Source organism: Apus apus, chromosome 7, assembly GCF_020740795.1.
Source record: "Apus apus isolate bApuApu2 chromosome 7, bApuApu2.pri.cur, whole genome shotgun sequence".
NCBI lineage: Eukaryota > Metazoa > Chordata > Aves > Apodiformes > Apodidae > Apus > Apus apus.
Genome location: NC_067288.1, coordinates 1,733,663 through 1,803,797, shown reverse-complemented (window position 1 = coordinate 1,803,797; position 70,135 = coordinate 1,733,663). Strand labels below are relative to the sequence as shown.

General features: G+C 41.4%; 3 protein-coding genes across 9 annotated transcripts in view; 2 read left to right on the top strand and 1 right to left on the bottom strand.

The window, feature by feature from the left end:
- Positions 1-24,865, top strand: part of SWT1 (SWT1 RNA endoribonuclease homolog) — a 32,374-nt gene extending 7,509 nt beyond the window's left edge. The window contains exons 5-19 of one of the 2 annotated variants that reach the window (XM_051625751.1): positions 306-371; positions 502-558; positions 1,179-1,308; positions 1,438-1,539; positions 2,735-2,923; positions 3,372-3,465; positions 4,402-4,538; positions 6,567-6,718; positions 8,009-8,147; positions 9,363-9,508; positions 10,550-10,758; positions 12,223-12,351; positions 20,286-20,352; positions 21,229-21,293; positions 23,718-24,865. In XM_051625751.1, coding sequence (XP_051481711.1) covers positions 306-371; positions 502-558; positions 1,179-1,308; positions 1,438-1,539; positions 2,735-2,923; positions 3,372-3,465; positions 4,402-4,538; positions 6,567-6,718; positions 8,009-8,147; positions 9,363-9,508; positions 10,550-10,758; positions 12,223-12,351; positions 20,286-20,352; positions 21,229-21,293; positions 23,718-23,823 — 1,788 coding nt within the window. In that variant the 3' untranslated portion in view covers positions 23,824-24,865. Of the gene's footprint in view, positions 1-305; positions 372-501; positions 559-1,178; positions 1,309-1,437; positions 1,540-2,734; positions 2,924-3,371; positions 3,466-4,401; positions 4,539-6,566; positions 6,719-8,008; positions 8,148-9,362; positions 9,509-10,549; positions 10,759-12,222; positions 12,352-20,285; positions 20,353-21,228; positions 21,294-23,717 lie in introns of those variants that run through there. The other variant, XM_051625752.1, reaches the window with a different exon arrangement.
- Positions 24,866-25,825: 960 nt separating this feature from the next.
- On the bottom strand, positions 25,826-43,560 carry IVNS1ABP (influenza virus NS1A binding protein). 2 transcript variants are annotated; one of them, XM_051625753.1, is made up of 15 exons: positions 43,468-43,560; positions 36,619-36,863; positions 35,300-35,426; positions 34,839-35,008; positions 34,679-34,754; positions 33,825-33,998; positions 33,307-33,432; positions 31,813-31,920; positions 29,606-29,732; positions 28,836-29,060; positions 28,562-28,683; positions 28,252-28,378; positions 28,033-28,164; positions 27,717-27,890; positions 25,826-27,251 (listed from the first exon to the last, which is right to left on the bottom strand). In XM_051625753.1, exons 3-15 carry the CDS (start codon positions 35,408-35,410, stop codon positions 26,998-27,000), a joined length of 1,926 nt encoding a protein of 641 aa, XP_051481713.1. In that variant the 5' UTR covers positions 35,411-35,426; positions 36,619-36,863; positions 43,468-43,560; the 3' UTR covers positions 25,826-26,997. The 2 variants fall into 2 exon arrangements, with proteins under 2 accessions (XP_051481713.1, XP_051481714.1); XM_051625754.1 differs by lacking the exon at positions 43,468-43,560 and adding an exon at positions 37,278-37,539.
- Positions 43,490-64,054, top strand: LOC127387428 (uncharacterized). Of its 5 annotated transcripts, XR_007890123.1 has the most exons (6): positions 43,763-44,727; positions 49,732-50,600; positions 51,991-52,148; positions 60,636-60,733; positions 61,061-61,098; positions 63,974-64,054. XR_007890123.1 is itself a non-coding variant. In XM_051625756.1 (3 exons), the coding sequence occupies exons 1-3, from the start codon at positions 43,490-43,492 to the stop codon at positions 49,745-49,747; spliced, it is 507 nt and encodes a 168-aa protein (XP_051481716.1). In that variant the 3' UTR covers positions 49,748-49,862. The 5 variants fall into 5 exon arrangements, 3 of the variants coding, with proteins under 3 accessions (XP_051481716.1, XP_051481717.1, XP_051481715.1); XR_007890122.1 differs by lacking the exons at positions 51,991-52,148; positions 60,636-60,733; positions 61,061-61,098; positions 63,974-64,054 and having other exon boundaries at positions 43,490-43,849; positions 43,927-44,035; positions 44,597-44,727; positions 49,732-49,862; XM_051625756.1 differs by lacking the exons at positions 51,991-52,148; positions 60,636-60,733; positions 61,061-61,098; positions 63,974-64,054 and having other exon boundaries at positions 43,490-43,849; positions 44,597-44,727; positions 49,732-49,862.
- The last annotated feature ends 6,081 nt before the right edge of the window (positions 64,055-70,135 follow it).

Genomic DNA, 70,135 nt, shown 5'->3' with positions numbered 1-70,135 from the left:
TGCCCCAGTTGTTCAGTTTTCTTAGTGACCCTGTTTTGCTCAACTGGGTTAAATTCATACCTGTCTTGTACTGGGAAACCCAGAGCAAGAGTAACATAGTCACAAACCCTCAAGCGACTGGAAAAATAGGCTTATTGTGTAAACCACTGTATTTATTTTAAAATAGAGCTATTCTCTTAAGCCCTTTTGAAATTATGGTTCTTCATTATGGATATCAAAAATATATTTTATGTTGCCTGTTCATTTAACTTGAGGATATTCTGTGTTCTCTAAAAGGCTGATGCATGTTCTACTTTTGTTTCTAGAATGCTGAGGTCCCCTGCACCTCTGACTCCTACCAGGATGGTGAGGTCATAAAGCCTGCCCAGAAGGTTAGTGATGTAGTTGTTTAATACTGAGGAGCTGTATTTTAAATCCCCTGATATGGGGATCACTTCTTCCTCATTCCTCCTTGATATTTTTTGTTGATGTTATGGGGATTTTTTTTAATTCTTCCTGCAGAGCTGTGAAATCTTTCCACCTCCTCAAGGTAGTCAGGCCACAGAAACAGACCAAGAGGTTAGTGATGCTTTAATTTAACACTTCTAAGTTGTATTAAAAACTCATGACCCTGAGGTTGTGCAGCTGGAAGATTCCATGACCTTTTGTAGTATTTTGCATTGTTGGCTTATGATCTGCGCTTGAAAAAATGTGGAGCATTTTTTTTCAAATAATAAGCAAACTAACAAAAGTACTGCTAATCAGGAACTTCCTGAGAGATAAAAATTGCATTTCTGTTATTCTCTGCAGTGTGGGAGGCCTTCATAGTTGCTTACATATTTTAGCTATCACTTTTTTCATCCTCTGAAATTGGAAAAGAGACATCTTTTAAAGAAACACCTGTGAGGAAATTGGCAGTCTGGAGCAAAAAATGGAACAAAGTTTTTGGGTAGAAAGGTCGTAAATAAATACATGTTCCTTCTAGGTTGTATTTTGGATGTCTCTGGGGGACTTGTCACAGTGGAGGATGTGCAGAAGGTTCTCGTAGCTTTACATTTTCTGTACCAACTTAATATTTTTCATGCTTCATTTTCAGTTGGTTTTAACACAGCATTGATGCAGAAGTATCTTTTTTGGGAACAACTTGTAAGTGATTGCTTAGAAGTGGTATCATACATGCAGATTTTTTTCCATTGTAGATGCAGATAGCTGAAGATCTGCACGTTGCTCGTATTCAAAAGAGGATGGCCCTGCCTGTAGTACAGACTTGTGGAGAACTTACAAGTATGGAAATAGATCCTCCAGAGCAGGATTTAAATGTTTCTGCTGGTAAGTCATGATTTGATGGTCTTTGCTGTCTGCTTGCAATGAGTCATTACAGTTGTTTAATGATCTGAGGAGAGACCACACGACTGATTTTTTCACAACTGTTTTTGGTTTATTTTTTCTCTTCCCCAGAGGCTTGTACTTCTGGTCTGAACATGTTAGTGGTGATTGACACAAATATAATGATTAGTCACCTTGAGTTTGTCATATCCCTGAAAGCTGAGGATATACCAGGTATGTGAATACATGGTGATCAATAAAAAAAAAAACAGATGTTCTAGGAGCTTCAGGTTGCATGAAGAAAACCAAACCTGGGCTCCTTAAACAATCAGCAGGTTTCATGCAGAGGCAGAAGGCTCACACTTAAGCTGGTTCTGTGAACCCAAGTAGGCTGCCTCATAAGAAAAGTTCAGCTATGAAAGTAGAAACTATTTTCATTAGCAAACTTCATTCTGCAGTTTGCTAATTAAAATTAGCTAATAGCTTGCAGCAGCCTTCAGAGCATACTGAAGGCTATAGTAGTCAAATACCTTGTGTGCTTATGGCCACCTGGAAAACAACTTTGATAAGAGCTTAAGTAATTTTCAAGAGAATGTCAGACTGTATTTCTCTTTCCCAGATTAGGAATGGTATTGCATTGTGTACAGTGGGATACCTTTTTTGGGAATATTGCAGCTCCCAGTTTCTGCACCAGACCCATTATATTCTGAAGGTTACTGATTCCTGAGCTATTTATTACAAAGCAAATGGATATTAAAGGATTTCTGTTTTTTTAAATTGTGTTCTTACAATGTGAATGGGAAAGGAAACAGTTGAAGTGCTTGGCATGGCTGGACCAACAGAACAGCCATTATTATATATGAAATAAATGGAAAATCAGAAATTCAGTTGTAAAGCTCAAACCATACTTACACACAAATAAAGCCATGGTCCAATATCCATGCTTCCTGTGCCTGGCTTAGGAATGCTCATTGGCAATAAGCACAAACCTTTTATTTATCAGCTGGGTTTGTACAGTGACTGTTGTGGTCATTCAGGTATTTTCAGCCTGTCTTTCAGCTGCTGTCACCTTGCTTTACGAGTGTGTTAGGAAGTTAATTGCTGCAAATATGTTTTACAGCTTTGCTACACACTGTTGTCAAAGTATTCTGTTGATTAAAATGGCTTGTTCCTTTTGTTTGCCTAGTATTGTCATTTTTACATGTAACCAGTTTGAGGTTAGATTAGAAAAAGGGAACTTGGCCTTTTTTAGTTATTAATTTTTTAATGCTAGATGCTCTTGAGCAGGGAATATGAAAACTGCTGGCAAAAAAAGCTGTGGGAGCTTGTAAATATATTTGAATTAAAAGCTATCTGTAGTAGTTTGTGTGGCCTTTCAAAGTGTCTTTGTGTTGTTTTGCTTTTTTGTTTTGTTTTGTTTTCCTTCTAGGAGTTGGCAGACTTGCATTAATAATTCCTTGGGTCGTTCTACAAGAGTTGGACAACTTGAAGAAGGGAAAAATGTTGCAGCATGTCCGGGACAAAGCTATCCCTGCAGTCCAGTTCATCTACAAGTGTCTCAAAAACCAAGATCCGAAATTGTGGGGGCAATCCATGCAGCTTGCTTGTCAAAAAATGTGTAATGTATTTACAATCAATTTGTTTGGGGTACTTAATCCTTGCAGTTAACCTAGTGTGAGACTTAGCACTAAATTTTAATAGTCGTCGCTCTGCAGTTTGCTAATTAAAATTAACTAATAGCTTACAGCAGCCTTCAGATCACATCCAAGGCTGTAGTGTGCAAATACCTTATTTAGATCAGTGCTTTGTTTCCTATTTATTAATTGTTTCTCACTTTTAGCTACATCTGTTGCTGAGGTGGGGATTGCTTAAAGAGCATTCATCCAGTTACTACTTTTATCTCTGAGCAGCACCTAGGAATTCAAAGCAGGCTTGTGCTTAGCATGCACTTCTCCATCCTAGCTTGGGCAGTACCACATTTACAGCCAGTACCATGACTGCACTGAAGTGTTTCTGATGTTGAGTTACTTCTGAACATCTCAGCACTGTCCCCACTGAATTTCCAGACGGCCTGAGTTACGAGAACAATGACGATCGTGTTTTGCAGTGTTGTCTGCAGTATCAGAACCTCTTCCCTCAAGGTGTTGTCATACTCTGCACGTGAGTTTCTGTGTGGTTTTCAGTCCTTTATGAGGTGTGAGTTTGTCTCGTCACACTATTTTCAAGAGCAGTCTTTTTGAAGAACAATCACTCTCTTAAAAGCTAGAGTAGAAAGATACAGCAAAACACAAAGATTGTGGACTTCATCACCTTCTCTGCTTAGGGCCTGAAATAGAATGAAGTTTACCCAATATTCAATTAAAAAAACTTTTTAAAGCATAATTTTTCCCAGGCTTTTATTCCAATTTATCATTAAAAATGTTATTGGAGTTACAAAACAGGAAAAGTTACTTCTCTTAGTTGAGATCTGGTTACATACAGGTACACTGTATTGGTAGGGCTGTTGTTAATAATTTTAGGCTTCTCTGGGTAAAGAACAGGAGATGCCCTCAGAAGGGCTTTTCTTCTGAAAATCCCTTCATCCTTTACTATTGTAAGCAATGGACATTTTTGAGAAATTACTAGGATCCAGCTTCTTACTGCATCTTGATGGTAGTTCTGCTGGAGCAGTATGTATCTTGGGGTGGCATCTGGGACAATGATTTGGCCAGTAGAACAGTAAAAAAAGGTGTAGAAAATTAGGATTAATTGTAGCAATCAAATAAGATATCACTGTCTTAGAATTACTGCCTTGTTGCATTCTAAGATCATAGCAAATAGGCATCACTGCTGTAGAATTTATAGCTTTTTTTTTTTTTAAAGCAAACCTAGACCCTGAAATATTTTTCAGTATGTTTCTATTTTTTTCAGAATAGCAGCTGTAGTTAATTTTCTGGTTTAATTTCTTGAACTGTTTCTAATTGCTTGAGGAGGAAATCTTCTTATCCAGTGAAGCTCACAAAATAAGCTTATTTTAAGACTATTTTTTTGGTGCGTTGCATTTATTACTGTGTAGTATTGTCAGTTTTATGCTAACAACTAGTTCTCTTTTCCTAGGGATGATAAAAATTTATGTAACAAAGCCATTGTGAGTAACATCAAGGCATTCTGCAAAGCTGATTTGGTTATTGCTCTGCAGAATCTGAATGTAAACAAGCACCAGAAGTGTGATGAGCTGCAACTGTCAAAATGTGGTAGGTTTGTTTAATCTGCACATATAAATATGCTGGTTTTGAGACATGTAATAATCATTGTAGGAGAGGGAGAATAATTTCTACTATAACTTCAGTTTTCATGTTCTTTGAGTTCTTAGGAATGCCTTTTGTTTGGGGCAGGATCTTTATTTACAAAGGGAAATGGTTTTCTGAACATTTGAGACCTTAATTCAAATATCCGTCCCTCAGAGTTCTAAGAAATTAATATTTTTGTTTTATAGAAAAAAACATGGATTTCCTGTATTTATAGTCAGTTAAAAGATGTCCTGAGCTTTTTAGGACTTGTGGTGGCAGAGACCACCTCGCTGTGTCAGCACCAGCCAGTGTTGTTCTTGCTGTGGTTACAAGGGTGGTTGGCCCAACATTGTTCTGATTTCGATCCCAGGTGCAGTGGGCTGGGACAACCTGGCACTGTCTGACCTTGCCTGCTGGAGCAGTGACTGAAGACAATCTGGTACCTCCTGGTACAAGTACAGTGAGCTGGGACAATGAGGCCCTCCCTCCTGCTGCCTGGGAGATGTACCTGAGAGCCCTCCTGCCCCGACCACAGCCCGCTCTGACAGTTGCCAAGATTACCTGATAAAAATTCTGGCCACAGTGGAAAAGTACTGACCCAAGTCAGTCATCCTATGACCCTGTAAATACCTGATCCTAAGTGAGGCCTTTAGAGCACTCCAGGATCACAGCAGGCTGATAATTCCTGAGGAGAATCAGACTGTCTGCTGACAAATGGTGATGAAGGGACAGGAGTTAGGAGTTTCATACCATCCACTGATAGAAGTTAGCAAAGGGGAAAGAGTGAGTATAGTTTGGTTTCAGTCACTGAGTACCAAAATTTGCTATAATAAGCAGAAAAAATACATCTTAATCATAGGTTAACCTCTGTACCTGTGTGTGTGTGTGCAATTTTATGTGGGACATTTTGGTACATTCTTAAGTAAGTTGTTGTGTTGATTATAGCAAATTGTTGATCACTGACGGATCAAGTTTTGCTAGGAAGTCATACAACCTATCTTGTGATTTATCGTGGTGGTGTTAATGAATCTGAAGTTGCTGCTTCCCCAGAGGTGCACGAGACCCATAGTCGTGTGTTGAATCACTACACTCAGATTCCTGCAATTTTGCACATAAACAGTTGATCAAGTCTGGGACTGGGAGTGGATCCTGCCCCAGCTGGACTCTGTTCAGAGAAGAAGTTTAGAAAGCAAGGGGGTCCAGGCTGAACCTCCTGACTCAATGGGAGGGCCTTCCTCATTCTTTTTCCCTCATCCTTGTGTAAACTGCTCCAACCTGATCCTGACTCTGTTTCCCCTGATCTCTGTGTAAATCATTCCTCCTGATCCCCATGTAAATCACTCCAACCCAATTCCAGCCTTTATGTGTTCCTTCCACATAGTAAGTAATAGAGTGAACCCTGCCATCCAACTCTGTTAAGTTGCCCTTTTACAAATTCACAGTAAAATCACTTTTTGACAGTGATTCTTTCAGCAACCTTAAGTCCTTCTCTCATCCATGACAGGACTGAAAAGAGGTTTTTCAAGTTGAGCCACTTTGGGTCCTGTTCTTAGTAGCTGTAAAATTCAGTATGCTAAGAACACTCCTTACATGGAACTTGATTCTGTTGTTTCCTGGTCATTTTTCCAAAGGTACAAATACAGCTTACAATACTAAGAAGTGATCTTCTTACACTTGCTGATAACCTCATTTGCTGTATATAATCCAAGTTATTGAAGGAAAAAAGAAATGTGGAGCAAGATCAGAAATTCTTAGTGCTCTGGGGAAATTAATCTTCTTGGTTAGTAGCTCATAATTAAAAATTCCCACAGTACAAGTGGGTATAACTAGAAATACTTGAAATCTAATTAGGTGTAGCCCATCTGCTTTATATTGTAAATATAAAGTGCAGTCTGTCTTTATTTGTGGGGATAAGTTATTTGTGTTCTGTCAACACAAATCAGATATGAAAGCGGTTGCAATAAGTACCTCTTACTATCATTGGTTTGACAGATACAGAGTTGGAGAAAACAGAAGGAGGCAGTGCTGCTCCTACTGGGCAATTCCCAAATATACTTCCACACCTTGAGAAGAACTTAGGAGAAGCTTTATCTTGCATTTTGGAGACTGAAATGAAAATAGCATTTGGAAACCTATGGATGGAGGTGATTTCTTATGTGATCTTGCTTGATATTTCAAGTATTAAGAAGTTTAAATGTCCTTGGTATTTTAATGATATTAAAATTAAAATACCTGTACAGCCAAGTTATTTAGTTCACTGACTTAACCATTCACTGCCAGTGAACAGTTCAGTGCTGAGCTTTACTATTTCATTTTATAACAAGTTTATTCTATGACTACTAGTGGCTGTGCAGTTTTTTAATAGTATTTTAATAACATGGTAACAGAGATGCTGGCTGTTCAGTGTGAATTTTCAGAACTCTTTGAAGTCATTGCATTAAATTTCTATTTGGCTTTTCCACTAAGGTTAAATCACTGCCTTGTAAGTATGTTATTCAAGAAATTATCCCATCAGGTGTTAGACAATGTCGAGGGACTGTTGTGGCTGGCACTCCTTCCCCATCAGAAGTGATGTTTTTAGGCACCAGGTGCATGAAGTTGTTCTCAGCTACATTGGTCACAATGCAGATTCAGAATAACAATGGTGTTAACCACAAACTCCAAACACTCAGTCTTTCAAAGGTGTTGTTAACAGAAAATATGTACTCATATACAAAGCACTTTCAAATTATCCATGCTGTGGTTTAGATTCCATCTTATACCTGATGAGGATTAGTTACAAGTTTGAATTTATTGTGAATAAGCCTCTGTGGCTTTCATGTTAAAAAAAAACAACCCCACAACAAAAACACTTGAATGGGATGCCTGTTGTTCCACAAGATAGAGGTTTGATTAGCTGTTAAGCTTTGAGGCACTTCTGATTCACTGCGTTGATTCCTGGGAACATCTTTCCAAACTCTAGTTTCACTTGGTAGAAATGAATTTCAGTTTTATTGCAATGTGTGGATATTACTTCATGTATATAGTCACAGCTAGGAAAAGTGTGTTTATTTTTACTTTTTTAACAATACTAGAAAATCAAAGGCACACTTAACTGCTGTTCTGTTTTTATACACAAGGGATACATTAAATCACTTTAAAAGATAACTAAAGAGTATTTAGAATGTTTGAGGAAAGGGGAACAAAAAATCTTCAGCATGTTGAAAGATTGTTGTTGAACACTGAATGCTTCTACATGGCATCTCTGTTTAACCTGAACAAAATATTTTTTAATAGATAATTGATAAATAGATAATTGATAAATCTGAATCTAGCCTTGTTTCTCAGGAATCACTGGAATTCTGCTTCTGCAGGCAAAAATCATAGCATTATTGAATAGAGCAGTTGTGAAACGTGTAGGAGTCAGCCTTTGAATTTATTACATTATCTTTCAGATCCTTTATCTGAAGCCACCATGGACATTAGCAAACTTGCTGAAGTGTTACAGAAAGCACTGGATGGCTGTTTTCGGTTGTATTGTGCCAAGGAATTTACTTTCAGCCGTTGATTGTCTCTATAATCACCTTTGTACAGGTAAGAATCTCTTGAGAATGTGAATTGTAAACTTGTAAGAAACCTCACTGTTCTGGTTTTAGTAGTTACAGAAGCAGACACTTGCAGGGACTCTGGATGTTTAAATAGTGATGTGTTCCATATTCTTCTGCTTTTTTTTTTTTTTTTTTAATTTAAGACTTTCCAGATGGAGCCATTCCTTGGGCAGTCTTGCCTGCTTTTGTATTGCTCCACAATTTATTCTCTGGATGGGCAACAAAATCCCAACATTGTTTTTGTAGCCTTAAAGCCAGAATTGAACTGAAATTGAGGAGCTATGAGCTACATTAAAAAAAGAAAAAAGAAGGAAAAAAAAACCAACAAACTTGTGCCAAGAGTAGGTTCTATCCAGGCTTTGGTCTCAGATGGTCTAAATATCACCTGTGAAAGTCACAAAAATTATTTCTGAAATGTTTTGGGGTTTTGCTTGGGGTTTTTTTGTGTTTTTTTTTTGTTTTTTTTTTTTTTTTTAATTCAATATTCTGCTGGTTTTGGTTTACTTTTTATACAAAAACAGTAAAAGCAAAAGAATTTATTTCACACATCTCCCTGTACCTGCAAAAATCAAGGGAAAAACATCTTCATGAATCGAAACATTAATGGTCACCAAGGTCTCTGAACTATTTTTAAAAGGAAATAATCTTTCTCTCTCCTTTGCCACCACGTTGTGTGTGGCCAAATGATCTGCACTGGCCAAATGTATTAGGGAGGAGTAAAGACTAGTTAGTGTGGTAGATGAGAGCAGGGAGGTTTGTTTTAAAAAAAAAAAACAGAAAAAAAACACCCCAAACTTCATTCATTTCTTTAAAGATGTCTTTAAGAAATTGGTTTTAACCGATGTGCTTCTTTTGGGTTATTGCTCTTCTGCAGAACTATTTTAGATAGACCAGTTGATCCTCTTGCCAGAAACAGGGATAAATTTGGAAGATGTGATTAAGAACTGAGACATGTTAACCTCGAACAGGTTTCTCTTGAGACTGCTTGATCTAATGCTTCTGAACCGCTTTCAAACCTTTTTTATGTTCTTCAGTTAATACTCAAATATCTGGATTAAGTTTGCTCTATGTGCTTTTTATGTGCTTCAGTTAATCCAGATATTTGACTATTAAACTTGCCTCCTAAGATTGATAACTCCTAATATCTAGTACTTTTTTTTTTTTCCCCTTTCTGTTTCCCATATCAATGTCTAAATCTCAGGAGGCCCCCTTGACTCCTCAACAATGCATCTCTTGCTCCAGGAATCCAAAGCATTATTCCATGCTTTCAGTTCAAGGTCAGACTATAATGGTGTCCTTCCCCGGGCTTATGCTGAACTGACTAAGTTGTTCCAGACACTTAAAGAGGTAAGGGAGGCTTTAGTGGTTGTTCACCTACAGCTTCTTGGACTTGCTCCCTGCTCGTATTACAAACCTGGCTTAGCTTTCCAGAGTATTCCCATAACTTCAACTCATTATTGGAGGAATAGTTGTTGTTAGTGTGTTTTCAAAATTAGTAGACCCCCACATTTAACTTTTACTTTCATGTAGCAAATACCAGCCTATATGTATATGCTTGGTAGACCTTTTTTTTTTTTTTTTTTTTTTTTTTTTTAGTAATAGAAACGTGTTAGTTCTGTGAGAGTGACTGAAAACCTTACTTTAGCTGCCTTCAGGACAAATGTCTTGGTTTTTTCTTGCATTTGTAGCTGATGGAAAAGAGCCTTAAAGATTAAGATAGAAGTTGTTTCTGCTTGTGACATTGATCCAGTACTACTATTCCCACACGTGCTACTACAGCTTTCAGTGTCTGGCTAACTCTGGTGCTACAGATGAAGGACTCAGTGTATCATGTGTTTTGTGATAGTTATTGAGGGTGTCCTGACACCTTTTGTGTTCTGAGAAGTGTCTTGTTTTTACTTCCAGCTCACCTCTGAGTTGTGATGGAAGAAATGTCAGTGCCTTGGTTTGTGGTTACTGTTATTCCATACGTAATAGCATAAAAAATGGAATAATGAGCATGGGTGGCTGGAAATATTTCTATATATAGGAAAGAGTACAGGTCAGAATATCTGTAAAAAGTTTTGGAGAAAGGTGAAGGTTTTGGAGAAATCTGAAGGAAGGATGGTCAGGGGAGTCTTGACTGTCAGTTGTGCTGTAGCCTCTGTGTGCAGAGCCACTTGGCCTGCAGCAACAGCCTTTCTGCCTGAAACTTGTTTCCTGCTGCCCTTGTCCTGGCAGGTCTGACTGCACAAAGACCTGCCCTTACACAGACTAGGTTGTGCCAGGTCAGTTTAGGACCTTGCTTTTTTGATAATTGCTTGAAAATAAAAATTGTAGAAGTGTTCAAGTTTTCTTAAGTTAGGAACCAAATACACTCATAATTTGTTTGCTAAACTGTTTTATAAGGTGAGGTCAAACAGTGAGCAGGATTTACCAGAAGACGTCATGGTTTTTTCAGAAACTGCTGGATGTGAAAAAATGGAAGCAGTGACACCAAGTCAGCAAAACTCTGAAGAAACTAAGTTAGAATCCAGCTTTCATGTGCCTCAGGAAAACAGGCACCAGGAAATCTGGTCAGTCCTTGAAGGTCTGTGGAATACAATCAACTCGTACAGGTACAACGTGCTAACAAGTTCAGAACTGCTACATAATCTTACATCATTTTCAAACAGACTCACTTTAGGAATTGCTGGGTGGGTTGGTTGGTTTGTTTTTTCTTATCTTAGAGAAGAAGCTATGTAGTAATGAATCAACATCTTCCAAAAAGAAAAAAAAGTTGCCTAACTTGTCATGCAAATTGTCACATGCGTGCAGTCAGTGATCTGTCTAGTCTGCTGCCCTTTTTTTATGGACAGTGGCTGAAATAAGTTGCTTTACAGAAGGGTGTTGACAACCCTGTAAGAGCCACAAATGTGAGACATCTATGGAAATCTCAACTTTATCTGTAAAAAAGGGGCATTCAAGCTCAAAGTTTTCTGATGGTTATCTTATTTCCATATCTTGAAGAGGTGTTCTAGCTTATGCAAAATTGTTTACTTTCTTTAAATCCATTTGAAGTTAATAAATTTTCTTTTTAAGCAAAATCCTTCACCCCACAAAACCCAAATGCAGAATCTAGTGATGAATTTCCTTTTTCATGCAAACTCAAAATTGCAGGAAATTAACCCCCCCTTCCATCTAGATATTTTACCATTGTTTTTATTTTTGCTGTTTCGGGCATCTCTGTGATTTTTCAAGCAGATTTTTCATTCCTTTGGATGCTATCACAAAATCTGTCTTCTTTTTCTAGTCTTAATCTGAAACCTTTGCAAATGAGGGACTCTTGAGTTATGTCAGGCACCAAGGAGCTCCCTTTTTGGTGGTCTGTTCAGGACTCACCTAATAGCCAGCACTAAGGTTTCATCTAGGCATCAAGGAAAGTGTACCACTTTATAATGAAAATGCAACCGAACTGTTGGCTTTTGCCACCTGGTAAGGACCACTCTGAAAAGAGGATAAAATTTTAGGATCAAAGGTCACCTCACACTCTTCTTGCTCATGTCAAGAAAATACTCCTGACCTTGTACCTGTGGGGATGATTCTTGATGAGGGCGCTGCCGTTCGTTGTCCCAGCGCAGCTGTTCCCAGGGAAGGTGTCAGACCCTTTCCAGTAGATCTGGATAATAAATCTGCTTGGAAAATTGCTAGAAACCCTTAACTTTTTTAGCTGAACAGTACTTTCCCAAGAGAGGCTTACTCAGGTGTACTCAGGACCTGCATGAAGAGACTGTTTCATTCACAAGTGAAGTGCAATTATAAATCTATTCAGGTCGAAGATAAAATCATGTTACAGAAAACAATCAACAAGGAGAATTTTAAACAGATAAGTGCAATTGTAGGGCATGTTTTTTCTTCTGTTTATAGTAAGACTATTTAGATAACATGGTTTTAGTATAGTTTTAGTACAGTTTTACATTTGACTTATATTTTTTAATAGTCAAAATAGTCAAAATACAGTGTAGGTATTGTGTTTCTCTGAATTTTGAGGATTTTTATTAATTGCTTTTCAATGTGTCTGCTTTCTTTCTTTCTAATACTAGTAATGAAATTTTCCAAAAGTTGGACCTCAATGCCCTAACTACAACAGGAAGGTCTTCATTTGAAGAAGCTTTCTTAGGTCTGCAGAAACTGTTGGCAGCTGTGAGTGATATCCATGGAGGGATTAGTAGGTAAGCATTTGAGCTCCTCATAAAAGCTGGTGGTAGCAACAGTCACTTAAAGTCATAAAAGTCACTGCAATCTTTTGATGCCAAACTACAATTTATGATGTATGCTTAGTTACATGACTTTCAGTAAAAATCTTGGTATCAAGGCTACCTAGAAACATTTCTTGGTAGCAAAAGAGTAAGAAAGTGTTGCAGATATTCAGATCTCATGTAGTGAATTTTCTCTTATGACTCGAGACTTGTTTTTCAGTATTTGATGATGAGCCACGTGCCTCTGCTCAGAGTGTAACCAGAACTATGAGATGATTAACTCATACATTAGCTCTGATAGCAAGAACTTTGAGTAATTCAGAACATCTTTTTTCAAAGATGAGGCCTAATAGATAAACTTCTGATATAGTGAAGGACTTACAATTTTGGAACTTCACTGTTACCAATTCTTCATAGTCTAAACCTGTATTGCAGCAGTAACAATGACAGTCAGTCACCTGGACTCTCACTTTAGGAAGGATGATATTCCTTCTGTCTTCTCCAGTTTTTTAGAGAGTGCATAATAATAAAAATGAAGCTTTGGGTAGAATAGGGTACCTTCTGCAAAGTCTTAGATTAGTCTTTTTATTTTGATTTTTTTATAGCAATGAAGTTAATTTGTTGGAGATTATTGGATTTTTTTTTTTCACAAGGAGTGTATTTTCTATCATTCTACCAAAGAAATGAGCTTTTGAACTTGCATTATCAGTAGAGGGCATCGTGGAGCAAGAAACTCAGAGAGACACTAACGTGTTACATTCTGTTTTAGTTTTCAGTAGAGAGACTTAAGTTGTTGTAGAATTCTGAGTCGGTTTTCTAGAGAGTCATATTTATGGATCATTGTAGGTTTATCTATATTGTGGAGTATTAAAACAGGAAGTCTGAAGTTTCCAAAAGCCAGAGCAAGGCTCATTTTGCCAGATGTTGCTCACCCTTTCTAAAACAAAAGAGAATATATATTTTTTTAATTTTTAATATTTTTTTTTCAGTGGCTTAAAGTTAATCTAAGGAGACATCTGAGGAAAAAGTAGTGAAAAAGTTGTAGCTTGAGTATTTGGAGGTAATACAGCTTTTAGTGATAAAATGCAAATGTTTTCAGTCTTAGCTTCTATTCCTTGCTGTCCAGAACAAAACAGAAAGAAACTGTTGTGAAAGTTTGGAAGTTCTACAAATAAGTCATATTGCAGTTTCAACTGCGTTGAAAGTTCAGATTTTCAGATTGTTAAGAACAATTGGAAAAGGACAGTCATGCTTTTTGAGATAAATTAGTGTAGTGATACCCTTCCTCATAAAGAAAATACTACATCAGTGACACCACTACAGCTGTTCAGACTTGAAGACCAGAACTTGTTTATGACAAATACAGATATTTTTAAAAGAGCTGTTTTATGGAAGAGCTTTCTGCATCTTACCCTATTTTTATAGCTTTTGTCTTATCATACAGATTTTTAATTCTATCTTTGCTTCTTCCTCTAACAACACTGGTAGCAGAGTGGTATTTATGCTGCAGAATACTGCATACCACAAATGGTTTTTTCAGCTCTAAAATTCAGTCAGTAAGTAGTATGGTTAGCAGCTGTTAATAACCTGCCTGCTTCTTCTGGCAGCAGGGATGTATTTAAACAGTTGTGTTAGTTGTCTCATCAAATATTGTTGATCCCTGCAGCCATTGTTGTGTCAGTGTGTTCTTGAGATCTACTCACTTTAAAAGTGAGCATGAAATACCCATACTTTTGACAGTTGAGGGTAGATGTTGATGGATATTACATTGACTAGCAATTAACAAAGATTACTAAACCTCTGAAATTTATACTTCCAGTAAGATAAGTAAAACCATAAGATCTTTTTAAATAACTTTAGATTGGATAATATTTCATACAGTTTTCAACAGTGGTTTACACTTCTATTTCTGTTATGTATTATTTGAGTTGGGTATTATTTGGAGCCATTAATTAGGGGTCCTAATTTAAGGTCTCTTACATCTTTAAAATAAATTAAATTTTCAAGTAGCTCTTCGAGGTGATAGAATTATTTCTACAATTCAGAGTTTTCAAGTTTGTGCCAAATTTTTCAGCACTTGTAGAAATTCTTCTACTGATTCTGCTGGAAGATGGGCCCAGTGTCTTTGGAGAGAAGAGAGGTTTAAGGTCACAAATAATTAATGCAGCTGCAGTACTTAAATATATCTGTAGGGGTTCACATTAGCCAATGTTTTCCTTTGGCTGAATATAACTTCTGATTCAAGGGTTCATAAGCACCTCTACATATCTTCATGTTTGCTGCCCCAGTTACTTTTAGGTAAGAAATCCTTGTTACCAGAAAAGAGTTTAGTCTTGGGCAAAGTGATAGAGTTATTTCTAGTTTGATTTTTTTCATCTGCTCACTAAGAAATAACTTTGTTCAGATGCCAGCATTAAAATCACACACAATTTACAACATATGCTCTTAGATACAGTACTCATAAATGTATAGTATTATAGTGTCAGCTGTTGAAATCTTTATCTTTTACTTACTGCAGTAAGTAAACTGAATTCTGCTTTTCTCATACTTTATCTACATGGATTTTCTCTCCAGTTCCCAGTTATTTTGTATGTTTGGAAAGACTGATTGAGATGAGGACTCTGTGAACATTTGTAACTTAAAAGTACAATGTATTTATTTTTTAAGATCTCAATAGTTGAGGAAGACACTCCTGTCTCAGAGCTGATCACTGAATTAAATATTTTGAGATTAAATAATCAGTTCTACAGTTTTACTACTTTAAGAACAGATTTCTATAGATGTAGATAAACTGTTTCCTCTTTGTTTTTTCAGCTGGTCAGTGGAGGAATTGAGATTACTTTTTCTTGGTGTCTAGTTAGAAAATGGTCTTCCTTCCCTTCGACTGCCATGGCATTTAGTAATTTCTATCATAAAGTTTCTAATTAAGACCTCTACTCTGAATCTTCCTCCACATGCAGTCTCCTTCTGGAAATAAAATGGAGATTAACTCCCAATTCAAAAAGTATCAGACTTCCCTATCCCCTGATTATTTTTTTATTTGCTTAGATGGAACCTGAAATGTACTCAACCCACTGAAGGAGAACAGTTGAATTACATTTTCAGACCTCATCTTTCCACAGAGCTGTGCCCTTTTGTTTCATCACCCTGTCTGGTACAGTTGAAGATGTGCGGTATTTGACAAAAGGTTTTCTCCTAGTTCTAGCATTTCCTTTCCTACTTGGATTCTTTGTCATCTGCTATTACATTTGGACTTACCTACAGCCTTCTCTGCTGCCAGGGTCCAAATGTGTCCATTACCCTTCTGCCAGTTTTAATGAGAGCTGCAAGAACTTGGGAAGCCTCAAGACCTGTGCCTCTGTTAAACGTAGCTGGAACTGGGCAGTGCTCAACCAGGTGCAGATTGCCTTTGAAGCAGTCTAAAAAGCAGAGAAGTTGGAATGAATGAGTCTGTGTTGTAAAAGCCATGGACCTTTCTGACCTTATAAAGCTGTGAAGTACTTGCACCGTAGAAGAAAGTGTGAGCTTGACTTGGTTTTGGGAAGAATCCTCTTGATTTCCCAGTGGGTTGATGCTGGCATGTGTTGATCATTGTAACACCAGTTTGAGTCCCTTGATGCAGTGCAGTGAGGAATTGCTAATAAGCCACATAGAAGTTTTGTTTTTTCCATTTCTCATCTTTTTTGTTTCCCTGGTGCTCTGACAGTGAGGTTACATGGGACTTTGAATGGCTTAAGTTGACTTTTGTACAACTAAGTCACGTGCCTGTTTGATTAACCACAGGAGTTGATTGAATCAGTAATGCTTGGGGACAGTGTTGTCAGTGGTAGGGCACAGGCAATTGTGTGGAGCTGTTACAGAGGAAAGGCTCAGTGTGACACCTCCTGAGGGATGGAGGCTTGGCCAGATTTGACAGGGATTATTACCATGCAGTCTCCTCTGACTTTTATCTATAGGCTTTCCTTGTCATTGCCCAGGATTTTAGTGGCTGTGAGCAGCTGGCAGACTGACCTGCTTTTACTACTAGATTGTCTGGTGGGTTGGGTTTTTTCCTTCTATTTGATAAGTGAATTTTCTGATCCTTTCCGAGGAGGCTTTGCTTGTTTCCCAGGTCTTCTCTGTGCACAAGTGAGAAACCATATCATGAGCCATTTCCTGTCCCTTTCAGTGTTTGATTGTTGTGTCTTGCACTTTGTGCATGTTTGGTATCAGATGAGTGACAAGACAGTAGGTAAAGAAATGTTCTGAGTGGTTTGGGGTCCCTATTGTTTATGAGGTAGAAATCCCAAAGTCTGACTGTCTCCTTTCTCCCTCTCTGCCCCAAGAACAGTATCTGGCCTCCATTTTGTAACTGGTACCCATGGTCATTTTTTGTGTCCTTCCATGACACGTTCTCCACCTCCTGGACTAAATACTTTCAGAAAACTGCACAGCCCCATACTGTAGTTTTTAGCTTGATCAACAAATTGCAGTCCAGCTCCCATGGCACCCAGCATCCTCGCCAACACCTTCTCTGAGCATGATGTTTGGACTAACTAGGAATGGAAGTGCATCGTGTGGGGTTGTTTGCAGCTTGGCTTTGCATGGCTGTGCTGACACGGAAGGCAAAGCAACTCAGTGCCTTTCCATCCTTTGCCTTTGAAATAGGTTTGGTGGCATGTGGAGAGAGAAAAAGCAGTGGTTAAATACTGCAGTGGTCACAATACTGAGATTCACATGGCTTGGTAGGGGAGGTTTACATAAGAGCCCATTTGCTTTGTGTTTAATTAACCTAGAGGGTTATTTTCTGGACATATTTCTATAGCTGAGGCAAGCTTTTCTTTACTGAGGAACTTTGATGCAAATGAGATAATCTTGTTCTACTGACGTAATAGATGCAGGGTCGGTGTGCAATACAGACATGTCCAGATGTACATCTCTTAAAATGGGTGTTTTCAGTAGTACACAGTGGTGGCTAAAGGAGATGAAAGGAACATAAACCGATTTGAAAACCAGTAGACAGCAGCAGTGGTGTGAAATCATCACCCTGCAGACAGGACTGTGTTATAATTTTCTACAGAGCAATGTATTCCAAGACTGAAGCTTGTATTCCAGTTTCTTTTTAGTTGGAAGCAGCAATAAGCATGTTTTATGAATGCTGACCTGTTAAGAATTTGTGGGGGAAGTTACTGTGCAACCTCTTCTCTCACTAGCTTCTTTTCAGTACAGCAATGGTTCTTCCTTGAAAACAATAAAGGTCTTTTATTGAAGATACTGTAAAGCTCTGAGCCAAATGGCAGAATTCCCATTTCATGCTTTAAACCCAGAAGCAATAGTGATAGTCCAAGCAGACACCATAAAACAAGTTACAGGGTTTAAAATTAAGTTACTTATATGTGGATGGAGCGATGAGTGGTGAGGTTACCTTGGTGAGTGCAGAGACTGCATGGCCTGGGAAACACCAGTCATTTGTAAGCCTCTAGCTTCTCAGCTGGTGTTTGAGAGTTGAATACATAAATAATTTATTTTCTCCAGTAATGGTTGAGAAGTGCTCCCTTTGGAAAGAGAGGCTGGAACACAGTGTCTTTGGTGCCTTCACATTGTCAGGTCTGTGCAGGGAGAGGAGACGTGGGTGTTGTGCTGGCTGCTGTCACGCACACAGGAGAATTCCAGGTCTGTGCAAAACTAGTGGGCTACAAATTACCATGGAATTCCAGCCTGATATTGCTTCAAAATAATTCTCAAGCTGGCTTGCTTTAGATGTAGCCTGGTGGGGTGAAGCATGGTGGGGTGAAGGATGGTGGGGTGCACCATGGAAGTTTCTGGTCTCCTCTGTGCCCTGGGCCTGGAGGATTAAGAAGTCAGGTGAACAGAAACAGCCCTGCAGGGTTGCTGTGCCGTGCCAGGGAAAGGCAGCATGGTGGGGTCCCGCCCCCCACTCAGCTTGCAGTCTGTTCCTTCACTTTTTCATAGGTCTCCGTACACCTTTCTTCCACAGAATCCATCATTGATAGAGCTCTTCCTTCTCTCGCCCCGCTCCATCCCTCCCTCAGGAAGCTTTGCCCGGCTGGGTTTCCCACCCGCATCCGGGCTGTGGCAGCAGCCCTTACTGACCCGGCCGCCTTCGAGCAGGATAAACACCGGGTGTGTTGCCCCGGCACGTGGTGTGGCAGCACGAAACGGCCTTCAGGGGAAGCCAGAACCTTCCCTTCGGTGCCTTGAGCCGTTCTGCGCGCCCCGTGCGAGAGCAGCCCCGGCAGCTTTCCTGCTGGCTGCGCCGCAGGGAGCGGGGCAGGAGCCCCCAGCAGGAGCAGCCCCGGCTTCCCGGGCTCGGCTGCGCTCCTGGGTTGATCCCGCAGGTGTCTGAAGTGCTGCCTCGTCCGCGCAGCCCGGGCTGCTGACCCGCCGAGCTGCCGGGTGCGAACGGGAGCTGCCGCCCAAGCTGCCAGCACTCCCAGCCTGGCTGGGGGTGGCTCCAAATGGTCTGTGCCGGGGTTTTGCACCGTCAGAGCCGGTGGGCTTCTCACTGAGGTGGCAGTGGGAGGCTCTGGGGGGTTTTCAGGCATACTCCCTTTGCTGACTCGGAGCTGGCAGGTTCAGTGTTTTAGAGCAGCACGTGCTGGGTGCGTCTTCTTAGGAAGAAGGTGGGACTGGCTGGTGTAGCAGTGATAATTCCTGTGTGAAGTCATGATGAACACAAGGAGCAGGCTTCCTGGTTGTGATAGATCCTGTGGTGTGTCGTGGTCTTCCAGCCTGCTTAAAATACGGTGTCTCTAAACCGGGGCTTTTAACTGGTTCGTTTTCTGGGTTTTATTCAGTTTTAATTAATTCATTAATAAAGGCTTACTGCTTGCAAGGGGAGGGGGAGGAGAATTTGGGCACTTTCCTGTGGGAAAGTAAATAGAGCTTCCCAAAAAGATGTTTTTTTTTCAATATGTGTTTTTTTTCCAAACCCAGTCACTTTCTTAATCATTAGTTACATACTTAAAACTTGACGTAAGGCAGAATTTTGTCAGTATTTATCACTATATGAAGGGTGTTACGTGGTTTTTAATGTAGATTTGTGCTCTTTAAGAGGGTTCTGCTTTTTCCTGGTGAATGCAAATGGAGTCACACCGAGGTGCAACTGAATTGTCTCTGCTTAAACAGATCAGGAGTAGGATTTTTTGAGAGACCTGAGAGTTCTTGGACCATTTTTGGAGCCTTGTGGAGAAGGGTATACATCTCTCAGGAGTTCCCTTTACAGAGAGGCCAAAGCTGGTGCTTTGCAGCTGATATCCCTGTAATGTGGGGAACAAGGACTGGATTTTGGGGAATACTGAGCTGTCACTGGCTGCTGCGTGCAGTCGCAGAGAAACAAAACGAGCATTTCACACCATGCACAGTTCTTCATAGAAGCACCTCTCCTCAGCTGTCAAACCCTGTTTTCCCATCTCAGTACTGGCTGGGAAGTGGTTATTATTAGAAGCAGCAAAACCAGTATGCAAATTGTAGCATTTGAGCTGCACATCAGAATACAGAGGGAATGAGTTAGAGCTGCAGTTGCTGTGGGAAAGCTGGGGATTGCGTGTGGCTTGTCTGTGGCTCCACATTCATACAGCAGGCTTTGCTGCTCTGAAACAAAAGGCTTTTAATTATTGCTGCCTTTCTTCCCATCTAGAGAGAGAGATTGCTTAAAAAGCCATCAGTTGAAACTGTAATGAGGAAAAAACTTTATAGAGACTCCTTACAGAAATAATAAGCTCCCTTAATTCTTCTAGAAGGGGATGGGTGGAAGGGAAAATTCTTCAAAGATCAGAATTTTCTCTTTGGTTAAAGAAAGTAATTAGATTTTTTTTTTTTTTTCATTAAAGCACTTCTGTTTTTTCAGTCTTCCAGACAGTCCTTTTACACTTGCTTTAAAAATTCCCCAAACTTTTCTTTTTCAGAATTTTGACCCCAACCAGTAGTTTCCAGGATATTTGGACCCTCTATGACTTCCTCACAAGCAACGAGGTACAAAGTTTTCTTTAACTTTTTTTCTTTTTTAGATACGATTCTATTTCAGTTTATAATTTAAAAGTAGTTATTATAATTGTGTTTCCACTAAGCTAGAATTCTAAAGATTGCTCTTATTATTAGGTATCGGGCATAAAACTGGATTTTTAGTTGGTACCTAATGAGAGGTGTTTGTGTCTCTACTGGAATCTGAGTTCCTTGTGTGCCTGTCTGAGCACTCCTTTGTTGGGAAGGGTTTGCTGTCAAGAATAAAAAGCCTTGCAGCTGAAGTCACCAAAACGTCCCTGATCTGGTCATTGTAAGAAGAGAGCATTTATATTGCATGGGGTAATTCTATGGAGAATATTGACTGCAGTTCAGAGAGGAACTGAAATTACCAGTTGTTCGTGAAGTTTTAATCCATTTGTGCTGGGAGATTTTAAGAAAAGAAATTGACATGAATGTTTGCAGTAGAATAGAGGTGTTTTTCCATTTAGTATAGTACATATTTCAGATTTGTAGCCTCCTTCTTGTACAGGAAGATATATTTGGGTTTTGGGCCTGGGCAGATTGGGTGATTGGAATTATTGCAAGTCAGAGCTTACTTCATTTGCTATAGAATGATAGGGTAGATTAAGAGGGGAGGAAGAATGATTTAAGATCATCTAGCTTTGTGCAGAAATTGTTAGTAAATGGAGCTGGAGTGGTATCTGTCACTCCCATTATATACAAACATGAATGTTAATTTGTAGTATTAGATTTTATAGTACCCAGCATGGCTTTATTTGTACTGTCTCAACTGGAGAGCCTGTTAGGTGAGACATTAACCATCTCTGTGATACCCGCTGTATAATTTGAATCAATGCTTGGTTAATTCTTTGTTCATTGTTTTAGATAAATAACAGTATAAAATTCACTGCAGAGGAGCTTTATGAGTGTGTTTCAGAAGAGACATATCGGTAAGCTGGGCACTGGCCGTTTTAACTTGCACTGTATTAGCCAAAGTACTGTTACAGAAATTGCTGGGATAAATAAACTCACCATTGTAGGAGGGGCACAGGGAAGACGAGTGGGGATGTTTGGGTTTTTTTCCTTTTTTTCTTGTCTTGAAATGAGCTACTATTGCAACAGAGTGGGAGAGGACAGAAATTGTATTTGAGCTGAGCCATTAGCATCTACACATTGATTTTCAGCTGTTTAACTTTGAGGTGAGACATTGGTCCCTCTTCCCTCTGCCAGTTTTGCATTCCTGACTTAGTGGCAGACAAAGCCAGTGTAGGTTAGTGTTCATTGGGAGGCAGGTTAGGGCATGAGACTGCAGTTAAATTCATTTGGATGTAACCCAGATTCTGCTTTGAGGTACTTCTGGTAACAGTTCTGGTAGTTCACTCACAGGAAAACAAACGTTCTGTTTGTTGTACAGCTGAGTTAAAAGCTTTGAAAACATTAATCTACAAGTGAGTGTCATGCAAGCCTTACTGTTTAGGGTAAGGTTTCTAGGTCACAAAAGGTTTCTTCCTGAATTTGTGTAATTGCAGGCTTGTAAAGCCAGGTTCTGCCATGTTTTTAACAATAAATGTTAAGTGGATGGTAAAAGACAGATATTTTCTTTGCTGTTGTGTGGATATGAATTGGCTGTAACTTGCCAGGCTCTGAAGCAGGGTTCCATCAACTGCAGGAAAGGCTTGCAGATTGCTTTAATCTGAGTGGGCAAGTTACTCTAAAAGGCTTTTCTTTTGCCTGGATTGGTGCTCACGTCCTAAATCTACTGTGCATTTATGCAAATCGTGAGGTCAGGGGAGAAGAGCTATGCAGGGAGGGAGAGATTCAGGTATTGGTGGAGAAAAGTAGTTCAGAAGCTTAACTGGCTTGAGCTGGTGACCAGCACTTCTGTAGTTCTCACATGTCCAGGCATTCGTGGGTGTGTCTCCATTGTTACCATCCATACACAGCCTTTGGTGTTGTGCTAAGGCACGTGTTTTAAAGGTGTTCCCAGGCCTGTATTTTATCAGAAAGTCTCAAAACTTGGCCCACTGTGGTGAATTCTGTGTGGGACAGTAGATTTCATGGCCAAAAAACCATCCTGGCCAGAACTCTCATTCTCTGGATGAGCAGTAGGGGGTGAGGGGATGATTTTGTTACATGAGTGTCCCTTGAAAACATACAAAGCAAAGGAAGCAAAGGTTTAAGAGCTGTTGCTATAAAGTCAATCCACAGATTTTCAAAGTATTGCTGATGTCTCAGTGTTGTTCTCAGTTATTACAGCAGTAAAGCTATTTGGAATTTTGGAAGTGAGATAGAATATGACTCCACCCAATAAAGCAGAGATGCAAAGTGAGGTTTTAAAAGCACTCAGTTACTAAAAGAAGTTCCAAGGGCAAAGGCCTGGGAGACTGCTCTAAGGCAGCCTGAATTAGTTGTGCTTTGGCAGAAACATGCAGATCAAAGTGTTTCCCCTTCAGTTACCAGCAAACATTTTTACTTCAGCCTGGCCTCTGAATTCCTTGGGAGATGAATTCCTGTCTGGAATATTTGTCCTCTGTCCCTTTTTCAGGATACACCAAAGATGCTCCTATCTTGAGGATTTTGATCCAAAGGGTTTCTTCTTATTTGGAGAAGGAAAAAGTCTACTAGAAGCTAAATAGTCAAGGCTACATGCACAGTTCTCTCCACTTTCCTGCCTCCAAGGCTTTTAAAAGCAGCATTTAAAAGATGCCCACCAAGGATGAGGGTCCAGATTATAAACATTAGGAAAAATATTTTCACTGTGAACATGATGGAGCCCTGAGACAGGCTGCCCAGAGAGGTTGTGGAGTCTCCTTCTCTGGTAACATTCAAAACCCTCCTGGACACGTTCCTGTGTGACCTGCCCTAGGGGATCCTGCTCTGGCAGGGGGGTTGGACTCGATGATCTTCAGAGGTCCCTTCCAACCTCTGGCATTCTGTGATCTTCAGGATATAAATTGAACAAAAAGACTGTCCCTGCCCCAGAGATCTGCTGTAGCAATTTTTTGCATCTTCAGCAAATTCACAAAAGTTTTTCCATCAGAAACTTTTTTTTTCTTTCCCCTGAACTTGCCTGTAAGTTCCCTGGCAGATTCCAGACTTCCTCTCATGGATCTGAGTGGTGATGACCCAAGACCTCTCCTTTTCTGGTGGGGTTCCCCACCACCCCATTGCTTCCACATGTCCCCTCTCCTTACAGTTGTAGAGACTGAGACGTGGTGAGAGCAAAGCCCTTCAGGGGACAAAAACTGTCCCCAGAGTCAGCTCTGGTATTAGGATACCTTTGGATTTGGTTTTAAAGGAATATCCTGAACATTTCCTGCCTACAACATGGGTTCCCTATGTCCTGATAACTTCTGCTCTCTCCTCTTCCCCAGGAAGCGGCTGGAGGTGGGCTGTTGCCAGCTGGCTCAGCTGGAGCTCACCATCAAGCAGTGTCACGCCGTGGTTCACACTGAAGCCAAGAGCAGGGGCTGGCTGTGACACGGGGACCAGGGTTTGGAGCTGCAGCTTTTATCCCCCACGTTCACCTTGTGCAAGCGGGAAATGTTCAAGGAGCCATGAATCTGGCTGTTCCTGAGGGTGCTTTTTTCTATTCAGGCTGCAGGAAAAAAAAAGAAAAAGCAAGTATCTCTTAACATCTATACATTAAAAATCAGCTTTTCCACTAAGAGTCACAAGCAGATGGAATTGTCTGTCCGAAGCGAGGGTCTCCGGATGGATACAGCTGGTTTGGCATCCATTAGATGCTCCGGCTGCTGTGCCCAAGTCCAGGCATTCACCTTGGGGCCTGGTCTGCTACTGGTTGTGCAGGAAAACCCACCGGAGGTGTTTGTTTGGCTGGTATTGAGAAGTGACAGCTGAGGAGCAAGAAGCTACCGTGGCAGCGGGGGGGCTGGAAGGTGCTGGACACAGCCCGACACCCACCGCGTCTGCCCCCACGCCGGGCAGGAAGGACTCATGCAATATATGTACCCTATACAGTGCACTGAGGCCTGAGAGAGGACATGGGAGGGGGGGAAAGGGATTGATGCTCTTATTTTTAAAAAAAACAAACAACAAACCAAAACAACCCACCCCCAGGCAGGTGTGTTTGTCCTGGGCCTCATTTCAGAGGAAAGGGATGTTTCTGCTGAAACATCCCCTCCCGCAGCACCTGCCAGCACCACTCCTCGGGAACCTCGCAGCCTTCTCTTTGGCCACCCTCTCTTGCAAAGGCAGAAGTGGTTTTCTCTCTGTGGTTGACACTCTGTGACTCAACTCCTCCCTGCTCGCCAGGTGACATCTCTGTTTGAATGTGGTTTGTGCTTTTCCAAACCTGCTTTCAGTCCCTGACACTTTCCAAAAGCCTTTGTTCAGTGCTGCTCTGGCCTTTAAAGCTACCTCTTCCATGTATGGATTTGTACAGAGACGAGAGGACTGGCAACATTCTAGAAGCCTTTATTTTATTAACTTTTGGATGTATTTGTAAAATCTTTGTTGTAAAAATGTAATTTATTGTTCCAGTAAATGGCTGTTAATTCTACAGGCAGTGTTGCTTTGAATGGTTCCATGTCTGCTTTGCCCAGGCACCAGAGAGGCAGGGAGCAGGCAATGTCAGAGCACAATTAATTTTAAGGGCTGCTTCCATTCCAGTTGTTAGCCACAGCCTGGGGTAAGTATGTTATGCTCCAATAAGCTATTTGTATTGTAAGTGGAGGAAGTGGGACCAGCTTGAGCACATGATGTCTGGCTGAGCTCACATCTACCTGTGACCCCCTGCCAAGGCAGACAGTTGGCAAAGACAGCTCCTCTCCTCATACTGGCTCTCCCTCTTCAGCTGCACCCAGCTTGGCCTCAGTGTCTTTGGTCTGGTGTTTTCTCACTCCAGCGTACAGCTGGAGTAGTCTGCTCATGTCCCACTCCTGCAGGAGTAGTTTGTGTAATGTGGAATTTAACGTGGAATTCTATGAATCACCTGGAGCAGAGGCCTGTTACTAGTGCTGGAACCAGACAGCTGCAGTAAACCAAGACACTGATGGTGAGTTGAATTAGTGCTATCACTGGTGGCTTAATTTCACAAAGTTACTTGATCAGTGCTGAGGAACACAACAGATCAGGTGTCTTACAACAGTACTGGGCCATTCTCTTTACCGTGGGGTGATGCGCTTTTTCTCATCTCACCTCTGGAGCACCACACTTTAATTTGCAGAGAGCTTTGAGTAAACTGATGCTGAGAGCAGCCTGTGTGCAGGTAAATCTCCCCTGGAGAGCAGGGGTGGTGCTGGCTGCCTGCTCCGAGCCTTTTGCTCCCAGTTCTGAGGGCACCTAAGCCTCTTGGCACAGGCGGGATATGTGTACACAGCCCTTCATCCTTTCCACTCAGCAAATTCAAGCTGGAGGGGCAGCAGTTAACTATCCTACTTTGTCATAAACCTACATCCCTTTGATATGCCTGTTTTCATGTCTTGTTAAAGGAGGAGACAAAGAGACATCACACCAAGGCTGTGGTGCAAGGATTTCCCAAAAGGTACCTTTAATGTGTTTGCATCAGCAGCAAGCAGTCAGTGCTAGTTTTGGCACTGGGAGTTAGATGTGCAGCTACACATTGGACACCACCTCATCCTACCCCATGTCTTACCCCTAGGAATAGAGAGAGTGAACTACAACATAGGACTATGAGCACATAGGAAATCAAGTTATTCACACTTTCAGCTTGTAATATTAGAAAAATAAACTTAAGACAGTTACTAATCAGGTGAATACATTTTCATTGCCAACTGGCAAGAGTTTAAAAACCATGAGAAACCCCCCACCCCCTGAAGTTGTTCTACAAAGATTAGCTGGCCCAGCGTAACAAAACTGCTGCCCAGGAAGCACCCTCTGTCCAGAGACTAGGAGCCAAGACAGTTTTCCCACCCTAGGAAGTCACAGCTATGTTATGTTCAGAAACTCCATTCAGCACTAAGGAAGGTGTTGCAGACTAGGTTACACTGCTGCAGCAGAGGCCAAAGCTCAGCAGCTCACATGTCCAGTGGTACATCAGTTGGCCTGGTCTCCATCAACTCCAAGGTTGTCTCTTTGCTTCAATAACCATTTATCTGCCATTTTCATGTCAACAGATAAAATCCTCTGCTGAGCATATAAAAACTGTTATAAAAAGGCAATCATAAAAGATAAGGTATTGGCAGGCATGTCAGCTTTTTTAATAAAAAAAATAGCCAGTATATATTTAAATAAGGCTTCTTGTTACAGATTGTTCCAGTTACTGAAGGAAAACAAGGCCTGATGAAAAAAACAATCCCCCATAAACCTTACACGTCCTGCCCCAGCAACACATCCTGCAGGAAAAGTAATTTAATGTGCAAAGTGACAAAATGGGGGAAGCTCCTGAAGTGATATGCCCAGTCTAGTTCCTCTTGCATTATCTTCAAAAATCTTAGAAATAAAGTAACAACAACCCCTAAACCAAAGTTCTAAAATACACAAAAAACCCCCCCCTTCATGTTGATATTCTTCCAAAACAAATATGTACAGCACATTAATATGCAATATGCAAAAGCTCTGTGTTGCTGTTGGCAACGTCTATGCCCTCCCCTACCCTATTCACATCTGTACCTCTACTAAAACACAATTACATCACTAAGCCTGTTAGTTTGAAAAGGGAATTTAATTCACTTAGAACTTGTAAATTTTTGTGTAGGGGCTCCATTCATTTGACTCGGGATTGTAGACTTCTACTGTGTTCAAGAACTCATTGCCATCAAATCCCCCAACTGCATAAATGGTGTTTGCCACCGTGGTGATGCCAGCGTTGCTCCTGGGGGTGGTCATGCTGCCCATCAGCTTCCACTCGTTCCTGGCAGGGTTGTACATCTCCACACAGCTCACCGCGTGAGAGCCATCGAAGCCTCCACCCACAAACAGTTTTCCTGGGGAAAGAAAACAAAGTCAGTGTTTCACCCCCACTAGGGAAAGGAAACAAAGTCAGCCTGTGACCCCTAAGCACCAGCTGTGTTGCAGAACACAGCCTCCCTTCCGGGGAGATAAACCAAGCCAAGAGGAAGGAACTTCAAGTTTTGTGTCAGAAATCTTTGCCTTTATCAAGGCCTGAAGCTACAGTATTGACCTACTTTTCTGACCTACTTTTGATCAGTAGAGCTGACTGGAAATTATTTCTGAGTGTTAAGTCCAAAGGCAAACCCGGTGCAGTTGCTGAAGCTGCGTGGTGATGTTTGGCAAAGAAAAAGGTGGCAGGGAATGTCCTGAAAGCAGGGTTTTTTTGTTTTTCTGGTTACAGTTTCAATGACAGGAGTGGCAGCCCCATGCCAGCCAGGCCCCATGCTGGACATGAAGAGCTGAGGGAGCACAAGAGGCTGGAGGCCCACAGCACCTACCATCATGAACAGCCACCCCGGCTCCCCGGCGAGCCACGTTCATGGGTGCCATCAGGGTCCAGGTGTTGTTCTCGGGGTTGTACCGCTCCACGCTGTTCAGGCAGTTCCACGACTCCGCGCCGCCGATGATGTACAGATACCCCCCCAGCTCACACACTGCAGACTGGTGTCTCCCTGCAAGCAACACCAGGAGTTACAGCCCTGCACACGAGTCATGCCCCAACACTGCGCCACAGCAGCGTTTGGGTTTGGTTTTAAAGCGCAGTCTTGAACTTGTCCTTCCTCCCCTCCCTCCCAAACTAGACATCAAACTTACGGATATTGAGGGGAGCACAGCTGGTCCAAGATTTTGTTATGGGATCAAACACATCACAGTTCTTAAGTCCCTTTTGGCCATAAGGATCTGAACCACCAACAATGTACAGTTTTCCATTCAGGGCACACACTCCTATTCACAGAGGAAAGAGCAGTAAGCAAGCTAATAAATGAATAAATGTGGGTAAAAGCAACAGTTGATCAACTGCAGCTGAGTTACCTGCATTGCAGCGATTGGTTCTCAGTTCAGGAACAGGAGTCCAGTCATCTATTTCTGGCTCATACATTTCTCCACAGCTCAAGTCATCCGAGTGACCATTTGACCCACCCACAACATACAGCTGCCCCTAAATGGAAAGAATAAATGCCTGCCTCACAAATAAGCACACAACCATTCAAATCGTTAGCACTTTAGCAACCCTGCAGCTGCAATGAAGCAACTTCTGTTACCCTTTGGTAAAGTGTGCCCTATTTGAACTGCCCAGGTTCATGCACTGTCCTGTTCCACCTGATCTCCACCCACCACACACCATTAGAACTGCCATCTGGAACCGGGCTCTGGGTGTTCTCATTGGTGCAATGAAGGTCCACGTGTCCTTCTGTGGATCATAGCATTCCACGGTGCGCAAACACTCCTCTCTGTTGTAGCCACCTGAAAGCATAAAGGTTCAAGGCTATCACATTTCCAGAGACCACCTGCTTTGACACTGAAGAACCCCAACACCAAGCACAGAGTTAAGCAGCCACCGTCCCTCTGGCCCCAGCCCAGCAGGTTGTTTCCAGAACTGTGACTATGTCTGTTACCTGCAGCGATGAGCTTGCCGTTGAGTTCAGCGGTGCCCAGCCCAGACCGAGCATACTGCATGGGGGACATGGGCTTCTCTACGATGTCATCTAGTTGAAGCTCAAAGCTCAGACTCCTCACCAGTCGTGGTGTGCTCGAGGGAGAGCTCTGGGGGCTGTTCCGGCCGTGCAGGAATATCACGCACAACACGCCATCCAGGACAGCCAGACACAGGTAGGTGTTACCTGGCGTCAGGACAGAAGGAGAGACCACCACTGTGATACAATTGTAGGTGAATTTAAGCAAATGCCAACTGAGCTCTTCTGAATGTGCTTCTCCCCATTATAAGCATGAAATTTTTTATGGTTAGTGGTTCCAAGTGTTGGCCTTGTTAATGAAAAGTGCAAGTTTTAGATGATTAATATAGTGCTCAGAGGACATAAGACAGCAATCTGAAAGACGTGCCAGGAGACAGTCTCCTGGCACACACACCACAAATAGCTCTCTCAGTTAATTAGAGACTGCCTGTCTCCTTAGGACTCTATGGGAAAAATCAGACACACCATGGGATTTGGGATGGGCCTGTCCATAAGTAATCAAGATGTAAGTGATCCCAGTTATGTCAGAAATGTCCCATAAATTACTGGGTGAACTACTTGCTTTGCATCGTCAGTAAGAAAAAGCACTTCTGCATTTCTTAAAAGAGATGATGAAGGAAGTCCCGAGGGAGCGGGAGGTGGTAGGTACACAACACCAGATGCAGCATTCAAACCCTGCCCCTGTTACTCACTTGAAGTTTTCTCTGAAGCAATGATTTTCCACTCGTGTTTAGGGCTCTGAACAGTAGCATTTGGAGAAAGACTTCCAGAGGAGCTGCTACTAATCTGCTTGTGATCATTCTCACGTGGTGGCTTCTTCTGCAAAACCAAAAGGCATCTACAGAGACCTAGCCAGAGACTATACCTCCTCCTTCCACCTTTGCTTCTCTGAGCCAATATATAACTATTCAAGAGAACACTGTCTACCACCTCCGCAGAGCAGCATTTATAGCAAACCTAAATTTTCAACTTCTTGCCTACTCAGCTACAGTGGCCAAAACCCACCCTACATCTTTTCCTGGTACTGGTTTCATCCTCTGACTGCACCTTTATACTGCTGCTGTCTGACTGGAAATCCGTTCCAGTTCCCAGAAGAGTAGCTGTTACCAGCAGGATTTTTCAAGTCTACAAAAAAGCCTCCATCCATGTGGAGAGAGCCTGTCTACCAACTAGAAGCTTCACTCCCAAGCTCTGCTTCTGGAACCAGAATTAATTATATAATGCTATTTGGAAGTGAATTAACTATTCTCTTCATTCCCTGAAGACAAATTAATTTCGCCTCAGTTCCTCTCTGTGCTCAGATTAGCTGTTTCTTGGATTTCTCTCCCTTGGTACTTCCCACTAACAAGAGACTTCTGCTTTTCTTCTTCATTTAAATTTATACTGTAGCTTACATTATTTTGCTCAATTAAGAAAACCCCCAAAATTTCACATTTCAGACCACCCCATACTGTTGGTCTGGTTATTTTCTGAACCCTAAGAACCAACCCTATCCAGCAGCAACGTTTCTGACCACAGTACCAAGCCTGCAATGCCTGCACAGCTCCCTGGAGCCCCACCTCTGTGGGAACTGTCACAAAGCTCCTGAAATATATAAATTCCAGCTCATTGATAACCTCACACAGGGGTTGACAGCTACACTCAGCTCAGCATCAAAACCAGTTCATCTGTGGATAGCTTTTTGTTATTTCTGAACCTTCATCCAATTAAGAGCTTATTCTCTCATCCCTGAATTGCCCTGATAGTCACAGAAACTTTCGTAATTCAAGAATTTAAAGTTAGTTTTTTCCAGGCTGTCATCTATGGTTTCTGGTGTTAATTCTCTCAATTGTCTACAGTTTCTACAGTTGTGAATTATTTTCAGAAAAGATTAAAAAAAAAAAAGTGAGAACTCTCAGCCTTATTTCTAAAATTGAACTTTCTGAACATTCACCTCTCAGCTACCAAGTATTACAAGTAGTATCCAAAGGTGGTGAAGTCTGAAGGCTTACTAGAATCAATTAAGAAACTAAGAAATTAGCTGGGTTTCTTCTTCCCCTCTTATCACTTCTAAAATCCCTGTTCCAGGATGAAGAGTATTTTACATAAACGTTAGCTAAAAATTTCCAGTGCACTTTCATATCAGCACATTCCACTGTCAGGAGTTCAAATACTACACTATATTTGTTTCTAACTCAGTGAATATAAACAAGCTTAGTTTGCATCATCTAACTGATAATTTACATCTATTAGCCCTTGTTTATTCTTTGTTTCTTCAACAGCCTCCACTGGGCTAAGCTGTGCATTTTCCAGGAGTCGAGATTCTTGTAACTGGCTAGAACTAAAAAAAAATAAATATAAAAATGTAAAGAAATAATCTCAAAAAGCACAAGACTGATTTATACACAGTCAAGGCACAGGCTGTCTCTAGATCAGAAGGTACCTACTGCTTGCACATGACCAGTGCAGCTAAGCTAAAGAAATGGACACTGGCAGCTGAAGGATTAGAACTGAAGTCCGGGATCTTTTTCTGTGCCAAAATACAAGAGGCACACTCCACCCTCTGCTGCCAGCCAAGCAGTCCACCACTCTTCTACAGTCTCTTGAATATTTCTGCAAAGCCAGAGCTGACTTGCTACAGCTGACTGCTTTGCTACCTCTTCTTTCTTCTAGCAGCCTAGGATTTATTTTGAAGTCGAACCTCAAGCACTCCATTTTGCAAAGGCACAGAGTCAGTCTGCCAAAAAAACAGCATCAGAGACTAAATCATTGCCTCCAGCAGCTCTGAGAAAGACCTTCTTGTTGTGTGTTTCTCCATTAAAGCTACAGCTGCTTTCTCTGCCCCAGTACATGAGACTTCAGGTGTGCTTAAACTGCTCCAGTCTACCTGGGGTTACCTGAGACTGTCTGCAATTTGTACCTGCACAAACTGAATGTGGTCATCATCACTGCCATACACCTCAGCCTGTCCATCTAGCAGATTTCCATCAAGCAGCTTGTGATCAGCTGAGTAGTACAGCGTTTGAACCTGCAAAAACAACAACAGAACACCCATGTGGCTACTGTCTCCAGTGCTACTCAGCTACAGGCAGATTACAAAAGGCAGGCACCAGCATACTTCTTGTCATCTCATCTCAATCTAGCAGAATGACAAAACTAAAAGGAAGCAGATGTCATGGTGGCACTCTTCAAACATGGGATGAAGGCTCCTTACTTTCTCAGCTTGAGAGAAATCTTCGTTTTCCAAGGACTTCTACTGTTTTTCCAGCACAGAAACATTAGACAAGCAAAAGGCACATTAATTTGCAGAGTTACACAAATTCACAATCTCATGCAAGCATTTTCCTTATCCCCGCAAACAAGTTTTCTGCTTTGGAAAATACACATTTCTCTTGATCAAAAAAGGTAAAGAGAAGCCAAGAGTGGACTCTAAAAGAAAGGTATGGGGATGAGGGAAGACAATACAAGTTTCAGTTCTGGAGGAAACTGCTGTCCACAACTAAACTTCAGATGCAACTGTTTCAGTGAAAGGCATCTGAATTTCAACACGATCAAAGCTTTTAAAATGAGTTATTCCACAAGGAGATACACACTTGAGAATATATGACAGTATCATTATGTACTTTTGCCTATACAAGTGTTTCCCAAGGTCTATTATGCTGGTAATAACAAACTGGGAAAATGTTGATCTTTCATGGGGTTTTGTAAAGTTCAGCCAATTCAAAATTTAGACTCCCCACTAATTTTGCCATTAAACACTGCCCGGGCTACATCTAGTATTAGTAGTCATGAGTAAAGCCATTTAATAACACACAACTTTTAAAATAATGTATCCTGTAAAGGAGTAAGTAAACACCATTAAATCATCATCATCGTTCTCTGCCCACAGCGGATTTTCTTAGGAGAACTGGGGCAGGACTGCTGCTTCTGTACGTGTCAATACACTTGAGGTTTCTTCTTGGTTCTTCAGCCTTGGTATCCTAGTTTTGTTAATAAACCTATGGGGAGATAAATCAACGGGGAGGAACAACCATTAGAAGCTTTTACCTACTTTGCATTTACAAGCAAAAACCTGCAAAGGAAAACATCAAGAATCTATGGCAAGTTTCAGTACCACCTCCCCAACTCTAAAGCAAGATACACGCCACTCTGAGGTTACTATACAGCACGGAGTGAGCAAAAAAGGAAAGCGGAAGACCAGACTGAACAGTTCATTCAGCTCACCTGCACACCCCCCCAGTTTCTCAGCTTAGGGGTACCTACAGTAAAATTTAAATCCTTTAGGGTCACAGTTAAAAAAGTGAAAAAATGAAAAAATTAAAAAGAAAAGGGATCGTCCCTTCAGATTGATTTAAAAAAAAAACACAAAAAACCACAACCAACCATGTTTAATCCCATTTTCTTAAAGACTAACCTCTTCCATTAGATCTTCCAGGCTGTCTCCATTCTCCCAGATGCTGCGCTGTACCCAGTTGATTACCTTTGTGTACAGTTTGCCATTGCTGGGTAGGCCAACATTGTCTTCCAGCATTACTTCAAGCTTGAATTAGAAGAGGAAAGGACAACTTACTCCAGAGGCATTACCCTGGCATCTGCAGCAGACTGCACGTTACGTAGCGAGCACTGCTCTCCCGTTACCGCAGCGCTAGAAAACGTCCAGGAGGAGCTTTCAGCCTGTGCCACTGGAACTAGGAAGCACATGTCAGGACAACTGCATTTATCTCTTACACTTAGAAAGCACGATAGCATGTACTCTATACCATGAAGTTTCATAGCAGTACAAATATTATACAGGTCCAGAATTTTCAGGCTGTTGGTAAAAGTCAGGATACCACTTTTAATCCGCTCCCCAAAAGGAAGCCATAGTAATTGCTCCTTGGGTTGTTTTTTGGAAATCACGTACCAGGTGTAAGTCTACAAACTTAAGCTAACCTTTAGTCGTGGAAGCTTGAGAAATTCTTCCTGTTCTGAAATCTGCAAAAGATGTTCCTGAATGTAGCCATCAATCTTGTTCAACAAACGTGAGTCTCCCATGGAACTTGCAAAGTTTCGGTAAGAGATGCAGCTCTGAACATCCATCTTGGACAGCAAATAGTCACCACAAACCTTTGGAGATAAAAGGCTGCATCTTAGTTTACAAGTAGACAGGCTGTTTATACCTTTATATTACCCACCCCAACACAGAGCAACAGGCATTTTTTAACTGCAGAACGGCAACTTATCTCTTGTCACCCCTCTAAGCTAGAGCTGTAAGTGAAATGTTGCTTTCCACAGGAAGGTCCATGTATTAAAAGCTCCTCAGATACACACTGACCCCATGCTCTCCTATTAATCGCCTATTCAGAACTGCTTATCTGCTGTCAGGCAAAGGCCAGAATCCCAGCTCCCCTGCCAAAGGTATCCCCATTTGTGGCGAGAATATTAGTGAAGTCAAGCTCTACCAAAGTCATGTTCAGGAGTCTGGATTCTTTTTTTTTCCACATATCCCTGCCACAGATTGATAGGTTTAATTATGCCCCCGTAAAGCAACCAAGGACACCACTCCTTCACAAACCAGCTGTAATGCAGAAGCTGTTTTGCTTATATGGGTGCACAAAGATTAACTTCAGAGAACCCTTCAGCACAAAGATAACACAAGTGGAAATGATACATACCGATGTCACTCATCAGCACAATGCTAATGAACATCTAAAAAAGCTTGTCTGCTTGTCTCACTAACACCAAAAAGCATAATGCTCTCAGCCTGAGAAAGCAGAACAAACTGCTGGAAGAGCTGAGAACTGTACCTGCTTAACTCTCTCCATCTTCAACTTCTTTGCTGCAGAGTATACATCTTTCACCAGTTCTTTATCAGCTTTTAACCTATTAGAGAAAGGAATTTATATTCATTATTTTGACTTTCTCAATTAAAATCTACTCTCTCTAGTTTCTGTGAAAATTACTTACTGAGCTGTATAGGCATAATTCAGCAGAACTTCAACAGCTTCTGGATTGAGATCATCAAATTTAACATGGGAAATTCCATGAGAATCACTATCACTATTGAAGATTTCAAACAGGTAGGGACTGCAGCAAGCTAGTACGGCTCGGTGCGCCAGCATCTCGTGTCCACACACCTTTGTTTAAGACACAAACAAGAGACCCACAGACTGGTAAGAATTTTTTCTAAGTATATTTGTATAAGGTCCTACTCAAGTGAACATCATAGTTCAAATCAATTTTTCAAATTCATACAGTCTCAATTTACATCAGTTGAAAAAATGTTAGCAAGTATATCTGATTAAAAAAAAAAAAGGATGCATCTTTCAGAAAAATCAGGTTCTACAAGTCTCATGCCTCACAGTGAGACACACAGTGTAACAAAGCCCCACCACATTCAACCATCATACTTGGACACAAGAAGTTACCTGGAGACGGACATCGCAGAACTGACCACTTTTCCGTAAGGCATTGAGTTTGGCAACAGATGACTCGATGAAGTTTTCATCTTCAAACATCAAGTATCCATTGGGAATCATTTTGGAGTTGTTCTGGCTGGACATAGGACATACAAAGTTTGGAGATACGTTTTGCTTCGGCACAGAAGCACTGCTAACACATTATTTGCAAACAAACAGTCATGATGTATTAAAAAAATCCACCTCAAAAGCCTAGAAGGACACTACTGCTGATGAGCACATTGCCAATAACCCTTTGGATTGACAAATGATTTTCAGAGACCACAAATTTTAACTTATCCACATCACTTCAGTGAGTACCAAAGCCACAACTACATGCAGAACCTCTCCTGGAACCACAGGAGCAAGTGGGGAGACCCCAAGCAGCTTTATTCCTCTCAGTAAGAATCAGATTGGGTAGACCCTTCACTATTTTCCACTCCCTGCATGAAATCTGTCATACTGGTCACCTTCATTTTTTACACCGGTCCAAAAACCAGCTACATTGAAAAATAAGAACCAAGGAATATTTTTTTGTTAATTTTGAAAGTAATGACTTAAATTGCAGACAGAATTAAACACATTCTGAATAACAACCATGTATTTTAAGTCATCACAAAGTTAAAACAGCTTCCCCTGAAGATGTTGTGCACGTACAAACATAACACCTCATGTAACTTGGACCAAGACTGGAAAAATAACTTCAGGAAACTAACTTTTGAATTTGAAAGTTATCTTATATAGGTTATTATATTGATTTCGTTTTTAGCTAAGCACTTTTAGGGAAAGTCCACTTTACAAATAGGAAGCTAATGAAGAATACTAAAATCTGACCCTGAGGTGACCTAATAAATTTTGAAATAATAATAAAAAATGGGGGTTTTTTCAGATATGTAAGATTGAACTGCTAACATACACTAATCTATACTTTTCTCACCAATTTTACAGGAGAGATTATGTGGGATGTCACTAGCAACATTTTTTATTTCCATCTGAAGCTTAAGAAAATTCTGAAGATCAGATTAAACAAGAGAACTTCCCAAAACAGAACAAGAGGATAGAAAAAAAAGAGTAATAAAAATAGCCAGCCCCCCTAAAATAAATAGGGTTTATCTGTTTATTTTAAATTCACTTACTACTGAAAGTATTTTACCCTAATCTGGCAACAGTAATCTTACGTGCAAAGATTATTATCCATTTGTTGTGTTTTATAAAGAAGACAGTAAGGTTTTAAAGTCACAGAATTTCAGTACAAATATTAACTATTGCATATGCACCAAACAACTTACCTTGCAAATATATTACTGTAAATTTTAGCTGGCAGATCTTAAAATAATCCAATGGTATCACTGTGTTGAAACAGAGCTCTTCAGTTTCAGTATCTTCTGACAGGGCAGATGTTTGTTGAGATGCAAAAGCAAATGTGTCTGCAGATGCAATATGGATTCCAAAACTATCAGGCTTGAAGATGATGTAATCAAGTCCTTAAGAGCTATAGACATGAATTTCTTCTGTGATAATCATGCATCGTAATCTGTAACAAAGGAGAAGTTCTCAGGTAAGACAACAAATAGTACTAATGTGTTTCAGATTGAACTTTTATTAAAGTTCCTGACCAAAACAAGTTTTTCTTCACAAAAAGAAAGCAGCCTGAAAATTTCCATATTGACACCCATATGTTCTTGTGCTTAATGAGAGCTCAAGCACACCAATTTTTATACCCACGGAGACAAGGAGGTGGCTAAAATAGTGCTTAGAGAAAAAGGTAGAACAGCTGAATATCCCACTTTTAGGCTATCTATTCCTTACCAACTCTAACCTTCAGCACTTCCTACATCTAGAGGATTATTGCTTGCTTACATGAGTAGACAACTCCTAAGTATGCAAAAAGATTACTAAATTTAAAAAAAAAAAAAAAAAAAAAGAAACCAGTCTGCATGCCTCCTACCTTTTGCTTTTCCTGTCCTCATCTACTTATATCCTTCTTCTACTGAATGCCTAAAATGGTCTGAAGATGGATTAAGGACACGTCTGAAATGACTGGGCATGTCTCCAGTCTCTGGTACTTCCAAAAATATTATAAGGTCAGGAATGGCTATTTCAATGATAACTTTCTTCAGTAAAAGTCTCTTTGCTACCCTGCAAACAGAATTTGGTTAAGTCCTGGTCAAGTTCTGCACTGGAAGTGCAGCCTGGCGTAGCTTTGCCGGGATTCTGCATGTGAGTGGACTGTTTATGCCTTATTTTTGGGGGGAGGAGAGAAGGGGAGGAGGAGCAGCAGCGGGGCGGGAACAGGCAATAAGCTCCAAACTCCCACTCTGGAACTTTCCATGACCCTGATGCTACCTCAGGAAAACACCAATCACTTCACCATGAACTTGAGTTTCCCACTGCAGTTCCAAAACTATATTTGTACCTACAAATTAAATGCCACACTGGGAATCAGGTTTCCTAAAAATATGTGCTGCTTGTTTCTCCTCATCAGAAATTAAGTCACCTATGGTGTAGGCAAGACAGCCACACCACCCTACTGCCTGGCTATCGCTTTCCCAAGGATCATTTTGGGAGGAATTGTACCTCTCCATGTCTCTTTAAGTAGCTCAGCAGCCAGGCCGATTGCCAAGAGCAGCAGGGGGCATTAACCCACAGCATACCAGCACCACAGGAAACCTGCTCCACCATCAGGATATTTCAGCCAGCAGATAACCGGGTAGAAAGAATGAATGGTAGTTAAATCTGGTTACTAGAACAGACAGGAACACATCCATATGAAGGAAACAGCTGCCCCAGATCAGCTGTGGTGGCTGTCTGTAACACAGTACCCCCTCATGCAGGAGGGCTGCAGGAACAGCACACCAGGGACAACAACTTTCTACACTGTAATTTAATGTCAGAACACTTGGCTAGGAAAAAAACTCCATAGTTAATGTATGTTCTTTTTATAATCCTACAGGCAAGTCAGGAAATGGAAACCAAGCTCTATTTACCAAGAATTATTTAACTAAGCTTTCAGAAGTCAACATTTCTCCTGTTGGTACAACTGGCATAACCTTTTCAGTTTCTAAAGCAATCAAAACTTTTCACTTCTGGAAAATGGAAGCAAACAGTTATCCACATTTTTCCCAAAGATTAGTCTGAAGTGAAACACTCAGTTGTTCAAAGATGCAGAGGTATTATTTCAACACAAGTGTTGCAACGGATTTAGCTGATAAAGTTATAACAATCTATTAGAAGTTATGCTTCATCAAGACTCCATTAATGTTCAAGGGAACTAGCACCAAGAGACCTCTGAGTTTATAATTTCAGGTGTTAAACCTTCCATTTCTGTAGGAATTATCCAGACACGATGGCTAGACTTCCCTAGCAAAATGCAAACAATAGTTGGCACCCAAAAAGAAAGTCAAGTGAGACAAGCTGGGAGTTCCCAGCAGGAGCTGCCGTGGGTGGTCAGCAGGGCATCAGACCGCTGTGGGGAGAAGGCTTGGACCAACCCAGCCACCACTTGCCCGATTCTGAGCAGAAAGCCAACACATCCCACTGCCCACCTTGCTCACACTGGTGCTAAACCTGCTTTTTCTCAACTGCCAGGTCTCACAAAGAAGTTTCATTGTTCACTGAGTAGCAGTCTGCAATTACCTAAAGCCAATTAGTTGTACCTTGCTACCCCCATTCAGACAAACAGGCACTTGGTCTGCTCACATCTCAGTGTGCATTCCCGTTCAATGTTCCGAGGGATTGCTGTGTATTCCCAGTACGGAGGCTTTGGGGAGACTTCAAGTTACACAACAACAATTCAAACAATTTCAACTGAATTCCAGTTTTCCTCTTCCAGTGGGCTTTGTCACCTTCTGCTGTAACAGAGTAACTTCAAGCACAGTGTTTCAGCTTTGCCTGTTGTACTTGCTCACTACCTTCAAGACCTATAAAGGACATCCAAAATAATTGCGTTCAAATGGAAGACTGCTCTTTTAAAGTCTTCCTTTGTGCACAAGGTCAAAACCACACGCTCTGCCTTTAAGCACCTAGTAGTTCTGTCCAATATGAGTATCTAGGAATGTGAATGTCTTAATTATTGCCACAAGGTTTCAAAACTGTTGTGTGTGTGAACCACAGCTAATGTTGCTGCTCAAAATGGCATTAAATAGCACAAGCATGTTCGTCACTTTCCGCTTTCTTTTTGGTCTGGTAAACTGCTGCTAGGACAAAAGCCAAACCACCAGTCAAAATTCAACTACAAGCGAAGAACGCTGCGCTTTCTGCTGTAAAGGTTATAAACTTTGTCATTACTTGCTCCCACAACTTTGCTTATACTCCCAACTTTGCTTATACTCCCTTCTTGGTCACCACATCAAGTATTGCCAGTAGCTTTTTTGCTAATCTTTCAGGTTTTTTAATATTTTTTTTTTAACCAAGTGTGATGCTCACTGATCACTGCCAGCCAGGTAAAGTATGAATCTGATGCCTCTGAAATAATCACTGCTCAAGATCACTCAAAATGCAGTTACTTAAACATGTTAAAGCTACAGAATTAGCATTCCAGAATGGAACCAATGCATTCCATTTGAGAAAGTTCTTATTTGAGAGCAGGCCCATTTCCTGTATTTATTTTTAAAACAAAATAAAAATAAGAGTGATACATAAACTTTGGACTTCCATTCTAGTTTTAGTATCAGAGATCAGAACTGGTGTTGAGCCTGGAGGCACCACTTTTGAACTAGAGTTTGATCCCACTACGTGTAAGACTGCAGAGCAGTAAGACAGGCTAGAAGTCCTGCAGCATTCCCGTGGTGCACTTCCATGATATATATGCCTGTCTCCCAGTAGAGGAATGCGAGTACTCAAATGTCTGCCCAGTAGCTTGGTTTAAACATAACCATGTTCTATTAAGTGCATTTCCTAAATACTCACTGGTAAGCACAGAACGAGATCTTCGTTTGCCACATCTACGTATCACTGGACCACCAGAGACCCATGGCTCATAATACACTCAGAGACAAATTTGCAGCACATAACTGACTTCCAGAAGATAAATTTCCCCCTTTTAAACTCATCTTTAAATGTCTATACACAGAAATGGAAAGATGCATTTAAAAGACTCACCTAAATAATAAGCATACTGAAACTTCTCAACCTTCACTACACTATCTTCTTGTATGTATCTTGGAAGTGCAAATACTCCCAAATTATGATTAGCTCAGTTACAAGAGCAAATAAATGTCATTATTAATACACTTTAATGTGTTTAGAATTTAGGAGCTGTTCATGCCAATTTTTTTCCAACAGTTGTTCACTGAAGAGAACTTTCCAACACTTGCAAAAAAATGCTTCCTGATGTTGAACTTCTGAGATCTAAAAGCCATTATTGTGCCATAGGACTCTCCACTGCAGAGCAACCTTCAGGGGACAAGCAAGCTGTGGGCCCAGGTGAGGTACCAGAACAAAAGGTCCTAGAGCCATGCACTGAAATGAAAGTCACCTTGCTCATGACCTAACAACACAGGTCGAATCTATTTTTCCTCCCACCTGGAAGCTCTTATCTTCAGTATAGCCCATTGGTACTTTCTGTGTGCAGTATTTCATTAAAAAGTGTAAACAAAGCCCTTGTTTTGTGTCAATTTTGCACAAACTTTTCTGGCAGGTTCATGTACTACCTCTTCAACTCACAAGTAAAACACTAACTTGGGGGAGATATTTTTTATTCTTTGATTATAAGTTGGTACTTGTTAATAAAATGATGGGCATCTGATTGACACTTGTTGATCCAGAGTGGAATTTAACACCAGAGTTGGTGCTTTTTAGTTGCGATGGGCTTTCTGGCTTTCCACAGTCTAGCTCAGAATAAATGTAGGTCACACCTAGGACTACCCATTGTCCATTACCTGTATCAGAAGATGAAACCAGACATCCTCAAAACTTTTTTTTTCCTGCATTAACATTTATTTATAGTAAAAACACAGAATCTTTTCATGTCCGAGTCTGCATTTGGGCAAAACATCATTGACCAAGACATGTGTCAACATACTTTATACCACTAAAGAGGCTCAACTTCTTTACACCAGTGATTTTAAGGAAAATCCATAGAACTTCTATCAATTTTGGTTTGTATATTCACTTTTAAATTGTCTTCCATGGAAGATTTAGTCTCACTGATAACTATGACTTGGAAAGAAAACTGTTCTCCCAGCCCAACAGCAGGAGAGGGGGAGAATATTTGCCATCAGTCATGAAGAGCTGAAGGGGAAGGAAAAAACAGTACTACAAACATTCTCCAAAACCTTTTACATGTGGTCCAAGAAGATGTAATACTTGGACTGTCCTCTACAGAGAGCAAGCCTAGAGAGCTCTTTCAAACACACATTACGTATGTAGGCTTAAAAAATTCATGAGAAGCAGATTTTATGTTTGAATGTTGCTGCTCTTCCAGTTACAACTCTCAGCTGTAACACACCACTCAGGACTGGCTTTCAAGCCTACCTCCCCCTCTGCTTTTGATCTGCTTTTCCCTGAGTCTTAGCACCAGTCCTCACATCCCCTTTCCACTCCTGCTCTGTGTTGCCTCTTCTCCTTTTCCACGTTACGCTTTTGTTGTTGTTATTGCATTCATCCACACATCTTTTTCTACCTTCTCTTTCCTTCCCTGCTCCCCCTCCATATGGTTTTCTTTTTTCCACTAACATGCACTTCCCACAGTTCTTCAAATATTTGTTGCACACTCAGCAAACTGATTTTTTTGTTTATTTATGTGTCACTGTCTTCTCCCACCCCCTGTTCTGGGCAGTTTTTGCCTTTCTTACCATCTCTAGCTCCTTATGAACTCAAGCTGAGGAAAATAAAATTGGACTTGTTTACAGAAGCTATAATACCATTTCCAAACTGAAAAGTATTCCCTGACTGTTGCATCCTGTGCTCCAGGAGTTAAGGCTTGTGGCTACAAAATCCACTTTCTAAAATTAAAACAATCCACCATCAAAGCACCACATCCTGCTTGTTTTTTTATTCTGTAGATCCCTGACAGAGAGAATAAATATGGTGGCTACACACCCATCACTGGAAACAAACAAAAACAGTCCTCCCCTTCACAAACCACAACAAGTAAGGAGTGGCATGATACTGAATTTCCACTAGTCCACTGGTCTTGCCACCCTGTTTCTTTGCAAATAACCCATCCTCTCACTTCCTCAACATTTTTCCACGCTGCATGAAATTGTAGCCAATTCAGTTTTGATCTCTATGTGAATCCTGGGTGAAGGAAGAGTGAAACTGCCAGCGAGAAGACACTACGCCAGCTCAGACACCTCTGAAAAAAAATCTAAAAAGCTGCATGCAGGCAGAAAACAGCATAACTTTCCCACCCTGTCTGCCCACTTCCCCCACACACAAAAAAAAAACCAAACAAAAAAACAACAAACGACCAAGCCTTCTGGTGTTTCATACTCATCAACTTTCTCCAGAAGCAGCAACGTGGACTGGCAGCCCCTGCCTCTGCTGCATTATCTCCCGTGTCCCAGAACGCGCAGGGACGACAGGGCGGGTCGCGGCGCTGGCAGCACACGCTTCGCCCAGGAACGGCGGTTTTCGCTCCAACTCCAGCACGTCTCCGGCTTTTCCCCCCCCACACTTACCGTGCGGGGTTTCAGAAAGGGGCCGGCAGGAGGCTGCAGCGCGGCGCTGGGGACGGCGGCACCGCCTGACCTTGGAGCAACACCCGCCCCGGGGGCAGCACCGGGATTCCCGGGCTCTGGGCCACACGGCGTGTCCCCCCCCGGCCGCGGGGCCCCGAGGCGGTGCTGCCGACCCCCCCCGCTCCCCGCGGCAACGGCCCACGGGCCGGCAGGAAACCGACCTCGGGCCATTCACGCAACTTCGTCCCGACGAGGGCGGCAACTTCGAGACGGGGCCGGCCCCCGAGGCGCGGGCCCCCAGAGCGGCCCGCTCGCCCGGCCGAGGCCGCGGGCAAGGCGCGGTGCCACAGCGGCCGCCGGGCCGGGCCGGGCCGCCGCCAGAGCCCAACAAAGAGCGGCGAGGCCGGGCAGAGGCAGCGCCCGGCCGCTCCCGGCCTCGTGCCGCCGCCGTCCCGCTCACAGCCGGCGCGGAACGCGCCTGCACCGGCCACACGGGCCGCCCCGCCCCGCCTGTACCTGGTGCCTCTCAGCGCAGACGATGCTGTTCATATTGGGAGCCTCCAGGCTGAGGAGGAAGCCGACGCGAAGACGCAGCCCCAGCCCGCCGGGAAGAGGGAGCGCAGGGCACGGGGAGCGCCGGGAAGAGGGAGCACAGGGCACAAGGAGCGCAGGACGCACCAGCCCAGGTCTCCGGCGGCAGCCCCGGCGCCTCCTGCGCGCGCGCGGCGCTGCGCCCCGTAACCCTCCGCCTGCGGCGGGGCGGGGGGGGGCGGCGCTGAGGGCAGCGCTCCGCCGGGAAACGAGTCCGGCCGGGCTGCGGGCGGAAGGGGACGGGGGCGGTGGTGCGGCTCGCCTCAGGGCGGCGGGAAGAGCCGCCCCCGGCGCGGCGGGGCCGCAGGTAAATAAATAGCGACGCGGGTGTTACTCGTAGCTCTCAGCCCCGAGCCCGCCTTCTTCCTTAGTTCTGTTTTCCAGTTCTGGTGTTGCCTTTTTTCTCCTCAGGGATTGCTTCCCCTCGTTGCCCCGACCTGTAGTTCAAGCTGTGGAAGCTGCGTACCAAGACGGGCACCCAGCTTACCAGAAAGTACCGTGTTTAATGCTGGAAACTTGACAGCCTGGCCTGTGTGTGAGGGCCAGGACACGCTGCCCCCTGCCTGTGGCTGCAGGACTGCTGAATCCCTCTGGGATAGGTGTTTTCCCATCTGGATGAAAAAGTCCCCTCCTTTCGCAATAAATCCTATCTTGCTAGGCAAAGTAGTTTTAAAACATCACTGCTGATAAACGAGGGCTGTTTGAAGTCTTGCCTTGTTTGTTATGTGTTTGCATGCTAGATAGTGTAATGGGTTTCTGATTCATGGCTGAGGCCCGAGTGCTGCTGCAATATCACCATAAATAAAACATGGAGCTGGATGAAGTCTGAGCTTCCTTGCTTGCTTCCTGCTTTAAACTCTCAAGGTCACCTGGAAGGCAGCAGCACACTTCCCCCTGCTATTTCCCTGCCTGCTGTTTCCTGATTCTGAGGCCATCTTGGTCACAAACTAGGAAACTTGAAGATACAAGATACTTATGTTAGATACAGCTTCAGTGTCTTAAATGTGTGTGACATAGGTGATGATATTTACCCATTTCTCTAAAATTTTTACAGAATCTCAGTGGAGAAGGATGGTTCAAAACACTGGAGCTGGATGATCCTGAGGTTTTGAGCAGAAAATGCTTGAAAACACTGAAAATAATGGTCTCGTCTCCTCAGGAGCAAGCAAAGGCATTAAGCCATAGGTATGTTCCCCACCTACACGGATCCCCTCCATCTCTGGAGACCTATATGATAGTGCAGTGCACATGGTGTGGCTGGGCCTTCTCTTCAGCTTCACATTTTGACAGCAGCAAACAGGATCATCCCGACTTCTCTCTCTGATGTATTTCCACTCCCTCTTTCTTTCAGTTTTTGAATCACCAGACACACCTCAGTGCCTACCTTCCCACTCTCTGGTTTCTTTTTGAATGAAGCTTCCTATTAGAACCATGCAAGTCAAAGGCACTTGTGGTAAAGCTGGGAGGGAGAGGGAGTTGAAGACAGGAGACTATGATCAAATACAGCGGTGCTGGGGTTGTTTCTTAATTAAGTAAATCTCAGTATTACGCAAGCTGCTGTTCCAGTATTCTTAGGAAAGAAGATGTCTTTATGAATCATCATCAATTTTTATTATCAGCCTCTGTTAGTGACATCAGAGAGCAAGTGTAGCATCTTCCCAACAGATGGGTATTGCCAGTTCTTTTCACATAGATCCTCAAGACAGGGGAACATGTTTGGGATTTTGTGAGCTGTGGCTAGGCTGGGAGCTCAGGCAGAATCTCCTTTGGGCCAAGCTCACCTCCCACTGAAAACAAGGGTTTTTTTCTCTGCTTCTTGCTTTGTGATCAACATCAAATTAGTTTACATCATTAAAACACCATTGTTCTGGCTGAGATGTGAATATTTCCTCTTATGATGGTGAAGACTTCTATAACTTGCAAATAACTCCCGTTTGCTGGTTACTTTGCAATCCTTGCCAATGAAACATATGCTAAATCTTGTTTGATTTCTGAAGAAAACCACTTTATTGAAAGGGACCGGTAGGATCAAACTGATACCAGATGACTGAGTTACTGGGAGCTGAGCCAGAACTAGTTAGCATATGTGCAATTGCCAGAGCAGTGATGTTGGTCATTAGGTTCTTAGATCTCCTGATTTGACAATGGTCTTACCCTGTAACACTGTTTGTAAGATGTCAAGAGCACTTCTTTAATAAAACCAGTTCTTTAACAACACTGTATTAAAAAAAATAATAAAATAAAATAGTAAAGTTATGTTGTGGAGGCTCTGAATGTTCTGCACACCTGTTGTCTCCCGCCACAGAAGTCTTCCTAATTAATAAATGGAAAGCCCTCTCCTGGAAAGCCCTCTTGCTTTTCTTCCAAATGGTTTGTTACACCTAGAGAAGGTGGTTTCTAGGTGTCTCTGACTCTGAAATGGCTCTTTCCCTGGTCCCTGTCTCCTTATCGGGGCCTCCAAATGTCTCATCTAAAGATCTGCTGTCTAAAAGAAAGGCTGTATTTAATTAATACTGCAAGGGCTGAATGTCATCACATAAACTATGTTTCTGCCAAAGCTTAGTCATGAAGCTCACCTGAGAGGTGAAAACACTGTATTTGTTGAGAGAACAGTATGTGCCCTGAATTGCTGCATTAAAAATGGAGAAATTTTTAAATCAAGCCTCATGTGGCTTTTCTCTTTGGACACAGGTCAGTGTTGCCCAGTGAAGCACATCACCTGAGCCAGGTACATCAAGGATCTGGCTCAGGGTTTTCTTTTTGAAGTAACACTGGTTTTATGAATAAGCAAACTGTTTTGTGAAACCAAACACAACTTAGTGAAACATTATTTATTATGGATACATCTAAAACATACATGGATATATGTTGCAATTGAAGGTCACCGGTGTTCTTCCATAATTCATAATTCTCATACATACCAGTCTCCTTGTTCCATAACTTGTTCTTGCTGCTTTTGGGAAGGATTTCCATAATTCATTATGGTTGCAGAAATCCTTGTGTAGAACCTGTTTTGTTGGTACCTTGGCTGTCAGAGTCCTGAGCAGTGACATTTTAATGGTGTTTAGGGTGTAGAGGCTGTGTTGGAATTAATGATCTGCCTTGGACTCTCTCCTGTACATTCGAGCAGGCCATTTGCCACCTGGCTGACTGATAACAGCTACTCTGAGGAGGGCACTTGATCTCTTTTCCTCTCCCTGCTCCTAGGCAAACCAATGATCATATTGGAAGAATTCTTTTCTTAGGAGCCAAGATTGTAGGAAACTTAGAGGCAGTATGAAAGAGTATTAAAAGACCTGGTTTTAAGAGCTGTGGCTATGCATTTTAAAGGCAGGTTCTCTATCAAGTCTCTGTTAATCTTTCTTAAACAAAGTAAGCCACTTTCCTTCTTTATTTCAGGAGACACTGTTCTTCCACCACAGTGACCTTCCTTGATTTCAAATAGTTTTATATTGGCCACAAAACCAGAGGCTCTTTTCCACAGCAAGGTTATAAATTATGTCTTGTCTTATTTCTATTAAGCAAACAAAAGATTTTAATTAATTTGGTTGGACTGAGTCCATAGGAGACATACAGAGGATTTGACAGAGCCACTAGCTGATGTTGTAAAAAATGCTTCTTCTCCCTGTCCTTGGAGGATCAGTCCTGTGATCTCAGAACCACAGCTTTTAGGGTGAATCATCATGAGAGCTCCCAGCTGCAAATATATGTGCCATAGAGAAAATAGCTACATTTGTGAAATATTACAGGTTTTGTAACTCCTTCAAGCCTAATCTCACCAGGTAACTGTCAGTGATACATTCTGTACATGGAGATCCTATATTTATGTTACAAGTTGTTTTTACTCGGCCTGGGACAGCTGTAACAGTGTTTAACCCAGATTAACACCAGTTTGGAGATATGGGTGTGTGTAGGGAAACTGCATAGTCGTGTTCACAAATCAGTACCCCTCTTGTCATCGCTCTCTGAGCAAACAACTCCACAGTTGATATTCAGATCTCATTCCCCAGCAAATGTCTTGGGACATTTTAAGGAGACTCCTGAAGTCTGATTTTTTTGGGCTATGCATGCTCAAGGGCTCCTGATTAGGAACCAGCCTTTAAAGAATTCTCTAGTTGATGGCTTTCCTGTAGAACTTGAAATGTTGTTACTGGTTCTCTAGGACTTGAAGTCTAGTTAAAATTAAATTACCTCTCCTGTGCTATCAGCTGCATTAACCTACAGTTGCTGGGTGGTGAGATCTGCAAATATATTCTACTTGCTCATTATAAAAACGCTGACTTGTGCCGTCCACCTGTCTGTCTGTCTGTCTTGCTTCCATAAGGATAACAGTTTCTTTGGCTGAAACATCCTGTTCAGAGTGCTACAGTAAAAGGCTGTAAACCAGTTTGCTCTTAAACTGTTTGCCTTCATGACCCTTAAGCTTTCTGCCAGCTTCTGGCTGTGCACACAAGTAAGAGCTTTGTACTATTTGTCCTTGGTGTTGCATTCACAAAATATATTTGTTGGCTCTGCTCCAGTCTGGTAGCTCCCAATTTGCTTGGGGTTTTTTTTTGTCTTTTTTTTTCCCCTTTCCCCTCCCTGAAACAACACCATTACTTTCACTCACTGTCTTAATGAAAAATGAAAATGTAAAGAAAAGGAATTTAGAAGTTTCCAATTATGAGAACGTTTCTTCAGATATCAATAGTGGTGGCACTTGGAAGTGTCTGGAAAACAAACAAGCAAACAAACAAACACCTGATTGCCTGTGACCCCAAGAAAATATCTAGTAGTGTGGGGTCATGCAGGTGACAGAAAGGGATGTGTAAGTCCCAGCTGCCACTTCTTGTGCCAAAGAATCATCCACTCCTGTTATGCCACCACAGCTGGAAAAGGCTGCTTCTCACCAGTGATGTGTCAGTTAGGGTTCTTCAGACTGTTACATCCCTAGTCTGGTCATTAAGTTATGACTGTAATTAGAAACTCTGGAATACAACGTTGGTAGCAGGCACAGCGCCACCTGAGCAGATCGGGAGCGTGTCTGTGCTGCATGACAGCTCCGTGCCTGTGGCTGCAGGGAGACACTCTCCGTCCCCTCCCTCCCCGAGACAGCTCAGCTTCTAACTTAGCATAAAGGCTGTGAGGGCGGGAGCGACCGGGCAGTGATGTATCTGCTTTTCTGGAAAAATAAAAGAGAATTAAACATCCTCTTCGACGGTGAGCTCAGAAAATGTTCCAGGCAATGACCAAGGAATTGTACTAGCAGGTCCAAAGCTCCTGTTTTGGTGCTTTTTTTTTTTTTTTTCAAGCAAAACTCTTTTTTCAGCTTTTGCGGAAGAGCCCAGTGCCCTTCAATTTTATTTTTTTTTTAATTCATGCTAGCATCTAAAGTTAATGAGAACAAAATTGATTTAAGAGAGGAACTATGCATCTGTAATCTCTGCACAAGGACAAGGGCAGCATTATTTCTAAAGTCACTACAAGTTTGCTTATATGTCTTAGCCACAATATTGCAGTGACTGACTTAATTAAAAAAAAAAAAAAAAAAAAAAAAGAAGAAAAATGTAGGAAAACCACTATGTCCTGTGGAAGGAAAGCTTTTCCCTTTGCTTACCCATGCTAGCAGGAAGGCAGAGGGTTAATGGGAAAGCCTCTCTTAGGGTTGTTTTTCACATGTGCCCAGGAACAGGCCAAGATGAGTTACATTTTATCTTGATTGAGAGCAAAGAATTCATCTTAAAAACTCATCATTTATTCCAGAGAACACAGAAATTTATTATAACTCTTTCCTCTTTCTGCATTATGCTGCAGCTTGACAATGTCTGAAAAAATCACCCTCTTATATATAGATCCTCTTTGATGTCATCAGTTGATTCAATATGAGGTTTTTTGTTTAACATCTGGAAGAGGTTTCTTGTTGGTATGGTTGGTTTCCAAAAGCATTGAGGAGTGCTACAACCAGTGTAGACTGGAGGTTTGGGTAAGGTCGAGGAACACTCCCACAGCCATTAGATCTCTTGGAACCTAAGGCACAGTTTAGCTGGCAGAGCTTATTTTAAGAGTCACGATGCTCTGCAGATCTGCAGCACTTCCCATGTGAACACCTCCGAACTGTTGTAAATCAATCCAGCAGCACAGAAATGCATAGGAGGAGATAAGTGCTTCATATTGATGATTTGTTTTTTGTTGTTGTTGTTTTATGTTTAGTTTCACAAATGAGTGAAGAGGACTGCCTGATGCGCCTGAGATCACAAAAGTGCAAGAACTGGCAGCAGTGACAGAAACTGAGTTTCCCACCTCTCGAATCTAGAAATAATACAGTAAAATGGAATGTGTAATGGATGTGTAAGAGCATTTTGGAGAACTGCCTGTGATGTAACAGCTGGCTGAGCCATACCCACTGCTTCCAGTGCACCTCTGACTGTAGCCCTGGCAATTCCATCCTATCAACCCCGAGTGCTCCCTCTGTAGATCTGTGTGAGGGCTGGATCTTGCAGCCTGGATCTCCTCTGTTCGGCAGGGGCCATAACTGCCTGTGTCTAATGTCTGTAGTGTGACCTGTTTATACTTAAGGACATTTTCTCATTAAACACAAGTAGCTGCAAGTTTCTCCTTAACAAGAATATTCAATTTAAATACAAGTAAACAGGAGCAAAGCAGGCTGATTTTAGAGCTAGTCAGCCCACACATTGATTTAATCAGGAATCAGTTCATGCACAGAGGCAACCTTAGGTTGCCAACAACTTGTAGTGCAGTCACAGCAAATCTGCATAGTCCAAACACTTTGAAGACTTGCACACAGGTGTAAATAGGATAAGCACTGAAAGGTTTGTGGAAGATAGAGCAACACAGGGAAATTGTAAAGGAGCAAGTTTCAAGCAAGAAACTACTTTTCCTGCAGCACTGGTACCCCTTCAAGAATCAGCCTTAAGAGGAGACAAAAAGGCTGCAGAGACTTACAATTCCAGCATTAATTCATTCCTGCCCATGGGAATGAAGTAAATGCAACAGGGGTATGTAACACACTCAGTGTCACATGTATCTGCTCTCCTGAGGATCCCAGATGCCATTATAAGGTCAGATATCTCACTTTTTGGCTTCATCCTTTTAGCACAGAGAATGATAACTGCTGCAGGCTGCCTCATGTTACACTAGAGTATTAATAGTGTTGTTATCTGGCCAAACACTGTAGTGAAACGGGCAGCTTATTTCTTTAAATACATACCTATATATATGCATGACATAGTGCCATTCTTATGTGTTGTATACTAACATACCAAGATGCTCAGGAGAGGAAGTTAAAGAATAAATTCAGTTTTTATCAAGGTATTCCCATATTTTGGCCCTCACATTAAGGACTCAGTTATTTTATTATCATACCTAAAATGCAGGGGTTGTAACATGCTGACATAGAAATGTTTATCTGCCAGATAATTACTGATGTGTGATAGCCATGTGTATTTTATTCCAGCTTCAAAGTTCTTCATCCATCCCTACCAGTCAACATCAAGTTCCTACTCCTATTATAGCTAAAAGCTTGTTTACCTTTGAACTCTGTGGGAACAAGAAGTGGCCCCTTGGGTGTTTGTGTGAAGTAATAGACTTGGGTAACATTTACTTCATGCATCCCATCAGTGAGTTATTTGAACCAAATTTCTGAAGTATTCACAGCACGATTTACTTAGGGTTTTACAGTTTTAATTATGATGCAGGTCTCTGCCATTAGGAACATATGTATTTAGGAAAAAGGTACTAGTGCTTTTCTACAAGTGGTGTCCAGATAATTCACACAGACCAAACCAAACATGCAGCCAACCCAAAATACACTGTGTGTATTTAGCACTTGTGAATTCTGGTAGTTATTAGAGCACACAAAGCAGATAGAAGACAGAAGAAATGCTTCATAAAAGCAGTTGACCAGCAGTGACTTTACTCTTGTGGTACTTTTACAGGCTGCCTTGTCTTTTCCTTTTGCTTATAAATGAATGAGATCTGAAATGTGTTTGATGGGGAAGGGGAAGGAGCATAACCATTTATAAAGTCACAGCCACAATGTTGAGATTGAAAACACAGTCTGACTCTGTAAGTGAAAGCTGGATCCCTTTTGGTTTTGTAGTCATTCCCTTTTTAATAGTGAATGAGGACTGTGCCCTGTTATTTGGATTTCTACTATAATTACTTTTCTTGAAGTTTTCCTCAGTGTAACATCTGATCCCACTGGGGAGATTATCAGTTGCAATGTCACAACAATCCAGTTATAGACCTCGTTCTGCAGTTTAAGAAAACTGAGACTCAGAAAGGCTAAGTCCTTGGTTCAAGTTACAAAGGAAGAATGTAGCAAAATTGTGAATTAAATTTGCATCACCCAAGACCCATATCAATATTTTCACCCTAAAGCTGTTGTTCTGCTGTGATGCAAAGAGTAAGTGACTTGTGCACACATGCTTCTTTTTCTCTTCTGTACAGCCATTCAGAAGAGGGCCACCTTATGGGCATGAATAACCCAGCATGATCTTAAAGAGGAAGTCTCCAGCAAGATGTATTAACGTGTGGATAAGATTAAAATTTGTGATTTTTGAAGTCAACAGTGAAGGCTGACGGACACAATAACTGGCTAGCTGCAGGTACTGCTGTAGTATTTTCTATATTCCTAGTTGCCTATTTGAAAAATGAAATGTTAGGACTGGGAAACTGTATATTTGGTGAAGGAACAGGTAATGACATGATCACAGTGAAGAGTGTGGTGGAGGGAATTATAGAAGGAAGCACTCTCAAGCTTTCCAGGACTTTTGAGTCTCAGGAAAACAAAATAATAAAAAAATCAAATACCACAAAAAAAACACCCTAAAACAGAATGAAGGAGATACTGAATAACACTTAGTGACATCTTTCCTCTCAGATGTAGCCATTATATGATTTTCCGTTACCATTCTCCACCTGCAGACTCAAGTCATCTTCATCCACAAACTAACTCTCTTGACCAATTCCACTTCACCAGTCTTGGCTCTCCTTTACCTCAGGACTTGCTTAGCTTATTATTATCCACAGCTACCTTTCTCAGTCTCCATTCACATATGCAAGCACACCTCTAGCTCCACTGCCCGAAACCCTTCATTTATTACCAACCCCTCAACACCTCTCACTTCTGAACTCTCTCTGCAGGTTTCCAAGCTCTTTTCTGCCTCTCTCCTGCCTCCCTTACTCAGAGTTCAAGGGAAGTTAGATGTTATTGCTCCACAAACCCCCTGACAGATGCAGAGATATTTCCTCTCCAACCTCAGACCACCTCAACTGTGTGTACAGATTTCAGGGACTAGCATGAATTCATTCTGAAATTATCATTTTGGTGGTGGATGCATGATTCAAATGGGTGAAATGCAGCAAATTAGCTAAAGAGGAAGAGAGACAAGCTGCAGCTGTACTAGCTTTCCCTGCAGGAGGATGGGAAAGGATGAGAACATCAGCTCTCTCAAGAAGGGATCCCATTCTTGCTGCTGTACAGAACTGTCCTGCACAACAGTGGGGATAATCTACAATAGTTTGTTGTGCAGCCCATTGTCATTCACTTGGAATGACTTTTTGTTTTTCATGACCAAATCTAAAACCTGCAGTAACTTTGGGGGATTTCTTAGGACAAGCACTTCAGCACATACCTCTGTTAAACACAGTTACGGGATTCTGAAAATTAGGGTTAAGAAAGGAGCAAGGAGAATGTATTCTACAGTCTGTAATCCCATTCATAGTGTAGAAAGGAGAGGGGTTTTCCATGATTATTTGTTTCTAACAAAATAGGAATATGTAAAACCTTTCACTTCATTATATTTTACCACTGTTGCTGTACATCTGCAAATCCAGCTGAAGAAACAAACGGCTGGTAAGACCAACCCCTCTGGCATCACCATTGTTTTTATCCCACCCATCACACCAATGCAATTATTTGCTGGGACATGCTATAACACTGGATAATTAAATTACCTAAGCTAAGAAACAGCTTTTTAACTGAGAAGGTTTTTCTGGTTTTCAGCCTGAATCATTCAGCAGATTGAGTCTGCATGGGAATGGGCATCTGGCTGACAATTCTTACACCTCCTTTTGCTACTACAGCCAACATACAATTGGCTGCTGTGTCCAGATAGTGCTATGTGTGGTGAATCCCTGGGTATCACTGGCTTGATATTTAAGAAAACCAGGAGAAGACACAGGCAGTGCTGCACCAGAAAGTTGCTTCTTGTAGTTCCTTTATTATCTGGGGCGAAGTGTACAAAGTAATGAAGGCAGTGGGTGAATGATGAACTGTTCTTATTCACTACATCCTTCAGTAGCAGGGGGCTTACACTGAAACAAGTAAGAGGTAGATTTAGACCTGTGAAGGAAGTACTTCTTGAATGGTGTGTAATGAACTTCTGGAATTTGTATCCACAGGAGGCAAAGAAGGCCCAATTTCAAATGGGATTAGACAAATTAATGGATACCAGGTATATAAATAGCTTCTACAGGGGGCAGGTAGAGATATATCCTCCAAGATCCCTAACCCAGCTGAGGGTGTTGGGCAGTAGGAGGGACCACAGAAGGGGGTCAGGCTTGTGTGCATGCCCAAATAGCATTTTCTGTTGTCACTTCTGGAGGCAGAAACCTGGGCAAGATGGACCATTGGCCTGAGAGTATTTCTCATACCCCACTGTGTAAATAGGCCTGGTGTTGCTAAATATAGATCTCAGGTATTTGGATTTGCTTTAGTGTTGAGTAGTACAATAGGCAGCAGTATGTGAACAGAATACTGCAGCAATAAACACAAGATAAAAGGTTGTTAGGTGTGTGGGGAAACAGCCTACAGCCAGGCACAATAATAACCATTTCAAATCCATTCTGAAGAAGAGGTTACTCTTTTGTGAAGTCCAGGGGTAGCTGCTGTACAGATGCAGTTGTACCACTGAACCCTTTTTATCTCTCATGAAGATGCCTGCAGTTAGGCTTAATTGAAGTTGGGAGTTCTGGCATTTTTTGTTGACCAACACACATTTAATGTTAAAACACCCACGATATGACAGTGATTGGCTTTGAACCTGTTCTGATCTATGCTGTTCCCAAGTGACTCAACTCATCCTTTTCTCTGGTCATGACACAAAGATGTTTGGAGGGACAAAGAACCCCCATTTAAAGGTATGAGATGATGCAGCTTGTGTTATTTTTGAAATTTTGGGTCAAATTCCTTTCTGGCTGCAGATTGATTTTCCTGAAGTTACATAAGGCATAAAACCAGCCCTTTGCCACCAAAAGCAGTACAGCTGTTTCCAGGACCATGAGTCATGTGCATGACTTCTCTTTTTAACTTCCCACTGGCTTTTTAAAAATATACTTTAAATCAGTTTTGCTTCTCAACACCAAAGAGAAACAGCAGTAAGTTCTCCCAAGAACTGGAGATCTGGGCAAAGCATAAAGTTTTCATATGCTAAGAAGCATGTATTTTGAGGTTGTTTTGAACTATGACATTGGCACAATGGTATAGAATACAGGGGAAGTAAAATATATGATCACATAAATCTAAAAATCAGATTGGAAGTACTATAAGTGTCTTATTTAAGCAAGAATGAAACACAGACCCTGCTGAGGTGCTACAGGAGCTATTTTAGATAACTAGGTAGTCTAAACCTTCTCTGACCCTGGCAGGCACCAGAGAGGGTAAAATGCTGGTTGCCAGAACACCCTGTAGAAGAAAATTAATGTTAAGAGCAGTGGGAAAAATCTAGAACTTCAGTCTACACTCCTGCTTTTTTGGGACTGTGTTCATATATGGTTAATTAAGTATTGAAGCCTGTGAAAGTGGGTAGACTGAAAAAATAAACAGAGGCACAGGGTGAGACTGAAATTCTCATTGGAGTAATTTATGTAATCCTATCTGGATTAGCAAAACAACCACTAATGATTAAGACCAGCTTTTCCTTGTCCTCCTCCTGCAGGTTTTCAAACAGAGGCACAATAACCTGGTCCTTGAGTATTTGCTTTGGAACCTGTTTTGGTTTTACTCCAACTTTTGTGCCAGGGATCTAACCTGACTTGGATGTACATCCAAAGGGAACTCTTCATGCACTTTTGCACTAATGTCATCTCATTCCTCTTCTGGGCCCCTGAGATCACACACAGGGACACATTTGGACAAGACTGTGGTCACAGCCTTTGATGCCCAAATCTTCTCCAGTGGTGTAAAGAGCCTGGAATCCCCCTGACTATTCACTTAGCTCCCGTTTTTATAAAAAATAAGAGGGAAAGACAGCAGAGCAGAAGCTTGGTTTTAAAATTCCCTTGTTCCTTGTCAGACATTGTGGCTACACTGGAAAATGTTCAGCTCCCTGACATTTAATACTAGTGACTGTGTGATTTGCCACAAAAGATGCAGATGGTGGTGGAGGAAAGAGAGTGATCTGAAGTTACCTGAGCCTGGGTCTGTGTCTAGTCCTGCCCTGATCCCAAGGCCGAGCAGTCTGGCACATGTTTGTTGCCTGGTTTGTGTGCCTACAGAGCCAGACCCCACTGCATTGTACACATGGAGAAAACAAGATGTGGATAAACTACGTGACTCCTCTCAAGTCACCTGGCATTCTGTGCCTCAGCCAGGGAATTTGATGAGCTAGTTTTATGGGTTGCAGTCCAGCCTATTTACTGCAAGGCTCATGAAGCGAGGAATTTATGACACCTCTTCTCAACCCACCTCCCTCTGACAGGTTTGAAACGGCCACTGCAGTGCTTGGCTGGTTTCCCTGGTGCTGTCCCAGCCCCAGGTGCTCGCCCTGCCTCTCAAGAGGAAGATTGATCAAGTGAAGTGTATAAAGAGCACTGAAGTTTAAAAGCACACCAGTCCTAGGTACTGTGTGGCTGCCCAGCAGTTTAGGTTGGATTTGCTGAAGTCACATCACCTGCACATCTGAAATTAGATTATATCCATATATTATATTAATCATATCATATTAATGGAATAAATGTATGAAATCTATATATTTGCACTCATCTCCTCTAAGGTTTTTGGTCTGTTTTATGAGCTGAGAAGACAGCATGCAGCCTCCTGACTGCTGCATTCAAAATCAAATGTAAAAATTCAGCAAAGGCTTAATAAGCAAAATCTCCAAATGTTTTTAGTTTCATGCAGCTTGCACATTTGCATAAATTTCAGCAAGTGCATAATTTTTAGTAAAAATAGTGGCAAAGGCATGGCAACACAGGAAAGACTGTGATATTGCTTGATAGCTCTTATATGTATTATGAATATCTCCAGTTTGCTTCAAAGCTTTTCAATTTTGTATTTGAAGTCTGGTGAGAAACTCAAAAAAACCAAATCAGATGCAAGGTTTTCCTGATGGATTTTCTTAAGGCAAAAATCCGTGGACCAGGTTTATGCCACCACCACAGTTTAGGCAATTATTAATTCATTTCTGAGCACAGATGCTAGGTTTTAAGTCAAATTGCACGGATGCACCCACATACAAGAACACAAAACATTTCTTTTTGTCTGTGTGTATGTGTATATGTATTTACACACACAGGTACACACCTATGTGAGTTATCCAGGGGTATATATTGGTGCATAGGTGGGAGCTACGTGTCAGTTACCTTCTTCCCATTCCTTGTGCATAACCCTGTGAGTAACCAGCTGCACAGATCAGTGCAGGATCAGGCCCTGGCTCTGCCTTTTAAAAAGCAGTGCTGCTGCTTAGCAACCATTTTCTGCCTGGATGAAAGCAGAAACCTTGCAAATCATAAACAAATATGTAGGGCCATGCAGAGGCCAAGTTGAATAAAGTAGTATCCTTTACCCTAACTCAGTCTGCTCCTCCTTTTTCATGGTAAAAATGCCTTTGAAAGACAAGAGGGAGTATGGGATGCAGAGCTTTAAAGGAGGGAGTTAAAAATTAAATAAATAGGAGACACAGAAGATTTCAGCCACTATGGAAAATTAAAGAAGACCTCCAGAGGAGATAAAAATAAATTAATCCAGGCTTCTAAAGCCAAAATTGAAAATGGGTTTTATTTTTTCCTTCACCCCCCCCCGAGTAATAATTATAAATACATGTTACTTCCTCCATAATACCTAATGTGTAATGGAGAGAACAAGGAGTTAATTTTGATGTCTTTATTTACAGTTATTTTTAATTATGTCAACCAGACGTTCTCATGTGCTGAAATTTCATTACCACCCAAGCCTGACTGAGTGAGCTTCAAAAAGGGAGGCACAGCCACCAAACAGCAGAGCCAGTGCTCTTGAGTTTGCTTCCTGACACACCATGTGCTCTCTGGCAATCTGCTAAAAGTCCAATTTTGGGAGTCTTTTATATCCCTGGTAATGCAGCTAGCACCCAGGCATCACATTTTCAAAATAAAATCTAATGAAAGGAAAATTAGATGCCTAAATAACAGGGCAACAAGATGGATAAACTTTTAAGATACTTTTGAAAATCCCATTAGGCATCGAAATATCTTCAGAAAATCTGGTTCTCTGAGGTTGAGCAAAATCTACAGGGAAAAAAAAAAAGCTTCTCTGTACAAATGCTACCCTCACATCTCACTTCTCAGTCTGGCTGTAGAGTAAATCCCTATGGACTGATCTCTATGTGCAGCTCTGTATGCAGCTCCATATTTTTCAGCTGCAACACCCCTAATCATGGGCCAGTATCTGCCTAAAGAAGCATTAATTCTCCCCAAATCATGCACAAGACCAGCAAAACCCACTGTTTTCTTTATCTCCTGACCTTTGGGAAAAAGAGACTGACCCTACCTTTTCCAACAAAAAATGGCTGCTGTTTAGCATGTGAAAAATACAGACACCTGCTGATATTTTCAATAACACTTATTTCAATTTTCCCGTATTTTTCAATAACACTTTCAATCACAGCTTTTCCTTTCCTTCAAGACTTAAATATTTCCATACACCTGGTATGAAGGATTTAATGTTGAAGAAAAACAGCTTTGGGTGCTAAAATTGTGGCCTTACCTTGACGATCCAATCAACATGGATTAGTTTGCTACACAACTCCAGCAACAAAACGAAACAAAACAAAGGGAAAGTTGTCGATTTTTTTTCCCCTCAGATCTTCTTGTTGCTCTTGGCCCCTTCCCTGGTGGGGTTGTTTGCCTGATCACCTCTGCATTGCTCATGCAAACTAAAGGCAACTGGGTTGGCTCCTGCAGCTACAGCAGAAAAGGACAACAGGAGCCTGGCAAATGGAAGGGAACAAAATGGGAAATTTTTGTAGAGAAGCTTTTGAAAATTGCTGAAACTCAGGCATCTTTAGGAGCCTGGTGCCAAGTTACCCATAAAACAGAAGGGAATGGAAAACATTTGAAATTCTTAATATAATGACGATGCTTTTTAACGTACACTAAAGTGACACAGTCATATGTTTACATATTTCCAAGCTTACAAGTGTCAAGTTTTGGCCCTGGAGGCTGCTTTTGTACAAGCCAATGTTGACATGCTCAGTAATCTTTGGAGGGCTTTGAGCAATGAAATAGTATGTGAGCTGGAGGCCTGTCTGCAGAAAGCATTCTGTGTACATAATGTCATCATAAACATAGTCAAGCATGACAAAAATGCGTTTCTATTTTCCTTCCTATCTTTCCTTCCTATTGGTTATCTTCCTGTTTTGAAATCTCAATATCGAATGTTGTAAAAACCTTTAAAACTGTTATTTGTAAGCAAGTGAAGCTGGTATTGTCACTAAATGTTGGGCAGGCTTTGATTAGTGCCATCAATTCTATTTAGGAGAGGGGGATCACTGCCAGACTTTGTGAGGATGTTCCTGATATCATGAATCTTGGAGACAAACTAAACCTTTCCAAAAAGTACCACCTATTTCTGGTTAAAACTGTGTTAGGAAGATCTGTTTCCCAAGACTCATCTTTTCAGGGTTGCATGGAAGGAAAGAAGGGCTTCGTGGTTGCTCACAGTGACAACAGCTTTCATTTTTGTAAGGTTTTCCACCACCAGATGAATGCTATCCTTGAGTATGAAAATGGCTGGCAAAAGACTTCTGGATGACTGGAAGAGATTGTGACAGAAACGCCTGTGGGAAGATGCTGTGGTTAACAGGGATCCTTCTCTCTCAGGCAGAATAAGTCCTTCTCTAAGACAACTGATCCTTGGCATGTGCAAACAGAGTAAACCCAAGAGCAGCTGCTCTCAGAATGAAAAAGTAAAATTGTGTCAATTAACTTTGGTTGCATTTTCATAGGTGTTTATCAAGGGAAATTACTTCAAGGTGAAAGAGAACTTCAAGTACAGGGCACTTGGCAAATCACCGCTCAAGTTGAATATTTATGAAAATTAAATAGGGCTTGTAGATGATGACTGGTGTCTTTCAAGGCTGACTACCAAGGGACATACAGAGAAGTCATGTGAAGGGAAATAAAGTTTACAGCCCAAGTCCATGTGAGTTGATTGAGGCCAGATAACAAAATTTAATCTCTGCCAGCCTTGTTGTGTATTATACCCTAATTGCAATGAATAGCTCTGTGTACATGAAGTCTCTTAGCAATTAGCTTGTTCTGCTTAAGTTTGGAATCAGGAATGTAATTCAGATGTAACTGTTGAGCTGGAAAAGGTTTATGAGTCCAAAAACAATCTGAGAATAAGCAAACACACCTTCTTGGCTGAAAACAGCCTGCTTGTAAAGTCTTGTGCGAGTACTTCCTGAGAATGAATATAAAAATAAGAAAACTTCTTAAGCCCTGACAACATCATTCTGTAGCAGAACCTTCACCTGGAGGGTGGTGAGAGCCTGAGAAAAGCCACCTGACACAGCACAACTCAGCCAGAGCTGCCTCTCATGCATCATTCAGTGCAAAAGCTCAACTGCATGGCAGCTCCTTAGCCTGGTATCAACTTACTCTTTACAGTAGAGGTTTTGATGTTGAAATGCTCACCTACTGCTGCTTATTTTACCTTAATGTCTTAGTGAACCAGTGAGTCAACAGGCTAAAAAGCCCAACAGCCCCAGCTTCAGCCTGCAAAACACCAATCTTACGCTGGTCGGGAGGAAGAGCAGAATGTTCCTCAAGTCACAGGATCAATACCCTTCATTAAATGTTACAAAGAGCTAATAAACTTTCTCCCATCCTTGCAGGCAGGAAGCAAGCACTATCAATCTCATCATATGAGTGCTGGCATCTCGGAGAGCTGTGAAGTAACTCCACCAGTTGGGCTGGATCCCTGTTCTAATCAGTAGGTGACATCCTCAACTTAAGAAGCTAATAGTTTTAAGTATTAACACTTCAAAATATGAAACCTGTCTCCAGCTGAAAAATAGGTTGCTTAATGAGGGAATAAATAGAATTGTTCCCTTTGAAATGCAAAACTCTCTTTGGTTGTAGCAGACTAAATATTAAAGTACTTCTTATTAATAAACCTCAGATATTCAGTGACCCAAACTGGATGCACAGCAGCTGATGGGCTAAATAAAACACAGAAAAAATAACATATACTAATAACTATAAACCCCTACTCCAAACCTGTTTACCTCTGTATAAATGTCTTTTTATTTCTTTGCAGCCCATCCATAACCAAAGACAAGATGTTTTTTTTGCTGGGTGAGTTTATTTTGCTTGGCATTAACATCTTTCCCCAAGGTAGTGAGCAGTTATTTCTGTAACATTTCAAATATGGAATTTATATTTTAATGTGAGGATAGTAGTTAACATACAACAAGGCATTAAAATAAAGACTGCAAATGTCAATTATTACGAGCAGTGTTTTGTGGAAAGGCATTATTCACTTGTTTGCTTCATTCCAATATTTACAATTTTAAATGTCAGCACTGTGGGGTTCAACCACCTCTCTCATAATGTAGATAATTCGGATTTTTTCAGGATTTGGTCTTATTTCACAGTAATAACACATACTGCCACTTTTACAAATAGCTGTTATCTCTTTCCCTTCACAAATCATTTTTATTGAGAATCTGCAGATAGGAGAACATGATTTCAAGTGTTTCATGCTAACTCTTACCTTCTCCCTCTTTATCTCTGAACAATTCATTTGGGTTGTCAGTCAACTGGCAGGATGTGGTTGCCAAGGAGAGATGGCAGATGCTTGGAGCTGCAGGGAGCCAGCAGGGTCAGGCTGGCCACCTTTCCTCTCTGGATGGGGGACAAGACAGGATGCAGCTGGGAAGCACCCATGGGGTCCCTGGCTCCACCACACACAACATCCATGGGCATAGAATTCATAAGAGGCCCTATGCAAGTGGGATAATCCAGAAAAATTTGCTTCAGGTTTTGCTGAGACTGGGCTGTGCAGGGCTGGGCCCTGCTGAGCCCATTGCTCCTGGTCACTGCTGCTCTCCACAACCTCCTGCCAATACAGAGCTGTAAGACCTGGTAGAGAACTTGAGTCATAATTTTGGTGTTTGCTCTCTCACCTACAGAAAAGTGGGGAGTATTTCAGTGGATGGCAGGCAGACCTGAGAGCAATTACACTGCCCAGTATGAAACATCTCACATAAATGCAGCTCATTTTAGTGCTGGGGATTCAGTGGGTGACTGCATCTTTCTCCAGGGGGCTGTGGAACAGACCCTAAACACAGAACATTGCATTACCTTCACTTTGCTTTTTAAAATTGACAGTTGATATTGAGAATTATCTACATAAACATATTTATGGTTCAACATAATGGATAGCTGCCCTGTGGTAAACATATATGTTTGCATTAGAGAAGTAGAATGTAGTTAAGGTTACTTAGTGCTGGGAAACATAACATTACTTGGGTTATTTTGTTATTGCTGGGTATTAATCAAATCCACCTCAGCTATGTTTCTTTATTCACAGCATATACTAATAGTGTCTCATTTGCCTTTCTTCTAAAATTAATATTTACATTAAAAATCTTCTTTTTAATGAAGAAACTCCAAGTTGAAAGAACAGGTGATTTTTTTTCTCTCTTTGTAGTTCCTGATTATGGGAACTGTCCCGCCGAAGAGAAGCTGGACTTAACAGCTGGTACACTTTTCCACTTGCAAAACCAGATCAATTAGCTTTAATAGATTCTTCTTCAGAATTTTCTTAGTGATGATTATTCACATTATTCCCATTCTAAGGACCAGATTTGGTACAAGGTGGATCTAGACACACAGTAATTATGCTGTTAGAGATTAGTGCTGCAGAGAGGTTTAGATAAGGAGGAAACAAGTGGGTGCCATCTCATTTCACACTTACCAACTGGTACCAGCTTCAGTCTGATCTGTACTGTGTGAAAGCTATCAGACAGGGTTTCATAATGTATTACAGGTAGCCCAAAGTTCCCAGTCAAACATGGTCTCAATGGCACAGAGTAATTAAACTTTTTCAGCTGCTATACTCCCCCCTGAAAGATCCAAGGGAGCAAGAACCACGTTCCAGAAACTTCAGGAAGACTGTTTTCTGCAGCGTATTGTATGCAGAGCACAGGAAGACCTCTGGGCCTCTACTCAAGTGGGCAAGGTTTTTTGGGGGACTCTTGATCCCTACATGAAGTACTGTTTGCAGAATATAAAAGCTGTAGCATGATGCAGTGCTCCATAGGTACTGAAACATACTCTCCATGATAGCTCACAAGGTCCCTGAGCAGGGAGTATAGCAGGTTTATGACTACTAAGGAACACAAGGCTAGGAAACATAGATGAGATCATAAATGCAAGTATGAAATGAAAAAATATTAAAATGCTGAGCTTAATATAAGCTCTTATGCTTGTAAATGCAGTAGAGTCTCTATCATGCAAACCATCTTAATTTTGTGTCTTGATTTTAACCTGAGGCTGTAACAGTGACTCTGGTTTTGCATCATTTGTCAGAATGATACAATGAATTTGAAAGCATTTATATCTGTTTATCTCTGCTGACTTCACTGGTATTTTGTCTTTATCTCCTTCTCTCTAATAAGATATTCCTGAAGTTTCATTCTCATTTTAAACACTGAAATAAATATCTTATCTCCTTTCTGTTTGTATAAGCAGAGTCCTACACTTTTAGGGTCAAATCCAATTTTCAGTAAGGCAAGACAATGTTTTTAATTTGTTTCTGTGAGAACTGGATTGGACTTTCACCTCACAGTATATACATTGTGGATTTTCAGGAGACTTCATGCATTCAGGCAGTTTGGAAGGTGAAGCTAACATAAACCACCTTTAGTAGATGGAGAAAGAGCTTATTACTTAACATCCATTAAAATAATTTCATGTGGAAGCAGCCTGGCTCCAGGTTATATCCAGGACATTTCAAACAGTAAGTGTTACAGTCACATTGACATCATGGGAGAGGGGTTGAAATAGGGAGGATAAAAATGAGTTGTAAATATTTTCAAGACTAATTTTTCAAGATGTAAGAAACATTAGCTGTTAATACAATCAGTGGAAAGCACTGTCTGTAGTGAGCAAGTGTTATTTTCTGGATGTGTGTGTCTGAAAGAATTCTGCCTCTGTGTTTCTCCAGGAATTATTGGAGAGCCTATGAATCTGCTAGGCAACAGTAATTAATTGGAGACACTTGAAACTGAGGAATCCCTGGTGTGAGGTAAGGTTTATTCAATTTTTTAGAAAATAACTTGGTAGGCTTTACATCCCTCTTGGGTGATGACAGTTATTCATGACACTACATTTATGAAACTAGGAGCTTAAATGAATATGTGAAAATGCCACTATCCTCCTGAGACAAAAGTCATAAGCATAAATTGAAAAATAAACTATTATAGTGTGTAAAGAATGAGTGATGAAGCATTACTGAATAGGCAGAAATATTTTCTGCCCATTGACTACCATAAAATGAATTACTTAAGTCACTATAGCTCCAGTGAAATATATTTAAGGGTTCTGATTATGTCTTGGAGCATCATTTCTGGAAGGTCTTGTGTTTTTTGTTTGTTTTTTTTTTTTTTTAACATGACCCATTTTCAACTGCATCTCCATTTATATAATGAAAGTGATGAAAAGGGAACTAACACAGAGATGATGAGGTCATAGATTTTTGAAGCAAGGAGGGTGTTACATGGTACTTGTAAATTAGTTCTCATGGTCAGAGAACAGAGGGGTCTTGACTGTTCATGGCATTATATTGCAAAAAAACAGACCTGTGACACTCTGAAGGGTCCAGATTCCATGACAAACAGAAATCATGAAGGTTCCTTACAATATGCACACTGACTGGGCTGGAAGGGCTCGTGACTGTTACAACAGCTGAGTTTAGGAGAGAATTTTTATTTGGAAAGACAAGACAAATCCCTGTCCTGTGAACTTCCTCTGGAAATTGTTTAAGAATAATGAAGCAGAGCAAAACCAATTCAGAAAGATGTTTAATAGAACAACATTGCCCAGTAGAGTGTGGTGAAATATAACTGGACAAAAGAGTTTGAAATTTAACTTGAACATTTAGCTTAAGATATTTACCTAGTGACAAAATTTTCAAAATGTTTTAACTCCAAGAATAATTAATCTGTAATGTAAATAGTATCCATGTATTTGGGAAATAGCAGATCCAATCAAGAAGTGTGTATCCAATAATAATTACAGTGCACCAGTCCTTTTGTATTTACTCTGCTTTATTTCACCAGTAGCTGCCAAGTGAGGTGTTTTTTTTTTCTCTGAAATAATGTAATACTTTTTTTCATCTCCAAAGGTACCTATTTCTTAGCTGGTTTGCAGATTCTTGTGCTGTATCATGAAAGATTTCTGTCATTTGGACTTGTAAAACAGTGAAGTCATAGGTCAGCAGTAGTGCTTACAACTTGAAATTGCTATGAGCAGACATGTGCAAAACCCAAAGATTTAATTCTATTCAGTATTTCAAAATGTAATGTTTGATGGTAAAGAATCATTGGTTTGAAGGATGAGATTTTATTACTTTCACCTATCAAGTTGTCAGTTCACACTCAGGTTGGCCTGAGCTAAGAGATATATGATTTGGGCTGGCCATGTAGAAATGTGATTTTTGTTCCAGAGGGACAACTGTTTCTACTCCCAAAGTTTCAGTAAAAAGGACAAGGACTGAAGAGGTCTGAAGACTGAATTCTTCCTTTCACTCCATGGCCCCTCAATCAGCTTCTTGCTTCAAAGTTGTAGCTGACAGACACCTCTAAGTAAGTACTGAGTAAGTGCTGCTCCGTTCTGCCTGGGCTGCCTTTCTTTTGAGGTTAGAGAAATGGGGATGTGAGTGGTACCAATCTGATGCCTGTGAAAACAGAGAAGTGCAGTGGAAATTGTGTTTTGAAGAAGAAGGAGCCAGTCGTAGGAGGTTATTTAAGAAAACAAAGCATTAATCATAACACCTACTTGCATGGTAAGGGAGAAATGCACTCAATCATGTTATCATAGATAAACAAAGCAAGGAGGTGAAAACAGGAGGACTGACTGTCTGAATAATGAGAGGTTTGGATATACAGACAAACTAGACTATTCAGGAGCAATGCAAAGTGATTTCAGAGCAGACTTATTTTCTCTTGCCATCTCCAACATGCAGACAGTGCAAATAATAATGGGAAATGGAAATTGTGCTGCCAGATCTCTTCCTCATTTTTATTCTGCCTGATGTTTTTTAGGGAAGGGAACACCTTGTACTTTCCTGGATGGCTCAGCTTCAGTTTCTGTGACAGTTTGTAAAGCCCCCTTCCTAAAAACTAATGTCACCTCAGTAAATGGAGGTGAGCAAGATACAGGAGCATTAAAAGCAAAACCTTAGAGCTGAGAGCAGCATAAGTGATTTCTAGGTAGTCAGTGCATGAGTAATAAAGGAGAATGCAAGTGTCACTATACCAGATCTGACAGGCAAATCCATGCCACCTCCTCTTGAATTTCAAGATCTGCTTCAGATGTCTGACAAGCCAAGGCTGTTCTGTGCAGCCTTACCTCTGGTGTGAGCACTTAGAGGTGACGGCCAACACAGCTGCCTGCCAGTGTGGTATCACTGCATGATTTTCTGTGTTTAGAGAAAATCAAGTCATTAAGAAAACACATCAAAACACACAACCCCTAAAAGCCACACTGCAAATTCAAAAAGAAAGGAGCACTGTGAATACGTTGTTAAGACAGAAAGCAAGACACAGTACACCCCCACAAGCCAGCTTTATCCAAGGCTTCTTTTGCCTTCGTTCTGCTCTAGCTCTGGCATATCTAGGCCAGCCTTTACTAATTACCAGGAGCTGGGAAACCGTCGCTGAATAGCGTTACAGGAGATTCTCACACTTAAAGCCTGTGCTGATCTTACATGATCCAGACAAAAAGCTCATTCAGGAGAACTTTAAGAACACAAAACCCATTGCATGACTAGATAATTGGATCTCAAGGTGGGTGCATTATATGATAGCACTTACCAATCCAGCAGTGTTTTACCCATCCCTTCAAGCGAAGGACACGGTAATTATTACCACACCTTAGGAACTTTCCATGGAAAGATATGGTCTATTGTTGTCAGAATTACATCAGATCTTGAACTCGCAGCCACAGTGAGGAAGCAGTTAGAACCTGCCAGTAACTACAGCAGAGAGAAGGAAGACATTTGGAAGAAGAAAAAACTGCTGAAGGCTTACCAGAAATAATCCTCCTCTTTAATCTGTTTTTTTAATAGAATCATTTAGGTTGGAAAAGAGCCTTAAGATCTTTTTAAGGTTACTAAAAAAGATTTGCATAAAGGTTTCTTTGGAGAACTGGAAATAGGTGAGGAGAAGGGTGCTGCCACACAATCAGCTATAAACCGTGTGCAGAATGTGTCTAAAAGTAAGAGTTATTAATGCTTCAGGCAAAGCTATAAAGCACAGGAAGGTGTTTGGGAGCAGGGGTCACTCATGTGACTGGCAGTGTGTGCAGTCTTCTGAAGGCTGGTCACCAGCTTAAATGCCAGGCAGGGTTAGACACTGCCACTGCCAACAAAGTTGGCAACTGCTTTGGACATTTGATAAGATGTACATACGACTTTAATTTCACTTCTCTAGCTGACAGATTCAGCTCAAATACATGCATTAGCATCGCCCAGTTCATGTCTGTTTCGAGATGCTTGTGAAGTTAGGAAATGTTGGAGTGCACTGAACAAAAAGTTGTTTTCCTAAACTTTAAAAAAGATTTCTAATGAGAAGTACTGGGAGTATATTCAAATTTTCTAAAGGGGAAAAACCCACTAAGTCTGCAGAAGTTATTGTAGTGCTATTTTTATCAGTAAGTTTGCAATAAATCCACAGACTTTATATATATGGAAACAGAACTGTATTAGCATTCTGTGAGAAAAAGGCTATTTTGGTCTGTTCATCCACTAAGGAGATAAGGCAGACTGTTATGTCAGCCTTGACAACAACTCTGAGTTTTGCTGGATAGGTCTAAGAGAAGGGTTTTATAACTACCACCATATGGAGGTACAACATGTGATGCAGCCTAAAGCTATTTCCTTTGAAAGCAGAGCTCTAGATTCCTGTAATAAAGCCATGGATGTAAAAGCCTCTCGTGAACTTGGCAAAACAAGGTATATGACATGCTTAAGTTACAGCACACTTCAACAGAATAAATTTTCAATTTCCTATTAGTACCTGCAGTGGGTTATAGAAAACCATACATTTTAATTTTCCTGTTTGGGTTTTTTTTTTGGCAAGGACCTCTGAAAAGGGCTTTGGGTAGCTTTGGCCCTGTGGGTAGCTGGTTAGTCCAGGGTCACATGGGACTTAACCCAAACAGACACTGAGGTTGTGAGACTATTTCAGTGGGACAAGAAAAGACAGAGGTCTGGTAAAGTGTCTAAATCGAACAATATTTGCTCAGTCCACTGAATTTTTTAGAACAGAAGAGCGTGGTGTTCTGTGCTGCCCTGGAGCTCTGCCACCTGCTCCAGGCTCAGGGATAGTTCAAGCTGAGGGGTGATGACACAGAGTGCAGAATTTCTGTTTCCTTTATGCTAGAGTCCATTAATGGATACGTGAAGATCAGGCTGGTGGCTTTAATGGAGAAGACATCTACTGTCTCTTAGAATCTCCAAATCTTCCTCCAACGAGGAACAGCTGAGAGGAACAGGCTTTAACTCTCCTCACTGCAGAAAGAGCTCCACTGCTTCTTTTTGCTGTATCTCTGTCCCCCTGCAGGGAAGAAAACTGCTCGTTGAAGTCTGTTCTGCTGCTTTCTGCCAGAGGCTGCTGGAGTGGGGAAGCTGCAGCATGAGGGCTTGTCTTGTCTTTTTCTCTGTGTGTGCTTTTTCTCTTTCTGTAAAGCCCTGCACGTGTGCTCCTCTGTCCCCTTTCTCACACCTTGCCACAGAAGATGAGGCTGTGCATAAGGCAGCAATGCACCCACCAGGATGGGTGAACTCCCTCTCTATTTTAACTAGTGAACAGAAGGGAAAATATTTATAGAAGCAAACATTAAACCAGACTGTTGGAAAATATAGTGATCGTTACAGGTTGCAACAAGACCAAGGATCTTAGTTACTACATGTTCTAGCCAGATCTCTATGTTTGGTTAAATAATATGCATTTATACTTTGTTTGAATAGAAGACCATAACGTATTTAATGTGAGCAGGTGTACATGTCAGGGCTTAAATTCAGTGAATAATGTGAGTAAAATAATTGTTGGCTCTCTTTCTTGACCAGAAGTTACTATCCTATTAACTGTGGGACACAGGTTTACACAAGATGTTGTTCTGAGTAACAGCAGAGGTAATCATTGACATCATGCAAATTAACACTGCAATGTTAATGAGTGGATTTTTTTAATTAACAGTCTTTAGGGGATAAGAATCATGGCCATAACTTTGGAAGTATTTGCAAGTAAATGTACTGTACGTAACCAAAGTAAATCTCCTCAGCCTCTGGAGCAGAGCAGAGAGAAATAAGTGTTAGAAACTCAGCCTAAGGAGACAGGGCATTAGCATAAGAGAGTGATCCTCACACAGGGGAACACTGTTTCCATCACTATCTTGGACAAATCATGAATGTTAGATCACCATACATCAATCGGTAGGTCAACACCATTTTATCAGACAAAGCTATTGCCACCAAGACTCGGGCTGTTTGGCCAAGGTTTTCTCCAGTGCTGGGTGAAAAAACTGATGGAGCACCAATTCTTGTGATGATTTACAATATGGTTATTTGCTACCATTCCATTTTTATTTATAGGCTTACAGTACTTAATGGACACAGGGGGAATTCAGTGGCAGGAGGCACAGTGAATATCTGCATAAGCATATTCACATGAATAAAATAAATTGACAGCAACTGACATTATGGGTGATTAACCTAGAGGTAGTAGGTAACTAATCATATCTGTTGAACAACTGTTAAGAACTGAAAATGCTTTTAACTTGTTATTGGGTAGAATTGTCCCTGCTGTTGTCAATGAGCCCCGTGGCTCAGTGGGTTGGGAGCACAGCGCAGAGACCGAGGGGAGCACAGCACCCTTCTCCATCTGTCACCTTGCTGGGTCTGCATGGTGGCTGCACAGGGAGCTTCCCTGCCAAAAACTGCCAGAGTGGCATGGCCCTCGGACAGCACACGGATCACAGGCAAGCGTGGAAGGAAGTCATCACTAATTAAAACTCAGCAGACGGGGCAGCCAGAAGTGCATCTGCTTCCCTGCAAAACTCATACTGCCACAAGGTCCCGTGTCTTTGAGCAAAATGCTGGTGTTTT

Coding starts and splice junctions, on each gene's coding strand:
- IVNS1ABP (XM_051625753.1), bottom strand. CDS start 35,410: ATGATTCCCAATGGATACTTGATGTTTGAAGATGAAAACTTCATCGAG. Junction 33,999..34,678: donor AGATGGAGAGAGTTAAGCAG/GTACAGTTCTCA, acceptor TTATCTCCAAAG/GTTTGTGGTGACTATTTGCT. Junction 28,379..28,561: donor TCCAGATGGCAGTTCTAATG/GTGTGTGGTGGG, acceptor CTTTCCATTTAG/GGGCAGCTGTATGTTGTGGG.
- LOC127387428 (XM_051625755.1), top strand. CDS start 43,490: ATGCTGTTCATATTGGGAGCCTCCAGGCTGAGGAGGAAGCCGACGCGA. Junction 43,850..44,596: donor CCGGCGCGGCGGGGCCGCAG/GTAAATAAATAG, acceptor AAATTTTTACAG/AATCTCAGTGGAGAAGGATG.